Source organism: Nicotiana sylvestris, chromosome 6 (genome assembly GCF_000393655.2).
Source record: "Nicotiana sylvestris chromosome 6, ASM39365v2, whole genome shotgun sequence".
NCBI lineage: Eukaryota > Viridiplantae > Streptophyta > Magnoliopsida > Solanales > Solanaceae > Nicotiana > Nicotiana sylvestris.
In genome coordinates this window covers 70,228,984-70,301,072 of record NC_091062.1, presented here as the reverse complement: position 1 = coordinate 70,301,072, position 72,089 = coordinate 70,228,984, and the positions used below count along the sequence as shown (strand labels likewise).

The following is a 72,089-nucleotide window of genomic DNA, read 5'->3' as shown; positions in this document are numbered from 1 at the left end:
AAGAAAATGATTAAGAACACGGTAGTAGAAACTTAATAATAACACAGTAGAAGAAACGTAGTAGAAGAAACACAAAGAACACAATAGAAGAAACATAGTAGAAGAAGCACACAAAAGAAAAAGAAAAATCAGAGAAACATCTAAAAACCCTAGATCGGATAAAGGCTTTAAAAGCATAACTTTTGAAAGAAATATCAGAAAATCGTTTAAAAGCTTAAGGAAAACATGGATCTGGAACAGATCTACAGAGATCAGAAAAACCTCAAAAGCTAGGGTTTTAGAGAAACCCAAACGGTGAGAAAGGCTTGGATCTAAGCAGGAGGAGTCGAGGTCAGGCTCGAAACAGACATGGCTTGCCGGAGCAAGGCCGGAGATGGCCGTGAAACTTGAATCAACAAGGTTCTGGACCCATCTCTTCGTGGTCAAGTCATGAAACTTCAGTAACCAAGCGTGAGGGGCTATAGAAGGCTGGTGGGTGGTGAAACCACCATGGATTCAAGCCAGGAGGTGGCCGTGAAAGATGGATGGAACTCATCGGAGAGGAGGGGAAGGGGGAAGGTTCTAGAGAGAACTAGAGATAGAGAGATAGAGATAGTCGGTTGATGAAGAATGAGAGGGTTCTTGGGGGTCGTTTCGTTTAATTTGGTAAGGGCGGATCTGGACCGTTGATCAAAAATGATCAATGGCCAAGATTTAGTCCGGGTTGGGTCGGGTAGATTTAGGATTGGGCTTGGGTCTTGGGTTGGTTTAATTTGGGTTTAATTAGGCCAAATTAAAAGGCCAAATGTGGCTATAAGTTAAATAGCCCCTTTTTCCCCATTTAATTTATAAAAAAAATAATAAACAAATTTTTGAAAATAAATTAAAAGCGCTAAAATGATTTATAATGTATAATTATCAATTTAAAAATACAGAATCCTATTTTATAAACATGAGACGAATTTAAACATAAAAATGGCTAATATTGCAATTATGCAATTTTATCCTTAAAAAAACCAAATAAATTTGTAAGAAAAATGTGTGAAAAAATGTCTTAGCTATATTTTAATATAAACATGAGAATCCAATAAATAAATCACCAAAATGATAATTTGGGGATAATTATTGGATTTTTCTTGATAAAATAAGGCAGAAATTGATTTGAAAAACTTTGAAAAATTAAGAAAAAAATAATGTAACCTTGGGATATACTATATATGCATATACATGCTATTTTGAATGGTGTTTTACATATAAAAAATACAGGGAAAAATTGGATATCAACAGCTGCCCCTCTTTACTCGGGAAGGATGAAAGAGTTGTCGGGTAAAGATATGATGGCCAATTTTTGACCGAACGAAATGGTTTGAAGAGGTTGGTCGTGCTCTGGCTCCTGAGCTACCTACATATCCATGGTCTTACAGGAATCAGGCCATATGTAGTTCAGGATCCGTCAGCGGAGTATGCCAATGGAGACCTTTTCAAGAACGGGCACAATATTCAGGTCGGGATGAATGGTTAAGGTCTAATAGGGCTGCGGGAACTGGAGCGAGATTGCTCCTGCTGAGATAGCCGTTGCTCACTGGTTTACAAGCAAATAAGCAATACAAGCATATATTGTGCGTAAATTTAAACATGATGCAAGTTCTCGTCGGACCATGAATGTTGTCTTTGGGTGGTTAGGATGATGTCCTCAGACCATGATGTCCTGGGCCATGAAGCATATAATAAAGGATTCGCAGGCCATGAAATGATTCCCTCGGGCTATGGGAATGATGCCTCCGAACTATGACACCATTGAATAATGATATGCAAAAGATTAAAGGAGATCCTCAGGCCATGGCATGGCGTTCTCGGGTTATGAAAATGGTGCCTCCGAAAAATGACGCCTTTGGATAATTTGGCGGTCTTTCAGCCCATAAGATGCAGTATTTGGCGATCTTTCGGCCCATGCAATGCAGAAAGCGGTGACCTTTCAGCCATGTAAATGTAAAATAAAGCGGTGATCTTTCAGCCATGCAAGTGTAAAATAAAGCGGTGACCTTTCAGCCATGCAAGTGCATATGGAGGTAGAGCTTAACCTCGGAAGGCAGAATGGTAGCCTTATGTAATGCAGGAAATGCAGATGGAGACAGTGCTTAGTCTCGGAAGGCAAAATGGTAGCCTTATGCAATGCAGGAAATGCAGATGGAGACAGTGCTTGGTCTCGGAAGGCATAATGGTAGCCTTATGCAATGCAAGAAATGCAGATGGAGATAATGCTTGGTCTCGGAAGGCAGAATGGTAGCCTTATGCAATGCAGGAAATGCAGATGGAGACAGTGCTTAGTCTCGGAAGGCAGAATGGTAGCTTTATGCAATGCAGAAATAAAAATAAAAGGGCAAATGGTAATAGAGTTTCTTAGCTGATAGCAGGTTGCGACATTGTGATTGTTGGGGACGTTGCGACATAGGGAATATTGCCGGCGTGCGTGGATAGCAAATGCTGGTAAACGTGAACAATTCTGAGAGTTGTATTCCTGAACACCGTTTATCTCATGAATGTATAGCATGTCGTATTCTTTCGCAATCCAAATGTCTGCATCCAACGAAAAAATCGTGAGTTTTGTAGAGGGGAGGTTAGTTCATATCCCTGTTGCCTTTGCTTGACCTCCTCAACTTTGATCTGGTGATATTGTACATATCATTGGGGTAGCATTGATAAACAGAGCAATTTTGGTAACAAACAGGCATGATTTAGTAAAAAATATAACATAAATACATAATAAAGAATAGTTTTCTTTAGATGAACCGATGATTGCGACATGGTTCAAGATATTGCGACCTTTCTTGTTACGGAATTTTGAGGGTCCTCCTCAAAATTTTGCCCCAGTTTACTAGGTTGATGCTTCTGACGGTTGCTTGCGATGAGTAGCTGAAATTGCTTCGGAATTTTGAGGGTCCTCCTCAAAATTCTGCCCCAGTTTCCAATTACGGGGGGAAATAAAATTTTTATTGAATTGTGACCAAACCCATAGGGCTGCCTACGTATCTCCTCTTAAACGGGAATCAGGTCAGGCGTAGTTCAAATTACATCATATGAGGAAAGCATAAAGATTACACATAGTAACGCTTGACTGCATCTGAATTGATCGGCTTCGGCCAGACTTCTTCGTCCATTTCTGCGAGTATGAGGGCTCCTCCTGTCAGAACCCGGTGAACCATGTACGTACCCTGCCAGTTGCCTTTGCTTCATCTTGATGCGGAAAAATTTTCTTTAACACTAGCTGCCTCGGTGTGAACTGTCTCGGCTTGACTCTTTTGTTGAAGGCTCTGGACATTCTGTTCTGATAAAGTTGACCATGGAAAAACTGCATTCATTCTCTTTCCATCGATAAGAGCCAGCTGCTCGTAACGACTCTTCACCCACTCTGCATTGTCGAGCCCAACTTCTTGTATGATCCTTAGGGAGGGAATTTCTACCTCAGCGGGAATGACGACCTTTGTACCGTAAACTAGCATATAGGGGGTTGCCCCAATTGATGTGCAAACTGTGGTGTGATATCCCAATAAAGCAAATGATAGCTTCTCATGCCACTGCTTATGCTTCTCTATCATTTTCCTTAGTATCTTCTTGATATTCTTAATAGCGGCTTCTACGACTCCGTTCATCTGAGGTCTGTAGGCTGTAGAATTCTTGTGTTTGATCTTGAAGGTTCCACACATGGCTTTCATCAGGTAACTGTTGAGATTGGAACCATTATCAGTGATGATTGGCTCCGGAATCCCGAACCAACAAACGATACGGTCGCGGACGAAGTCTGCCATGACTTTCTTAGTCACTGCTCTGTAAGATGCTGCCTCGACCTATTTGGTGAAATAGTCGATTGCTACTAGGATAAACTTGTGCCCGTTGGAGGCGGCAGGCTTGATTGGTCCAATAACATCCATTCCCTAGGCAGCGAACGACCACGATGAGCTTGTTGCAGTAAGCTCATTTGGGGGTACCTTGATCATGTTTGCATGTATCTGGTAGCGGTGGCATTTTCGGACATACTGGATGCAGTCTGTCTCCATAGTCATCCAAAAGTAACCAGCCCGGAGTATCTTCTTGGCTAAGACAAAATCGTTCATATGTGGACCGTAGGTCCCAGAATGGATTTCTTCTAGTAGTTTAGATGCTTCCTTCACGTTGACACACCTTAGTAATCCCAATTCGGAGTCCTCCTATACAAGATTCCTCTGCTGTGAAAGAAATTGTTAGACAACCTTCAAAGTATGCACTTCTGAGTAGTGTTCGCAAGTTCTGGGTATTCTCCTTTTGCCAAATACTCCTTGATATCATGAAACCAAGGCTTTCCATCTGCTTCTTCTTCGACATGAGCACAGTAAGCTGGCTGATCATAGATCTTTACCGGAATGGGATCAATGAAGTTCTTGTCTCGATGTTGTATCATGGATGATAGGGTAACCAATGCATCGGCAACCTCATTCTGGACTCTGGGAACATGCTGGAACTTTGTCTTTGTGAACCTCTTTCTCAACTCCTGTACATGATGTAGATAAGGAAGTATCTTGGAGTTCTTGGTCACCCATTCTTCTCGGACCTAATGTATAAGCAAGTCTGAATCCCCAATTACTAGCAGCTCTTGAATGTTCATGTCAATGGACATCTTGAGCCCTAAGATGTAGGCTTCGTACTTGGCCATGTTGTTGGTGCAAGGAAACCTGAGTTTGGCAGACACCGGATAATGCTGGCCGGTTTCTGATACTAGGACTACTCCTATGCCGACTCCTTTGAAATTTGTTGCTCTATTGAAAAACATTCTCCAACCTTCATAGGATTCTGTAATATCTTCTCCTATGAATGATACCTCTTCGTCAGGAAAATACATTTTTAGGGGTTCGTATTCTCTGTCCACGGGATTCTCGGCAAGGTGATCTGTTAGTGCTTATCCTTTGATCGCTTTCTGAGTTACGTAGACAATGTCAAATTCACTCAACAGGATTTTCCACTTGGCTAGCTTGTCGGTAGGCATGGGCTTCTGAAAGATGTACTTTAAAGGATCCATCCTTGATATGAGATATATAGTGTAGGCACAGAAGTAGTGCCTCAACTTCTAAGCTACCCAAGTTAAAGCATAACAGGTGCGCTCTAACAGAGAATACTAGGCCTCGTATGGGGTGAACTTCTTACTGAGGTAATAGATGGCCTGCTCCTTCCTCCCCGTTTCATCATGTTGCCCCAAAACACAACCGAACGCTCCATCCAATACTGCGAGGTAGAGTAATAGAGGTCTACCTGGCTCGGGCGGGACCAAAACTAGTGGTGTTGACAGGTACTCTTTGATTCTGTCGAAGGCCTTTTGGCAGTCATCAGTCTATTTGGTAGCGGCATCCTTCTTCAACATCTTAAAGATTGGCTCACAGATAATTGTAGATTGTGCTATAAACCGGTTGATATAGTTAAGTCTCCCTAAGAAACTCATTACGTCCTTCTTGTTCTTTGGTGGTGGAAACTCTTGAATAGCTTTGACCTTTGATGGATCTAGTTCTATTCCTCGGCGACTTACAATGAACCCAAGTAGTTTTCCAGCAGGAACCCCAAATGCGCACTTCGCTGGATTCAGTTTTAGGTTGTACCTTCTCAGTCTATTGAAAAACTTCCTCAAATCTTCCATGTGATCAGTGGCTTTCTTGGACTTGATGATAATATCGTCTACATATACTTCGATCTCCTTGTGTATCATATCGTGGAAAATGGTGGTCATGGCCCTCATGTAGGTGACCCCAACATTCTTTAATCAAACGCATCATCTTGTAACAGTACATCCCCCACGGCATAATGAAAGCCATTTTCTAAGCATCTTCTTCATCCATCCAGATCTGATGATACCCCGCAAAACAATCTACAAATGACTGCAACTCATGCTTGGCGCAATTGTCGATCAGGATGTGTATGTTCGGCAAGGGGAAGTCATCTTTTGGACTGGCCCGATTGAGATCCCGGTAGTCGACAGAGACTCTAACCTTCCCGTCCTTCTTTGGTACCGACACAATGTTGGCTAACCACGTCGGATATTCTACTACCCTGAGAACCTTGGCTTTGACCTGCTTAGTGACTTCTTCTTTGATTTTCAAACTCATATCAGGCTTGAACTTTCTGAGTTTTTGCTTTACCGGCAGACATGTCGGATCAGTTGGCAGTTTGTGTGCCACAATAGATGTACTCAGACCAGTCATGTCATCATACGACCAGGCAAATATGTCCTCATATTCCCTTAGAAATTCTATGTACTCTTCCTTTTCTGATGGTGACAAATGAACACTGATTCATGTTTTTTTGACGTTCTCTGCATCTCCCAGGTTAACAATCTCAGTCTCGACCAGGTTGGACTTAGGTCTGTTCTCAAAATTCTCGACTTCTTTAACAATATCTTCCGGTATGTCATCTTCCTCTGAATCTATGTCCGTTTGTTGCATTGTCTCGTTGCATGTCACATTCATTGGTTCATCAAGATAAGTAATAGTAATGATGTATAAGTAAAGTAATGAGAGAAAATAATAAGAGTAAGATTTATAGGGAAAATCGAAATGCTTTGATAAATTCCATAACTATTTTTGAACATTGAAGATCTTATTGCGGGAACTAAAATGCGGAATGAAAATCATTTAGCAAATAAAAACAGTGCTTGTTTAGCCTTGCTACCCCGAGGCTCGTCGGGCTCTGATTGTCCTGATGGTCCAGTTATTGAGGCGTGCCCCTTTGCTTATAGCCTATATGGAAGGGCCTTTGGATCTTGTGAAATAAGATGATGATGCCAGAGTACACGAACTAACCTTTGGGGAGGGGAATAATAAAAGAAAACAAAATAAAAACAAAAGGTAATCAAGTCAGTGAGGATTATAAGAAAATGTTGCGATATTTAAACACATAGTGCAAGAATGTAAATCGTGTCCTATTTGGGAACCTCTTTGTGCTCGAGGTAGGCCTAGCGACAAGTTGATTTGGAGAACTTAGAATGCTAAATGCCTCATTTTATTGATAAAAAGTAGACAAATCCCAAATCAACACTAAATAACAGGAAATAAAGTCACTAATGGCCATTGGCCTTATTACATTCATAAAGCGAAAAAGTAAATTCCTATCTATTTGATCCCAAAAGGACCTTCCTCAGGTTGAATGCTCTCGTTGATCAGATCCTCCAGTTCACGTAGGTTCTCCAGTAAAAATGCCTTTGCCAGGTGTTCTTCTTCGTTTCCCTCAGCGTTCTGGCAGTCGGTGACTCTTTTCCTCACTTTTCCTTCCAATTCTAGTAGACTGTATTCCAGATATTCCAACTTTTCGCTAGCTTTGGCGGCCCTTTCTTTCCACTCATTGATTTGGTCATTTGATGGAAGACTCCTCCACCAGTCTAGAAAGACTGAGGGTATGCTAACCATACCGAAGTTAGGGACCTCATTCTTCATTTTCTACAAAACAAAGGGTTAAGACCCTACCCCCACCAGACTCAACTTTTTAACATCAACAATTAGCATGAAGCATTTAGTTCTCCAAATAAATTCACAGAACGTGGTAGTGTCTATTTGGGTTTTGGGGAAACCTAGTAACTTTAGACAAGGCTATCTTAAAGAGTCATTATGCGGCAACATAACTGACTCGGCTAGGTTTGACCATGATGCATGCACAATTAAACAGAGTAAGGTTTCTATGGGGTTTTAGAATGGTACCCTTGAGCGGACAACTCAAGAGGGAAAGGCGCGGAACCGTCGACTACACCGTTGATCGACTGGTTTTACCACAAATATGTCTTTGCTGAATTTAGGGGGTGATAATATCGGAAGAGCGCAACCACTCATTATAAGCGTTGCTATGGTATTTTGTTAGGCACGAGTGGAATATGATGCTGAAAACATGTTTTATGCAATAACTAAAGCAGGTTGTCACATATTTGCACGTTGAGAAAGCAGTAAATACAACAGTTCATCATAATTTAAAGCAGTAAAAGAAATAAAGGAAAGAAACAAAAAGACAAGTCAGTTTTGTAGTTGAAAAGGGGAATTGAATGCTTAAAGGTATTAAACAAATAAATGCATATAAAGAAAATGTCAAGCCACAATAATAGTCTGAAATGGTAAAAGCCTAAAAGCTCCCCAGCAGAGTCGCCATGCTGTTGCACCCCTTTTTTCTCGTGAAATCGGGTTTATGACATTTGGGAGGACAACTCATTCCCTTTTTGGAAATTTGGGTTTGAATTGAAGAGTCGCCACCTAATGATTAAGGTGCATTAGCACACCAAGAAGGTTTGATTTGAGTAACTAGATATTGGATAAGGGCTAGAAATTATCCCAAGGGGAAGGTGTTAGGCACCCCTCAGGACACTAGTGCGGTTCCCGGCCAGACTATTATTGTGAATTTAGGTGCAAATAACATGTAGGCAAATAAAACTTCAAATAAGAGGGGATTTTCACATAATGGTTACAAACAAAATTGGAAAGAATTAAAAGGAAGCTGATTTTCTTAAAAGAAATAGTTTGAAATCTTTAGAAGAAACAAAGAAACAAAGGGAAAAGGGGGGTCCTAGGTTTATTAATAATATGGATCACCCCACACAACATCCGGTAATCACTCCTCAGTGAGGGGCTACACGCGACGTTATCACGTGGTCATCATATACATATCTACCCTTTCCCACCCCGTTAAGGTATTAAAGCGTGGAACGGTCTCGTTTACTTATTACATACTATTACCCGTCCCAATCCTATCAGTCCCAGAGGCATTTAGGACTACTAATCCTAAGGGGGAGGGATATTAGGCTTATTTGTAGTTTCAAAGGGAAAATTCTAAGGCGGCATATAAAAACATGTATAGCAAGTTGGGGGAAAGAACATAACAAGTAAAAGGCTCAGATATACCTCCTTGAACAAAGAAAGCACATAATTAGCATGACTTCCACATACTGTTTATGGTCTATTTAAGAACTTAAAGGTTGAGGCAGACTGATTTATTACATAATTCAGATAAGAAGCCCGAATCAGGTTTGCTTGCTGGTTGTAGTTAATAGCACAGATTTAGTTTATAACTTCGCCCGAAGGCTTGCCTAAGTGTTGGACAAGGATCCTATAGGCATGGTATCTACTGAATTCAGAAAGCAATAATAATAAACTGAGTACGTATTGATTAAAAAGGTGGTCCGATTATTAAAGAAAGCAAGTTTTTACGAAGGTCATGAGTTCTGCAAATGATGATCCTTATTATTACTGGTTTAGCTCTAGACGAGAATGAAGCGATTCAGATTCGATTAATAATTCCTATAGACATGCTTTCTACGCGTAGTTGGTCAGAAACCTTATAAACATGGTAAAAGTGCAGAAACCTTATAGGCATGATATCTAGGTGCTGAAGACGGGTTTTAACCTCTAAACATGGTATCTAACTGGCAGAATTTATTTTAAGACATGCACATGATATCTATATGCAGTTGATTGTTTAAGACCTATGAACATGATTTCTAGATGAAAATGGATATACAAGATTCAGAAGGACCTATAGGCATATTTTCTATATGCATATGTAGAATTTAGATTTCCATACTTATGGACATGATTCCTATAAGCATGATTTCTATATGTATGCAGATTTCAGAATGACTTATAGGCATGATTTCGATATGAGAGTTGCAGAATTTAGAATGACTTATAGGCATGGTATCTACCCTTTGCATACATAATTACCCGCCCTTTTCACTAGCCATCCCCAAGAGTTTATTACAAATTATTACAGCCCAGAATAAAGTAAAATACATCAAAAAAATGTAAATAAAAGTAGAACCAAAGGAGAGCCTGATTCAGACTTCATGTCTGAAATATGAGGTAAACCAACTCTATAAGATCAAGATCCAAAGCCTTTCTCCCATTCGAGTGTGTCAAAGTTCCCTAAGAGCCTCAAAAAGGACTCCGGGCAATGCTCACACCCAAAATGTATTATCAGATTAGGACAAGTACAGTGTGGAAGGGTCAGCCCTCAAGTGTCCAAGTTCAGAGGGAGCTCAAAGAGTCCCAAGGCAAGGCTCACAAGAGAGGGGCAGAACTTAAAGACTAAGAGAGTGTGCAAGTGCAGAAACAGAATTCTAAAAGGGGGAAAGGAGAGGGAAAGATCTACAAATAAGTACACATAAGGGGTTAGGGGGGAATAGGGAAATTGAAAGAGGCAATGGCAGGCTGTGGGTATGCCCAGCAATGGAGAATGCCAGCATACCCATAAGCCTGTTAGAACACACTATTTAGAGGCTAGGATCCCAAGGGATCAAATTTAATTCATGGACAATAATTTGCATATTGCCATGCCTTAAACCATAGCTCAACATAGGGGGCAGGGGTTTGGGGATTCAAAATAGAACAAGCAGAAAGAAATCAACATGCTAAAGTAAGTGTTGAACTATACAGAAACAGTGAGTAGACATAGATACGAAAGCAGTAAATAAACACTTTGTTGTGGTGCTAAAGCTTAAATCAAGACATACCAGTTTCAAAGAAACAAATAGAGAAAGCAGTAGGTCTTGTAAACATGCCACAGTGCAGACAATAAGAGAGAATACTATTGTATGTAAGTGTAAGTTCAGAAAGACTATGAGTGATGGGTGTACTAATGAAAGAGTCGTGTATTTATAGTGTGAAAAACAGGCAGAAATAAGGTAAGAAAACAATTAAGGAACTGGATGTCAATTAAGAATCAATCAACACAAGACTTCCTTTAATTAAGGTTTCAGACTCAAAAGGTAAAACTTTTTAAGAAAAAAATCAAATAAATATCTTGTACAAAGTAGGCAATTCAGGGTAAATACATAGAAGTTTATTTTAGGGGCAGAGCTTTGAAATACACGGTTGCATAAATAAGGTAAGAGAAATCAACTAGTAGCCAGTAAATCAAGGATCAGAGATTTTGTAATCACTGGTCCATGAATGAACCAAGTCAGAAAAGAAGAGAAAAGTTTTTAACTTAAGTTGAGTAACAGGGCAGTCAGCAAACAAGGAAAGAAATTAATATAACTTATACAAAAGGAAGTCTGAAATTAATCAAAAATTGAAAGCCCTTTTAGAGGGAAGTTCGACACATATAAAGAGCACACAAGTATCAGGCATGCGAAAATGGGTCAAGTAAAAGGTCTTATAGAGTTTAGCAAAAGTCAGAATCATATGAAGAAACAAAATTGAAACAATGATTTTGAAACTTAATGAAGCAGTAGTGAAACAACTCCAAGAACTCAAATAGGTCTCAAAGATAAGGGTTTTTGAAATCAGGCAAGTTCAGCGATGAAGCATAAGCAAATCACATAGCCAATGGTCTCAAAACTCAGATGAACCCCCAAATTCTAAGGTTTTTACCATCAATCGAGTGCAGAGGTGAGAGGACAAGCAATCAAGGAAAAGATACTAATCGAAACAAGTTCAGAGGTCTCAGAAAGGAACTGAGACCCTTAGCATGCTCTTCAGTAGTAGAAACTCATGAGAAGCATAGTAAAAGAACAACATGTGAGACACAGTAAAAGAAACATAGTAGAAGAAGCTAATGAGAAACATAGTAGAAGAAACTGATTAAGAACTCGGTAGCAGAAACTTAATGATAACACAGTAAAAGAAACGTAGTAGAAGAAACACAAAGAACACAGTAGAAGAAACATAGTAGAAGAAGCACACAAAAGAAAAAGAAAAATCAGAGAAACATCTAAAACCCCTAGATCGGAAAATAAAGGCTTTGAAAGCATAACTTTTGAAAGAAATATCAGAAAATCGTTTAAAAGCTTAGGAAAAATATGGATCTGGAACAAATCTATAGAGATCAGAAAAACCTCAAAATCTAGGGTTTTAGAGAAACCCAAACAGTGAGAAAGGCTTGGATCTAAGCAGGAGGAGTCGAGGCCAGGCTCGAAACAGACATGGCTTGCCGGAGCAAGGCCGGAGATGGCAGTGAAACTTGAATCAACAAGGGTCTAGACCCAGCTCTTTGTGGTCAAGTCATGAAACTTCAGTAACCAAGCTTGAGGAGCCATAGAAGGCTGGTGGGTGGTGAAACCACCATGGATTCAGGCCAGGAGGTGACCGTGAAAGATGGATGGAACTCATCGGAGAGAAGGGGAAGGGGAAAGTTCTAGAGAGAACCAGAGATAGAAAGATAGAGAGAGTCGGTTGAGTGAAGAATGAGAGGGGTCTTGGGGGTTCGTTTGGTTTAATTTGGTAAGGGTGGATCTGGACCGTTGATCAAAAATGATCAACGGCCAGGATTTAGTCCGGGTTGGGTCGGGTAGATTTAGGATTGGTCTTGGGTCTTGGGTTGGTTTAATTTGGGTTGGGTATTAGGGTTAATCAGGCCAAATTAAAAGGCCAAATGTGGCTATAAGTTAAATAGCCCTTTTTCCCCATTTAATTTATAAAAAAAAATAATAAACAAATTTCTGAAAATAAATTAAAAGCACTAAAATGACTTATAACGTATAATTATTAATTTAAAAATACAGAATCCCATTTTATAAATGTGAGACAGATTTAAACATAAAAATGGCTAATATTGCAATTATGCAATTTTATCCTTAAAAAACAAATAAATTTGTAAAAAAAATGTGTGAAAAATTGTCTTAGCTATATTTTAATATAAACATGAGCATCCAATAAATAAATCACCAAAATAATAATTTGGGGATAATTATTGGGTTTTTCTTGATAAAATAAGGCAATAAATTGATTTAAAAAACTTTTAAAAATTAAAAAATAAATAATGTAACCTTGAGATATACTTATATATGCATATACATGCTATTTTAAAAGGTGTTTTGCATATATAAAATACAGGAAAAAATTGGGTATCAACACCTATTACGGTAGAGCAGTTACACATACTAAGCCTTATAGGGTCGAACAACTATTTTACTTACTATATTAAGAGAGATGAGTCAGTATCAGCAGGTAAGCATATTTTCAAATTATATTTGACTCCCAAGTACTTTCAGTTATTATATTATCAGTTCAGTTTCAGCTTTCAGTTATTCTGTTGCCTTACATACTCGGTATATTATTTTGTGTTGATGTCCCTTTTGCTGGGGATGTTGCATTTCATGCCTGCAGGTCCTGATTGATAGTTGGACAGACCTTCCCAGCAGACACAGTCAGACATCAACCTGATTGGTAAGCTCCACTTCCTCGGAGTTACCAGGTCTAGACCTTGGAGTCCATTTTATATATACAGGTTTGATGGGTATGTCGAGGCCATATTCCGACTATGGTACAGTTCAGCTATCTTTAAAGGCTTCTAGACGAGTCCTATATATTTTGTATATTAGTAGATGTTCATGGCGATTTCGTCGGCCTGCATATATATATATATATCAGTTTTTGGGTATGTTTACCCCACAGATGAGAGTGACGTTATTTTCAGACGATTCAGAATATGGCCTTATCGGCTTAAGTTGAGGGTTACCCTCCAGAGCTCACAGCTACAGAGTGGTAAGCTCGGGCTGAGTATGGCACCAGGTGCCAGCCACGCCTCTTCAGGTTTGGGGCGTGACATACAGGTTCGAGGTCTGGATTTGGAGGGGAATCTTGTGGATGCGAGCTTTATGCCGTATAAGCAAGCTCGGAGATGCGAGCCTTTTAGTCGCAAATGCAAAATCCCCGGAAGCATGCTATATTTCAAGATTTAGCTCTGGAGCATGGGAAGAGGAGATTTTAAAGGGGATTTCCATTACTAATTTGAGGGTAAGTGATTTCTACTTGATTTTGATTATATATATTGTTTCCCCATGGATTTACACTTAAATTATGGAATTTGGAAGAGAAATTAGGGTTTTTTCAACAACTTAAGAGAATGTAATTTGGGTATTTGAGGGTCGATTTGAACTCAGTTTTGAAAACTAATCAGATATTTGGACTCGTGAGATCATGAGTAGTCGGTATCTACCCCTTTACTCATCTTTTGACCATGTGGGCCAAGTTGATTTTTGTTGATTTTTGGGGATTTGATTAAAGATTGAAGCTTTATTGTTTGAAATTAATTTCTATAACATTGTATGATATGTGTGAGTTGTATTTGACTACATTTGAGTTGTTTGAAGGTTTATTTTAGAGGAAAAGCTATTTTTGAAGGTTGAAGTTGCTACCAGATGGAGGTAAGTCTCTTGTCTATCTTTGTAAGAGGTTCCACATAAGCGATTTATTTGCTACTTAATTTGGGTGCTTCATATATGCAAGGTGACGAGCGCATATGCGTGGCTAGGTTATGACCATAATCAGTTAGAATTAGGCTTATATCATGCCTTGTTGAAACTTTATGAATTATTATCCATGTTTCATTGATTTTATGACTACGTAATGAATTTGATCATGATTAGAGACCATGCTAAAATTATGACTTGTTGATTTGAACATGATGGACTTCTTTTGTCGTACTGGGCTTCCTCCTTTAGACATATTCATGCAATTGCCTTACTTGACTTGTAATTTAGTGATTATTGGCTCTTACTGCTCATGTTTGATATCATGATCGGACTTACAAATATTAAAAAATCATATTGAACTATTATAGAAAGTTGAATTACATGATTTGCCATAACCATCTCTTATTCATGTTCATTTTCATCTGTATTTTATTATCATATCTTGGCATCTTTATTACATCATCTCATATGCATATACATGAGCTGGAGAGTTGGATATTGAGGAAAGTAGAGGATTTTGGCCCTAAGGACATTATGAGCAGATATTGATTATAAATTTTAGTATTATTAGTAGATCGAGTTGCACGCTGCAACAATGCTTGAACATGGATCCGTCCCTCCGAAGTCAGGTGATTACCTATGTTACTTTAGGCCATGTGTGTGCAGTCACCCAAATTGGTACTAGTCTGGATACCTGGCCAGTGTCGAGCATATGGATTGGTATTGTGAGGCATTGAGGTTGGACCATGAGCATGTATATGCATTCTAGATTCATACAGTAGCTCTCATATGTACATATTGATTGGTTTATATTTTGGAAGTACTTGAGATATTTGACTTTGTATTGTGTTTCCTTTGTCTGAAAAGCATGTCTAAATATCATATCTTACTGTGCCTTTTCCTTTGTACCTATTTGATGATATCATGCCTTAGCTACTATTCTATTTTATTCTTTTACTTGCTTATTAAACTGTTAGTAAGTGTTAGTGTCGACTCCTCATCATTACTTATTCAAGACTAAACTTGATACTTACTGAGTATCGTGGTTTAGCACTCATACTATACTTCTGCATATTTTGTGCAAATTCTGAGGCAGGTACGAGTCGTACCCATCCAACTTCTTTGGAGCTTGCATTGGAGACTTCGTGATGAGCTGTCCTATTTGTTTGATCCATGGCACATGAAGTCCTCTTCCCTTATTTATTTATTTTTTGTCTATTTACCTATTTCCAGACAGATGTTATTAGCGAGACTATTTACTCATGTTAGATACTCGTGATATTGTGACATTGTTTTGCATGTATTGTAAGACAGTTGCGATCGCATTTAGATCATGTCTTGGTTTATGTATTTATGATGCTATTTTGAGATTTATTCCGCTTCATATTTTATGTCAAAACCATAGGATTGACTTAATAATTGGGTTTTTGTTATTATTATTGAGTGTTGGCTTGCCTAGCAAGCATGTTATACGTCATCACAAACTTTAGTGGGATTTTGGGTCATGATAGTTTCTCTCATGAAAGGAGTAATATGGTTTGGGAGGATAGGGAAATTTAGTCCAAGGTACATTAGGCCTTATAGAATCTTGAAAATAATAAGCCAAGTAGCCTATGAGCTTGAATTAACTCTAGAGTTGTCCTTCGTGCATCTCGTATTTCATGTGTATATGTTGAAGCAAGTAACAGGGGACCCGTCACTCATCAACACACGAAGAGTATTGAGATTAATGAAGGCTTCACTTCTGAAGAAGTTCATGTTGCCATACTTAATAGGCAAGTCCGAAAATAGAGAACAAGAGAGGTCGCCACCGTTAAAGTGCTATGGCGAAACCAACATCTTGAAGAAGCAGCTTGGGAGGCGGAAGAAGATACAAAGAGAAGATATTTCTCACTTATTTGTTAGAAGAAGATGATAATATATAAAAGACTATTAGAAGCCCTTTTTCTTTCATGTACTATGTTTTATGTTATGTAAATGATCATTTATGGTATTATTTCAAGAATCTACATGGATTGCTAATATCTAAAACATGGAATTTTAAGAAGAAATTTGGGGGTTTTGCCTACAACTTAAGAGAGTAAAAATTAATATTTTGAGCTATAATTTGGATTTGGATTTGGAAACTAAACGCATATTTGAACTCATGGGGTTATGGGTTAGGATCTACCCCTAAACTCGAATTTTGGCCATGTCATCCCGCAATTGATTTTGTTGACTTTTTGGGAATTGATTAAAGATTGAACCTTAATTGTTTGGAATTGATTCATACGATATTGTTTAACATTATTAAGTATTATTTGGCTATCTTCGAGCCGGTTGGAGGTAATTTCTAAAGAAAAGGCGATTTTGGAAAGTTGGTTTGGCTTGTTAAGGTAAGTATCTTGCCTAATTTTATTGTGAGGGAATAACCCTTAGAATTTTACCTTATTTGTCTTGAATATGTGGAAAGCGACATATATGCAAGATAACGAGCGTATATACAGGTGCAATGTAGGATTTATGATCGGTTAGGTTTCTATTATGCCTTGTTTGGATTGTGTGCATTTTATGATTTATGTTTTAATTAATTATATGACTACATAAGCTATTCCTTTCATGCTAGTATCCATGTTTAGGATTACTATTTTGTAATTGGCCAAGATGGGCTATTTGTGTATTGTTGCTATATTTGATTTAATCGTAGTCATGCTTTACATCTTGAGCATACATCCGCACCTTATATATTATATCCTTGTGCACGTTATTGATTACTTGTGAGCATGTCTCTTTGATGATGAAATTTTATTTCTGAGTGTTATATTTATGGCACAATTGGACATATTGAGCAGATTTATTTAGAAGTGGGACGAGGTTTTTGTCGTGCGGTTATTATTAATATTGTGACGTGAAGTCTTTGTCTTGCAATTATGATGATATTGTAATTGTTTTTGCACGAGTATTATATTGTACAACGTGTGGATTTGAATCCATCCCCTAGGGTCGTCATCTTATGTTTCTCTCTTGATGACATACACACGAATTGTGTAAATTGATAGATGTTGGTTGATTCTGATATAAAATTTGATGGTGTTTGAGCATAAAGGTGGAAGCTTTGACCATGCAAGTGAATCCTTTATGCATTCTATATGTTTCTGGGTTGAATTCTAACATGTTATGTGATGCCTCTATTATATGTTGATGACTTATTCATCAAGATTTAATTATCCATATTGAGTTTATATCTCTTGATATGATATTTGATGATGCTGCATCTTTTATTAAATTCTCGTTGCGAATTAATATAAACTGCACAGGTTTTATTTGATTAATGAGTATCACATGACTTGAACCTCGTCACTGCTTCACCAAGGTTAGTCTTGATATTTATTGAGTATATGTTGTCCCGTGCTCATACTAAATTTCTGCATATTTTGTACAAATTTGGGTGTTGGCAGTAGCAAACTTCAGGAGTGAGTCGTGTAGGTGATGGAGAGAATTCAAGGTAGTGCTACATGATCGCCGCAGACCCTTGGAGTCCGCTTCCCCTACCTTTCATATTGTTTTCTATACTTTAGACAGTATTATATTATGGAGTGATTTCTTCGTACTCTATTTTAGAGCTCATATTTCGTATTACCAGATCTTGAGGGATTTGATGATGTAGTATCAACATATTATCGGTTGTTGGAGATTTATTCCACTATTTATATTATTTCAATTATGTTATATCTCGTTTTAATTATTTTTTATTTTTGTTATATGTTGGTTTACCTAGTCTTAGAGTTTAGGTGTCATCACGGCCGTTGGTGGGATTTTGGATCGTGACAGGCTCCTTCATTTTCGGTGCTGTCTTTGATATTTCAGACTATGGTATTCTCTTTTTTGGGTATAGACGGAGCCTCGTCACTACTCTTTCATTTATTTTCTTTGCACGCTTGTCATAGATCTCCATAGATATTTGTGAGTTGGATTATATATTTATTAATTTCTACTTAAGTCTCATGTCATGTATAACAATTACTTTATTATTTAATATTCTCAAACTAATAGGAGGCAGATATTTTCAAAGAATGGATGTGCATATTAAATTATGCATGGGTTATGGATGGGAAGTTGAGGGAATGTTGGCTTGCTCAACCATGTCTCGGTGTTGAGCGCTTTGTCTCGCTCCCCAAGGTTGGAATGCGACACGGTTTAGCCAATGTGATATCCAAAATCATCTCCAAGCTTATGAACAACAGCTTAGCTGAACCCCTACCAAGATTGGTATCCCCTAATGAATCCGAATTCATTAAAGGGATGGCAATCACAGTCAATATAATGATGACACAAGAGCTTGCACGCAATATGAATAGAGACAACAAGGGAGACAACGTGAATATCAAATTGTATATGCCTAAGCTTACAATAGGGTTTCATGGGCTTTCCTGTGTCAAATGCTGAGGAGAATGGGATTCAATAAAATTTGGATAAATATAATATTCAGGGTTATTTCTAACATATGGTACTCCATTGCTATCAATGGGATAAGGAAAGGGTTTTTCAAATCCAAGGAGATCACATCTCTCATCTTTATTTGTCCTAGCTTCTAAAATACTTTATAAGATGTTGAATGGGACTGCTCAATGCCATGATTTCATACCATATAAAATAAAATAAAATAAAAAGGGTCCCTGTATCACTCATCTTACATATGGAGATGACACAATTCCCTTTTGTTCAACTGATCAGACTTATACAGATCATTAAACAATGCCTAGATGACTAAGACATAATAAGGATCAATGAAATCAAGGATCTGACAAGGTTTGCTAATAGCTCCTCCTCTTCACATACCTGGGAGCTCCCATATACCTAGGAAGGAAAAAAGTAATCTACTTTAGTGATATTACAGTTAAAATAGGTAGGAAAGTGCAGGGTAGGAAAGCTATCATTATTAAGGCAATTCTACATTCCTTTCCCATGCATATTATATCTACTGTTGTAACCCTCCCAAATTTGTCCTTCAACACATAGAGAAACAATATTAGTAACTTTTTTGGGGGGAACAATTAGGAGAACAAGATCCATTAGTTCAAATGCTTTTGAAGCTAAAGCCTGGTGGAACCTAAGGAGCAAGCAATCACTTTGGAAGAATTTTATTGAAGCCAAATACTGTTGTAACACTCATCCTATTGCAGCTAATTGGAAGATTGGAAATTTACAAATCTAGAAGAGATTAAAGGATATCAAGGACAATATTGAGCCATATATTAAGTGGAACCTAGAGGAAGGCAAGATGTCATTCTGGTGGGATGATTGAACTAGACTAGGTTCCCTTGCAAAACTAGTGGCTAATCAGACTCCAAAGGAAGAGAAAGTATCCTTGACTTTGTTCTGGATGGCAACTGGAGCGTTCATGTTGCATATCACCTAAGGCTGAGACCAATAATTATATTTTTCTAGATAGTGACGGAGTTGGTCCTTCTTTGCTGGCTGTTGGGTATTGGTACCAAATATCAAGCTTACACTCTTGAAATGGTGGCTACTCAAACCTACGAATGAAGTACATGCATTTATTTTGCAATCACTCCCAAACATCATTTGTTAGGAAATTTGGAAAAGAAGGTGTGCTCAAAGATATATGGAGGTAAAGAGATATCAATTGCAAAGGCTCAAATACCAAAACGAAACAACTATGCTTACCCAGGTAAGTATACTTTTCACTAAGCTTTCTATCACTAATGAGTGAAATTATCTTTGTACACTGGTGGACAAAATCAAAAGCAGACTCAACATCATCCATGTGAAATAGTTATTAGAACAAATTACCACTTTCAGAATAAGAACCAGAAGGAAACCATTTGATGTATACTTTTTGCTTATAGGATATACTTTGAAACCTCCGTTTTGTCCAATAATCTTTCATACATATCCTAGGGCATTCCAGTATATAAAGATATGACCCTCTCATACTTTTGCCCAAGAAGTGGACATAGAGGTTGAGGTCTAGCCTAGCCTCTCACCGCAAAGTTGACATTTCAGCCCCCCCCAAAAAAAAAGAGCTAGACTAGAAATAATTTCCATAAAGTTGTAACTTTGAGTTAGTTTTCAACTTGGTTTTGTCGGGTTAAACCATCTTAATGGCATAATTTTATGAGGTGCGTGGATCTAATGTCGTAAAATTCTCCCCGACAAAGTTAAGAAAAAACGTGCTGCTTTTTAAAACGGTAATTCTTATCATAAACATGAATTTGCCCCCAAAAAAAGAGTTTTTTCACTCTTAGCCCGTACCAGTAACTATTTACTTTGGTAACCGGAAAAATGTATAAAATTTGTATAATTTTTGTATATAACATACAAAATGTATATATATACAATAAATATATATATTTCGGCTATTATTTTGAGAGTAATATACAATGTCATTTTTCTAAAAAAACAAATTCTCAGCCACAGAATCATAAACGATTCAGGGGATGATTCTGATTTTCGAAATTTTCATATTAAAATAGGCAAAAACAAATTTGCTAAGACCTCTCCCAAAATGATGTTATCCTGAATTGAGACCTCCCCAAAAGTACAATGGTATTTTTCTTTTGTCAGTTCTCGTAACATCAAAAAAGAAAGAATAAAGAAACGAGGTAAGTTTGGCAGGAACTTAGAAAATCACAAAGACAACGTTAAAAGCATGAAAAGAGAGAATGTTCAAGTGGAAAACTTTAAAATAAATAGTACAAACTACTGAAATCAAGGATATAGACCTATGTTTTACATCTGCCATCATCTTAGGAAAGTATCCTTCAACGACACTCAAAGATGGGTACAAATGTAACGAGCAAAACCTACAAATATCTTCCATAAGAGAGGAAGAAAATGTATACTAACCCTCAATCATGTCAATCAAAAATAACTGATGACTCAAAATGCCCCTACTCCCCTCAAATCATTGCAGAGGTTAATTGTTCACCCCACAAAAGCATATCTAAGGATAGTGCAATGGATATTTCAATCAGAACCAACGGGCCTGATTCCGCAGTACTACCATCTTGAACATCGAAAATCCAAAATCCAGGGGATCTGCAAGTTGCTGGAATCAAAGCACAAAGAATCAAACAACATAGATGTTTTCCGTTAGAAGTTGCCGATTGCAAAGATATTTTTTTATTGATAAGTAAAAGCAAAAGCAGCAGTAAGATTGTGCTGAAAATTACAACTGGATCCTTATGGAAGTATAGAATTCCACTAGGAACCTTGCAGAAATTAAACAGGTCCTATCAGTAGTAATCTGCGAGGGAGCTAAAATCCAAAAAACTAGTATCACATGCACTCTTGCCAACTCCTACAAGCACTCAAGAGTAGGGCTGCTCGGTGGGCCGGGCCTGAACCGGACCGGGCCCGCGGTCCTAACGGGCCTGGTGGGCCGGCCCTGGGTGGGCCGGTCCTGGTGGTCCTCCTAAGCCCGTCACGGGCCGGTCTTCATGTTTGAGCCCACGAGCCCGGGACCGTCAGAAGGCCTGGCGGGCCCAACGGCTATTTTAAAAAAAAAAAAAAAAAAAATTTAAAATTCTCCAACGGCCATATTTAAAATCTAGCCGTTTGGGCTGAAAATATGACCGTTTTTAAGTTTAAAAAATGGCCATTTGGCCCCCAAACTTTATATAATTACACTTTTCCCCATTTCTCAACTATAAATACCCCCTCATTCTTTCATTTTTATTCACCAATTCATCAATATCTCTCAATCTCTCTCAATCTCTCTACTACAATTACTTAATTTATTGTTGAAATTTCGTGAAAAATTGTGAAGTTGTTGAATTGAAGTTTTCAAGTGTTCAACGATTTTCAATTTTCAAGAAGTTGTTCGGCAATCCGGTAAACTCGTTTCAACTCTTACGTTTTTAGAATATATTTTTGTGTGGTTTAGTTTGCATAATTATAATTAATATGGCATTTACTTTGAAAAAAATGTTTGGTAGGTGGTGAGGATGATGATGAAATGCTTACCACTCAAGATTGGACTAATGTTAAAATTCTTTTAGATTTTTTAGAACATTTTCAAATTGCTACAAATGCATTTTCTGGGCAATATTATCCTACTATTTCAAACTGTTTAGTTTATATTGCAGCACTATCTGATTTGTTTGTTGAATTTAGTGAGGGTGGGGATATTTATGAACTTGCTATAAATGAAATGAAACAAAAGTTTAAAAAATATTTTTTTCCTATCCCTCCTATTTATGGTCTTGCTGCAATGCTAAATCCTACAATGAAATTGGGAGGTCCTCATTTTTGGTATTCAAATATTTATAAGGCTTTAGATCTTTCAAATGAGGAAATTGCGACAACTTGCAGATGCAAAAGCTTCAATTAAGATTAATGCTCAAACAGTTTATAATGCTTATCAACTTGCCTTAGAGCATGCTAGGCCAACTATTCCAACCCCTACTTCGTCTAGCTCACAATCGTCTAAAAGAGTTGCGGGCTTAAAAGCTCTTAAATCTTGGACGGAGTTCAGGGGGTCTCAAGGTGAAAATTATGATGAAACTTCACATCTAAATGAGCTTCAAGTTTATTTGTCTCAGGGACTTGAAAAGGAGAATCCAGACGGCTCTTTTGATCTTTTGGAATGGTGGAAGGCAAGGGAAAAACATTTTCCTGTTCTTGCAAGGATGGCTCGGGATATTTTATCAATTCAAGCTTCAACTGTTGCATCAGAGAGCGCTTTCAGTCAAGCAAGACTGCAAATAGGTGATCATAGAGCGTCTATGAGGGATAGCTTGGAAAAATCAGTATTGTTTAGAGATTGGATCCGCTCGGAAAGAAGAAACTTTGGAATTGCAGAAGCACAACCGGCGATAGATGAAGCTTATGAAGAAATGATAGCGGAACTTGCGGAGGATTCGGCTTCGCCCGGAAGTGGTGATGAACAAGCTTCTTTTCCACCACCACCAACGCAACCTCCTCCGAACCTTGAAGGATTTATGAGATTTGTTAGAGATAATACATAGAATAATATGTAACTTGTATTTTGGCACATCTTCCTTAGTTTTTTTCCTTCTAATGGTGGTATTAGTACCTTGTTGTGCTCATTCCATTGGGGGAAGGATGACTAAGAAAGATATGTCATTTTTTGGTAATAAAATTTATTGCTTCTACCCATGAGCTTCTTTTCGCAATATTTCTTTGTCTATACTTAGAATTATTTATAAGCTACAATATATACATAATATACAATATATATACTACAAGAAAATATATAAGAGAATATATATACATAAGATACAATATAATATACTACAAGAAAATATATTATGCGAAAATATATACATAATATACAATATATATACTACAAGAAAATATAAAAGAGAATATATATACATAAGATACAATATAATATACTACAAGACAATATATTATGCGAATATATATACATAATATACAATATATATATACTACAAGACAATATATTATGCGAATATATATACATAAGATACAATATATATACATAAGATACAATATATTATGTGAATATATATACATAAGATACAATATATATACTACAAGAAAATATATAAGAGAATATATATACATAAGATACAATATAATATACTACAAGAAAATATATTATGCGAAAATATATACATAATATACAATATATATACTACAAGAAAATATATTATGCGAACATATATACATAAGATACAATATATATACATAAGATACAATATATTATGCGAATATATATACATAAGATACAATATATATACTACAAGAAAATATATAAGAGAATATATATACATAAGATACAATATAATATACTACAAGAAAATATATTATGCATGACAATTTAGTATTTTATTATTGTTTTGTTATTTTCTTTTTCGTCAAGCACTTTAATAATTAGATATACATATATACTACATATATATTTTTAATATAGCCATGATACTACAAGAAACTGCCTTAAAAAAAAAGCCCGTTAGGCCCGCGAAGCCCACGAGCCCGGCCCGTTAAGCACAGGACCATGTGGGCTTAGGCCCGTCACGGGCCGGTTCCACCCATTGAGCCCACGAAGACCGGGACCGCCAGAGCCCAGGATCACGGGACCGCGAGGCCCGGCCCGTTAGGCCCACTAAGGCCCGGGCCAGAATACAGCATTACTCAAGAGGAGGAAGGACAAAGAAATAGAAGGGAGAGCCCAAAAGTGCTTTAAATTATCGAACCCTCAAAAAGCTGGAGTATGTAAGGCGTCGTTTGTCTAAATTTATGTGATGCACTTTCCTTTTATTCTGTCACGAAAAGAACTGATACGTTTCTATATGGAGAAATAATTTAACTTTAAACTTCCGAATTTACCCTTAATGAGATGATTTATCGCCACAGAAAATATCTATGGCTTGTTTATAGACCACAAGTTTCAAAAGACTTTCCTTCTTTCTTAAACCCTGTACCCAGCCAAAGTGCATCGCAGAAAATGATACGTAGGGAGTACGACAGTTTCTGTAATAGGAGTCAATTGCAAAAAAAGTTGTTCCACAGAAAATGTAATAGGAGTCAATTGCCAAAAAAGTTGTTCCACAAAAAATGTAACACTCCACCAGCCATATAAAACGTATACATTTTAATTTTCGTCCAGCCAAAAAGCCAATGAGTTACGTCGGCTTCGTAATGCGCAAAGCATTTATTCTCTTAACTCTCACAAAAGAGCCAGTTCCAGTAATTAAAAGTCTCAGAGTGCAGAAAATTTTTATTGGCCAGGATGTACACAAGAAAAATTCTACTAGATATCTGAAATTCAATGCACGACTATAGAGTCTTTCTTTATTGTTATTTTGTGATCGGTGTGATGAGTTTTTATTATTTATCAATCAAAAACATTAGTAAATAATATTAGAGATTCTCTAAATCTCACACATACCCCACACTGGCATTGCAGTCTTAAAACAGAATAAATGGAATCCTAACCAACATAGAAACCAAGTTTTAATCCTAATTAGTTGGTATTGTCTAAATGGATCCTTGGTTTCCATTTTGTTCTGTCCTTGGCGAAATCCACAATGCCTCCAAATTTCCAAGAGATCATAGGTCTTTGGAAACAGCCTCTCTATATGCAATTTGAGATTCACCTATAAGATAAAAACATTTAAAACAAAATAAAGAGCAAAAGGCATTAAAATTTATCTACTTCGTTTCATTTGCTATGCAAAATTTTGGCAGAACCTAGAAGAGAAAACGGAAACATAGTAGTCATCAACTTCTTAAATATGTGGAACCAATCCTAAACCCACTCTCCTCCAAGAGGTCATAGGTGTGGAATGAAGGTAGGTTTGAAAAGATTTGTCCTCTATATCTTAAGTGGATGGTGCTTGCACTAGGGTAGGTTGTCTACATCATACCCCTTAAGGTACCGGCCTTTCTCAAAACCCAGCGTGAAAGCGGGATGCCTTATGCATCGGGCTGCCCTTTTATCTTAAGCGGATAATGTTTAAGATAATATAAATGGGTTTTGGAGCGGGCAGGATGACCCTGGCGGACACCTGGAGAAAATATTTTTAAGCTAGAGTGGGGAGACCGAAATCCATCTTGTTTGTTTCTGATAAAGCACAGATTGTGGTGTTAGATAGTTTTTTTTTTTTTTTTGAAACTGGTAACTTTTCTATGTTTCATATGTAGCAAAAACATTACTTAGGTAGTACTGAAACCATACATACAAGAGACTCTATCTATCACTAACACTCTCTATATTGAGTCTAAAACATCAATAATGGTATTAGTATCATTTGTGTACATCTGATTACACCAAAAACTTAACAGCAAAATAAAGTTTAACTTGATCTTTTGCACTCCATTCTCCACATTCTCAAAACATTTGGAGTTTCTCTCTTTCCAAATTGTCCGCCAAACACAAGCTGGTATAATTCTCCATCTAGTCCTGTCCTTTGCATGTAGTCTTGCTTCCTCCCAACTTTTAAGAGCATCTATAACTTTCCCAGACATGGTCCAGGAGATGCCTTTGAGGTTAAGAATAATTCTCCATAGGTGAGAAGTTATCTTACAATGGAGGAAGAGATGGTTAACTGTTTCTGTTGTTTCCCCACACAAAAAATCTAGAACATAAGATGAGGCCTCTTTTCATCAAATTATCTTGTGTAAGGACAGCTTCCTTAGCCAATAGCCACACAAAGCAAACAACTTTGTGAGGAATTTTTGTTTTCCAGATGGGTTTCCATGGCCAATCAGCTATCTGCTGGTTGGAATGATTCATCCTTTTGTAAGCTGTGTTGACCTTGAATATACCCTTACTGCTGCCTTGCCACCATAGAACATCTGCATCTTCTTGTAATCCACTTAACTGTTCTAGTACACAGAATAAATCCACCACTCTTGGTGCTTCCCAATCATTGATATGTCTTCTAAAAATGATGTTCCATCCTTGAGGTGTCCACATCTCTGCTATAGTCCTTTGCTGATGTAGAGCCAAATTGAAGACTTCTGGAAAAGCCACATCCAATCTGCCAACTCCATGCCAATTGTCCTTCCAAAAGCTAGTCTTATTTCCATCAAATACTTTGATCTTGGTGTCATCCCTCAATTCACTCCACAATGATCTAATGGATCTCCATAGACTAACCTCATATGGTGTAGTGACCTCCTTAGTCATCCATTTGTCTTTCTGTCCATATTTTGCTTTAATAATGTTTCCCCAAAGGAGCTGATCCTCTTTGTTGAGCCTCCACAACCATTTCATTCTAAGAGCTTTGCTCTGAATCTTCAAGTTCCTGATCCCTAAGCCTCCAAATTTCTTGCCAACAGTAAGTGCTTTCCATTTCACCAAGTGGTAACCCTTCCTTTCTTTGTTCCCATTCCATAAAAGGTTCCTCCTGATGCTATCCAATCTATTGATGACCCCTGTTGGAATGGGGAACAAAGACATCATATATGTTGGAAGTGCATCAAGAACTGAGTTAATAAGAGTTAGATAACCCCTGTTGGAATCTATTGATGACCCCTGTGGTGTTAGATAGTTATGTAAATAACATTAATTAGTCCTAGTTCCACATAGAATAGGAGTAAGATTGTATTGTATAAATAGGGTTTATTGTATCACAACTGGATAGAATATAATGTTAAGTAGTTAGTCATGTATAGTGTCCCACATCAAAAAGTAGATACCAATTATTATATATCACTGTATATAAATAGGGCATTATACAATACATTAGATAATTAATATAAAACTTTTCCGTGCTATACTTCTCACATGGTATCAAAGCGTTGGTGAGAAACATCCGGAAAAGAAAACTCGGCCAGACAATCGCCGTGTACCAATTTCCGACGACTTCAAGGGCTGTTATTGCATCACCTATGTTTCCCTCAATGTTGTGCTAAAACCAACACCACCACAGGGTCCTACACTCTCCGGCAACCAAAATCCAAAAAAACCCAGTTGTATCCCAACATGCGCCCACACGTGCCGATCAAAGGGAAGAAAATTCCGACAAATCTCCTCACGCACCGACGCGTGAGCTGCTTTCTGGTCAGTTTCTGACAAAAGTTCTTTTGGACAGCTTGCTCGCGAGGCTATTATGAGCCTATCCATTCAAGTTACATCAAATTCCGACGACTTTTCTATTTTCCAACGACCGTTCAAATTCTGGCGAGATACAAATACAATGTTTTTTCCTTCACTGTTCCTGTGAGCTTTTTAGTGTTCTTGATTGTCTGTGCTATTTGGTCCAACAATGTCTTTGGGGCCTGATATTTTTGGTTCTAAACACGGGTTCTGGAAATTCAAGTTTGATGATTACTTCGGAACCCTTAATGGGAAGTTCAAACTACTTAGCCTGGGTTTCTTCTGTTGAGTTGTGGTGCAAGGGTCAAGATGTTCAAGATCACCTAGCCAAGAAGACAAGTGATGGAGATGAAAAGGCCAAAGCACTCTAGAGAAAATTGATACTCAACTATGTAGTTTGTTGTGGCGATCGATGGATTCCTGGTTAATGCCTTTGTTTCGTCCATTCCAGGCATGTTATTCAGTTTGGGAGAAGGCTCGTACTTTATACACTAATGACATATCTCGTTTTTATAATGTGATATCTCGGATGACAAGCTTAAAGAAACAGGAATTGGATATGTCTACTTACTTTGGACAAGTGCAGGCGGTTATGGAGGAATTTGAAAAGTTGATGCTAGTCACTGCTAGTATTGAACAACAAGAGCAATGACAGAAGATGTTTCTAGTTCTTACACTTGCTGGACTGCCAAATGACCTTGACTCAGTGAGAGACCAAATTTTGGCTAGTCCTTTGGTTCCTCCAATTGATGAATTATTCTCTCGATTGTTTCGTATTGCTGCGCCACCAAGTCACACATTGGTCTCATCACCAATTGTTGACTCCTCTATTCTCGCATCTCAGACAATGGAAAATCGGACATCTTAGGCCATGGAGAATTGACGAGGAGGTCGTTTTGGAAGATCTCGACCCAAGTGTTCTTATTGTTATAAACTTGGACACACTCGTGAAGTATGCTATTCTTTTCATGGTTGACCACACCGGAAAAGTGTGCCCCGCGCGCCCTCACATTCCGGACAGACAGATTTTTCTCCGGCGAGATTTGTGCATGCGTCGGGTGTCTGGGCCATCTTCCAGCCAGATTTTGATGGAGCTCCTTGAGGACAGCTGAATCGCACAGTAATTCGAGCCTACCTATCCAATTTAAACCAAATTCCGACAACTTATATTTTTTTCCGGCGTAAACAATGCACTTTTTCCGGCATGAACAGTGATTCTGGCCTGAACTGTACTTTTTCTTGTTGTGAACAATGTTTTCTGAGATATTTCTTTAGTTTTTCACTATTTCAAATGAAGAACTTGGTTTCCGAAGGTCTTCCTTTCCTTTCCAACTCCGTCTAACTAAGAAAAAAAAAAGGAAGTCTTCAGCTTAATGTGTTCTGATTTGACATTCTACGGTTAATCATACAAGTGTTAGTCAAGAATTTGAGAAATTGATTGTAGCAAAATGGGATACAATACTATGAAAAGTTGGATGATTTTTCTACCACATTATATTGAGACTTGTGTCTCTTTCGTTTTCCATAGTGCCAGGGCTATGTATTATCTATAGATTTCGCTTTGCATTTACATTCCCATTTTCATGATGATATTTTTCTTATAGTTTCTATTGATGGTACTAGTATTGTCTTTTTTTGTCTTCTTGAGCCGAAGGTCTTTCGGAAATAGCCTCTCTACTCCCTCGAGGTAGGAGTAAGGTCTGCGTACACATTACCCTCCCCAGACCCCACTTGTAGAATTTTATTGGGTCGTTGTCGTCGTTGTTGTGTCTCCCAATCTTCATCATACGATTCTTGGGTCATTGATTTAGGTGCATCTGATCACATTTCTGGTAACAAATCTTTTTTCACTACTATGTCATATTCTCAATTTCTTCCAACAGTCACAATGGCGAACGTGTCTCAAGCCATGACAACTGGTATAGGTTAGATAGTTATGTAAATAACGTTAATTAGTCCTAGTCCCACATAGAATAGGAGTAGGATATGTATTATATAAATAAAGCTCATTGTATCATTATTTAATAGAATATAGATAATAGATTTTTTTCCTGTGCATTCTCACATGTGGAATCTCAACATTGCCAAGAGGCCTTGGATTGGGTGTGCAACAAAGGAAGGTTTGAGAAGATTTCTCCTTTTATTTGGGTGATGTGTAAAAAAGACAAAAGGGCTTTCGGACATGTGCATTTGGTAGCAATCACATGCATTTCTAGAGACAACAACAAAAACAACAACCCAGTAAAATCCCACACGTGGGGGTCTGGGAAGGATAGTGTATACGCAGACCTTACCCCTACCCCGATGGAGTAGAGAGGTTGTTTCCGATAGACCCTCAGCTCAACATGGTTTATGCCAGAAGGGCAGGAATATTAATCCAAAAAGAGGAAAAGAAGAATGCTAGAATAGCAGTAATCACCATACTCCATTCCCTCTCTTTATTTCTAATAAAAGCACCAATTGTAGAATCTAAATGATCAACTCCTACCAAGAACTTCTGGATACAGCTTATGATAAATGAATTTAAGAAAATTTCTCTTCTTGTGCCCCTAATGTGTAAGAAAAGATTAAAGGTATTTTGGCCCGGTGGAGAATCCTGAGTGGCAGATCATATGCATCTGGAGAGGGAAAATGTTATAAAGTTAAATTTGGTTTTATGCTAGAGTGGGAGGAATCAACAAGGCACTCCACCCCTCTTTGTTTCCAACAAAGCACCACTTGTAGAATGCAAAAGCTTAGCTTTACATCCTACAAGAAGATAAATCAAAGGAAGTTTGAGAAGATTTCTCCTCTTACCTTAGGTGGGTGATATAGAAGAAGAGACAAAGGGGTTTTCGAACGGGTGAAGAGTCATTAGTGGCAGATCATATTCATCTGCAGAGAAAAAAAGTCATCTTTGAATTTAAACTTGGTTTATGCTAGAGTAATGCAACCAACCACGCTCCACTTTGTCCTACATTTCTCAAAGAACACCATTTGTGGAGAGCAAACATCAACCCTTTTCTCGTAAGGGTCTTCATCAAAAAACCCTTTCCTTGTTAACAAAAAACAAAAAGATCCAAAAAACAATGGAAGAAGTGATGACCACACAAATTTCCATAAAATATAACCCCCAAAACAGATACTATATCAGTAGAAGCGACCTATAAAGGTATATGCTATACTAATCCAGAGAGATCGAAGAAAGAGAAATGGAAGCATCAAACACAATTAAGGTATATGGTGCTGTCTTGTACAAGTGGAATGTGAAAGTGCACATTTCAACCATAAAAGTTGGTTAACATTTCAGATAGGCCATCACATATTTCTTTGTGCATAACACGTGTGCATGTCCATTTCAAATTAAAATTCTGTTTTGGGAACTCTAAACTTATTGAGACAGCTAATCACTACATTAACAAAGACACTACAGGAAATCTCAAACAATTGAAAATAAAATTAAAAAGTACTTCATGATATTTGCTGTAATTTAATATACTCGGAACCACATATACATTATTTGTAGACACCTAAGAAGGGCTAATACAATTTATACCATGGATGTATAAATAGATAATGAAGATAAATCACAAATGTACTCAAACTAACTTCAACTTACTCACCTATCATCTTCTTCGTACCACAGTACTTTGTGCACGTTGAGCTCCAATAGCCTGTTGTCCTTGGGCCCCTGCTTGTCCGCTAGTCTGTTCTTCGGCCATGTTCATCGCTTGTGTCATAGCATTCATAACAATGAGTCCGAGAGGGATCAAATACATCCACTGAAATAAAGATCATAAAAAAATTGTAATATGAGAATGAGGGTGTGCAATTATTAGGTTTACAAGAAACTAAACAAGTAACTGATTCAAACTCACATATTTAGCCCAGAAAGATCTCTCTGGAGGCTGAATTTCTTCACCCTCTCCATTCTCCCCAACAACAGCTTCTGAAAATATAGGTGTTCTGTTCCAACAACTTTTTTTAGTATCGTGGAAATAAGCAACATAAGTTCATGGAAACATGCACAAATTTCTTCGGCTTCACTTTATCTTCCTTTTCTGCTCCATAGAAGCTCAAAAACAAAAATATCTGTAATGCTCGTACTAAAAGTAGGGACAATGTCATCTGACAGACTGTTCCCTAGCCATTTCTTTAAGTTTCTCAGAAGGAACATGAGAAGATTCCCCTAATCTCCACCCCTCCTGACTAGGTTGACACATTTTGCTTTTGAATAGTCAAATTAATCAATTTCAAAACAAAGGCAGTGCCGGAGCCATATTTACAATTTAAAAAGCCACATCAAATTATCCTTTGGCAAACAGCTAGGTACTTGAAGCTTCTCTCAAGGAGATTATTAGCTTATATAAACTCCCTGATAACAAGCATAGCGTCATGATATGATCTTTTTACCCAAGTTGATTAGTTACCACCCGTCACTTGCTTTATGCAAAAGGAGAATACAATGTCAGGAACAAGGAAAATAAAAAATTACAGTGACTTGCCTGGGTGCCTGTTCAGTAGGCTTTAGGACTGTGTGCGAGTTAAAGGACCATTTTGCAGGCTGAAATAGAAGCACAAAACTTAGCATCAGTCATAGGATTAGCATCTTATTTACATGAAATCCTTTTCCTTCTCCAGTACCATGAAAATTTGCTATTACATTTCACTTACTAAACTAGCTAATGTCAAGTCCTATTAATAAGCTAGAAAGAGCATAATATACAAAGAAAAGAAAAGGCAGCATGTGAATCCATAACGGAACCAGCAGAAATGATTTGGAAACGGTTTACTTCCACACGAAAAAAACATTGCCTAATGCATGACATTGCTAATAGTCCCCAGATTTTTATAAATAGAAAAATGTAACTGACATAGAGGACATGAATATCTCATACACTATGATTCAAAAGCATCACCAGCAATACTAATTGATCCATCCTGGAAACAAATCTAATAGTGAGTCTCTCAAGAACCTAAAGCTAATTGTAGGAAACCATAACCTGTATCCACCTTACACTAAATCACATTGCATGAAGTAATTCTCATTTTGCTACTTATCAGTACTTGATGGTTATAAAATTCTCAATAGCCTGATATGAATTGTCGGTTAGTTACTATCTTGATTCTTTGACTGAAATATTTCAGGTGAGAATTCAAGACTTTCTATTTTTGAACTTCAACTTGAGTATAAAAGGTCTTTGGGTTGTTGCAGATTTTTCAGATACCGAAATAGCAGCATTATTCCTTACCAGATTTTAGATAATTCTAAAGATTAGTAGTACAGACTGAATCAACTTAGCTGTTCCAGTTTGCGCATTTCAGTTGTAAGAACATGGTCCAGACAGAGTTCCACAACTAGAATATTCCGTAGCATATCATGAATTTTGTTCTATTGTTCCAAATAGCAATCCAGATTATTTCTCTAATGTTTTAGCTTTTAGTAATAATTTGTCTTTCAAACCAAAATCATATTAACAGAAGTGTGAACTCAAATAATCTTTTCTGTTTTTCAGATGCCCAAATAATCTTTTCTTAGTCATTAAACTATATACGCCTGTCAAGTTTTCTCTAACTTGAGAAAGAATTACTCTGTCTAAGCAAGATTTCTGCACGTATATTGATGTATGACCAAAAGACCTGCCTTTGCCATCTGAAGACCTGCCTTTACCATCTGAGTCTCGGTTATGTAGTGAATGCTAATCCATCCCAATTACATGAACCCAATGATCTATGTTTTAGGTAATAGTCAAGAACTTAAGTTTCATTGAATCGCCCTGGGTCTAGTGGTAAGAGCATAGCACGTGATATATGAATAAGGGGCATGTCATAAGGTCGAATCCCGCCGCAAGCAAAAGCCAGATATTAGGGCAGAGAAGGGTGGGGGGCATTATCTACCATGTTTTGTACCGTGCACCAGCTGGCCCTAGGGAATTTCTGGGTTATCAGAAAAAAGAAGTCTCACTGCACCTGGACATTACAGAACTCACATTTGGATTTTGAAGTTCAATGAAATTGAAACTTGTTTCTTCTCCAGCTGAGTATAAGTTAAAGTTTTCACTCTGGATGTGGAGAATTATGCCTCTGAAGATCTGATTTAGCCACTTTTGGCATCTCCAGAACCAGAAGAGGCTGCTATGAGGAAAGAGGATGAATGTTTTGGGACCTGCACTTCAGAAAGGCTTTACAAGACAGAGAAAGGAAGAACTAAGCAATTAGAGAGTGACTTGAATTTAGACAAAATAAGAGGACGACGCCTCTTGGCTATGGAAGGGACATATGACAAGACAATTTAAAGTCAAATCCTAATTTGCTGAAAAACCCAACCAGATACTTCTCCACATTCAGTAGCTTGCAAAGTAGAGCTCCCCAGGAGGTCGATACTTTTATGTAACTGCTTGGAACGCTATACTTACGGCTAATAATATAAGGCAGAGAAGAATACACATTTGGAGATTCTTATGGTAAAGAAACAGCAGATGTTGACCACCCACTTATAAGTTCCAAGTATGTGACAAGACTGGAATAATTTTTTTTTCCTGATAAATGGGTGGACGACCACCCATTTATCAGTTCCAAGGGTGACAAGACTGGAAATTTTCCGGTACTAACTGGGTTATGCCTAACAGTGCAAAAATCTACTTTGGAGCTGAAGGTCCAAAGCCAGCTCCATTGGAAGAAGAGGAACTTGAGATATCATCTGTCAAGCTATCGTGTGACTAGTTGGGAGGAGAAATACAAGAGCTTCTGATGGGAAAAATGCTTCCACTATCCATAGATTTTGCTGTTTTTTTGGGGTATATCTTGGCACGCAGCTGCATATAAGATATTCTAGGCCCATTATCCATCAAGTTTCGAGCTGTGCGCCACTAGCCCTTGGGGATTTCTCAGTTATAAAGAAAAGAATATTCTGGGTGGCGATGTCAAAATCACTGGCTGGTATCTCTATTGTATACCTCTTCTGTATGAGATAGATTCTTTTTTCACAATAGAACACTTCAATTGTAAAAAGTATCACAAAAGGTGCGAGTGAAAAGTCATTTTCCCTCGGTCATTGGTCTAAACCTAAAAATCAAAAGTCCGGCAAATATAGAGGTTCCTTGAAAAATGAGGTTGTAATTCCCTTAGGAAATCTAAATACATCATGTAATCTTCCAAAAGGTATCTTTTGGTAAAAGATCTTCAGATACTAATAGATGCTTTCAGAGCAAAGCACCCAAATTTGGAATGATTGGTGAGATATTGGTAATTACATTTAAGTTATTTCCCGTTCCAACAGCTTAAAGCTTTCAAACAGAGTAGTATCATTCTATTGCCCTATCAAAATTCTCAAGCTCAAATCCGAGAACTACTGATTAGACATACATGATATGCTTCATATAAGTTAGGGAGAAAGGATGGGGAGGTTAGCTGGTGAGGGGTCTAAAACTTAGGGATCAATACTTACAAGCTTCAATTGACGAGGGTATTGGCATGCACCAGGGGAACCATAATTAACAGCCAAAATATTCACACCGTCCTGCAATGAACACATCAAAGTCAAATTCCTAACAGATAAAAATGAAAGATTTGCACAAATAAAGAGTAGACTGTGCCAACTTGATTAGTTCGCATAATAACAAAAACTCTGACCTGATATGTCTTAATTGAAATTCAAGAGAAATACTTAAACTAGCCAAGGAAACCACCTATTTCCCTTAGAAGAAAATACAAAATGCGAAACACGCTAATATGATATATAAAGGAAATACGTCATGTTGAAATATCTTAATTTAACTTTATTTTCTTTACTTTCCACAGTAGCCGAAGTACTTAACAAATCCTGTTAGACAAGACAGAATTATATTCTTAACCACCTACATCCAACAAAAAAGGAAAACAGAAAAGGAACATATCATGCTGGAACCTAAATAGACAACTAAGGTATAAGGTAACAAATATTAAGTTGAATATTACCATATGTATGACAAAGTGCTCCTCCAAACCATCCCGAGGAAGACACCTCTGAGGCAAAAACAGTAATAGCAATTAGATGATGAGCATGTCATTTGAAGCTTGCAGTATTCCAGGAAAATACCAGAATAATTAGCCAAATCACAAAGGAAATTCTAATGTCTGAAATGGAAATATAAAAATAGACAAGAGAAATGACCTACATTAAGGTAAAGAAACTTTGAACAAAATGCTCCCAGGCACCTTTCCCGAGACACTTCTCTCTCCTACTTTCTAGGACTGTCGAATAACCTTTTCCGGTGTGATTCTCCACCGGAATTCACCCCCTCACCTACTGTGATTATTGTTTAAACCTCAATCGTGTTATTCTGTTAATATGGACAGTGACAGGATTTATTATCATGCTGGTTTTAAATCCTTTCACATTAAAAAAAATTGTTCTAGGTCTGAAGTTTGGTTCGAATGGGTTGAACGTAGCAGGAACCTGATGAGAAAAGCAACTGTAAGCCTCAAAGTTATGAAGTGGGTCGTAGAGGTATTTAATGTGGCCTCAAAGGAGCATGGCAGGGCGATAAGGAGGTGGAATATGAACGATCACTATGCAGATTTTTATTGCACTCTTAAATACAATGAACATGGAAGGTACATCAGTTTCGTCGCTGTACAGGGGCCGCGCAGGTATGTCATTATTACACCAGAAGTTACATTTAAGGCAGGGTGGGGAATCATAGCTCAAAAAATACAAAGGTTCATAAATGTCCCAGAAGAAGAGAAGAATGTCCCTATTGTCAGAAACCCACAGCGGGAGTCATCCGCTAACGAAGTAATCAGAACCAGTAGATGGCCATCAGAAGGGACTAAATCTTCTCCAATCAAATCCAACAATTCCAAAGTCATCATTCCTGGGGTTCAGAATTATCGGACAAAGATGTGCTAAGAAGGTGCATAGTTGGAAAAGTTCGGACTCCTATGAAGGAGACTCCAACTTTACATGATATCCAGAGATGGGCCTGTATCACATGGAAATCTACCTTTGGTGTGAATGTGTACAAGATGAACGATTACCAGTTCTTGTTTGAACTTCAACGAAGGATGCTGAACATGTTCTTAAGGGTGACTGGCATTGGAAGAAGACCAAAGTGATCCTTGAATGGTGGAAACCTACTACTGGCTACTTGCCTGAAGAGGTGGAGCGTAATTGGGTTTGGATTAGGCTTCTGGGACTTCCTATTAACCTTGGGTCACAGAAAGTTTTCAAAGCAATAGGTGATCACCTGTGATGGTTGGATTGAAATGGAGGAGACAACACTAAAAAACCATTTACACTGGGCTAGAATCAAAGTGAAGGGAGACGGGAGTAACATGCCGAAAGATATACATGTAGACAGTTGTGAACCCGATAGGTTGTTTTGGGTACTAGCCGTTATTTCTGTGTTTCGAGACCCCCCATAGCTTCATTTGATGTTTATCGATTTGCGTGAGTGATCCTGTCGTTTTCCGGACATAAAATTTTGATGAAAATGTGATTTTTGACTTAAAATGAAGCTAGAGTTGACCATGGTCAACATTTTGGGTAAACAACCTCGGATTGGTGTTTTGACGATTTCGGTAGGTTCATATGATGCTTTTCGGCTTGTATGCATGTTTGGTTGGGATTTGGGGTTACCCGAGTGCATTTCGGCGTTTTATGTGAAAAATTGTGAAAGTTGAGTTTTCAAGTTGAAATCTTGAGTTTTGAGATCGATTCTTGTTATTTCATGTTATTTTGATGATTTGAGGTAGCGAGCAAGTTTGTATTATGTTAATATACTTGTGTGCATGTTTGATTTGGAGCCCGAGAGGCTCAGGTGAGTTCTGGAGGTGTTGCAGATTGATTCAGAATAGCTGGTGCATTTCAATTGCTGATTGTCAGTTGAGATCTCGCATTGCGAGCCTCGTTTTGCGATCAAGTGATCGCATGTGCAAGCAATGGGCTGAGGAGCTGGGTCTTCGCATTTGCGAAGAATGAGTCGCATGTGCTAAGGGGGTGTCCTTCGCAAATGCGAAGATTTTGTCGCATTTGTGAACAAGTGTTCGCAAATGCAATGCTGGGCCGGGGTAAAAGATGGAAAAATCGAGACTTATCATTTTACAGTATTTTCAACCTTAAACACTATAGACACGATTTTCTTGAGAGCTTTCTTCCCAAAATCATTGGTAAGTAATCTTAACTAGTTTTCAATCAATTCCCATTACTTTTCATGAATTTTTAACATCAAATCTAGGAATTTCACGGTAGAAATTAGGAATTTTGGATAGAATTTAAGGATTTTGTAAAATTGAGATTTAGACCTCGAATTGAGATCGAATTTCAAAACAAATCACATAACCGGGGTCGGGGGTGAATTATCTGGTTTTGGCCTGAATCTCGGGCTTTGACCAAGCGGGCCCGGGGTTGACTTTTTCAATTTAACTAAAGATTGAATCTTTTTCACACGTGGGCAGTTTCCAAAGCTTATTTTGACTTGCTTGAACGATATTTTGCTAGATAGGTTGGTTTGGAGGCTTGTTCCAAAGAAAAAGTCATGGTTGAGTATTGATTTGGTTGCGGAAAGAGGTAAGTGTCGTGTTTAACTTTGACTTGAGAGAATGAGGACTTGTTTGGTCCATTTGCTACATGAACCTATGTGTGGGAAAGGCGTATATTGGAGGTGACGAGTGCATATACGTTGCCATAGGTTCAAGCATTCGAATTGGGCGATTTACCTTTATATCTTTATTTACTCTATGCTATATTTCATTACATGCTATGATTTGTCACATGTCATTGTTTGTTATTCATGCTTTACTTATTATTCATGCCTTGTTAACTTTCAGTTAGTTGTTACATGTTTCGGTTCATTCATCTTTCAATCAATACCTGCTTACCTGACATATGTGCCAACCTGTATTAATTGTATACCTTCATTGATTCATATCTTTACTTGCCTTTATTGTCTTTATCTTACTTGTTGTACTTTATTACATTGTGTCCAATTGTGCGAGTTCTTTAGCTATTCTTGTGTTAATGAATTATTGAGGTTTCTGGGTACGAGGTATTGGTTATTCTCTGTTGTACTAGTAGATCCTTGGTGTTTTGTACGCTTTAGTACCTTTTTGTGTTAGGATTACGTTACTGGTTGTGTTGAGTTGTTCATGTTAATGAGTTTATATTGGAAATGGATTGCCCGTCGCAACAGTATTGAAACGAACTGATAATGGGATCGGGTTGCACGCCGCTACAGATATTGTGATATTGTTGGCACCGAGTTGTGCGTTGCAGCAAAGTATGATGTGTGGTAGTGATTGTAGCTGTGATGTTCTATTTCGAAACTGTGATATGAGGATTTCGAGATGATGTTATTTTGGGGCCCTCCGTTAGTTGACCCTCGGGTCTCGTTCTTATGAGTTGACGTGTGTTCCGTATAATTTCGTCGAGGTTAGGCTCGACACTTACAGAGTACATGGAGTCGGTTGTACTCATACTGCACTTATGCACTTCTTGTGCAGTGTTGGTCCCAGCGGCGTGTAGTGAAGATTGCTCATATCCGACTTTCATAGGAGACTCGAGGTATTGTTGCATGTCGTTCGCTATCCTTGAAGCCATCTTCTACCTTGTTTTTACTGTTTATCTAGTTTCGGACAGTTGTACCTCATTTCAGACCATACTTGTAGCCTTCTAGTCTCTCATGTACTTGTGACTCCGGATTTCTGGGTAGACTGTGTTACTTTTGTATCTATTCCATGTATTTCAGAATTTATTACTCGTTAATCATCATTATCCTGCTTTTAAATTGTTAAAATTGGTTAATACTTTAGCTAACATTGGCTTGCCTAGCAAGTGGAAGTTAGGCGCCATCACGACCCCATGGTTGGGATTTCTAGTCGTGACAACAGCGATGGGTATTTGTACAAAATCCCGTATGGTGTGAAGTTCCGACGACGTTGATGGCTGCTCTGATTGCCGGTGTGGATGGGAGAGAATATCTGATGGTTAATAGGGGTAGCCTGGAAGATGGGACTTATTTGGCACAACAGTACCTAGGTCACGTGTGCACATTGAAGGGAGAATTTCAAAAAATTTACACGTGCCTGAGTCACGTGAGGTTGATGCTGAACTCTTTAAACAAAAGGGAGTTCTGAGCCACAGTTAATTAATTCGTGTGGGCCCAATTTTGACAGATCCATCAGCTAATTCTTGGTGCAAAGGCCCAACCCTAAAAGCCCAAGTTGAGGAATTAATTAGTGTGAGTCCTAATTCTTTTGACCCTTTATTGTAGAATCAGATCCAAGAATTTGAGGGACCACATGTGGCTATCCCTAAAGGCCCAACTAATGAACATTCTAATGGCCCAACTACCAAAGACTTTAATGGGCCGATTATTAATAACCAAATGGACATCAAGCAAATTTCTGGATCTCAACTGCCATGTTTGGAAGTGTCGATGTTTATGTCTTCGAAGGAGCAGACAAAAGAGATGAAGGAAGACCATTTTGATCCTATACTTTTGGAACTCAATTCTTCTTCACTTTCTACTAACTCTACTCTAGGCATCGAAGAGGACTTGGTACAGGTTCCTCTAATCTTGCCCTCGGTCCAGGGAACTCAACTCATCAGAGAAGGGGAGTCATTGCATGTGGACGAGGGTAGCAAACAGTTGGTTATTTTTGGGGATCCATTTGCATGTATTGATGAAGAAGCTATTCCAATTGACATGCAAATTCAAAGGGCAGAAGAAGAAGCTTCATTGTGGGTGCATATGAATGTTCTCAAACCAAGTAAGCAATTTGGGGTTGATTTTGAAGAGTGCGAAGAGGATGCCATGTCTTTATTCATGAAGATTGACAGTAGAAGGCACAAGAAGATGGAAGATACCACAATCCAAAGCAACACTGCAATCAAACCAAAAGGTCAGAAGCAATTAAAGAGGTTAAAATCAGGCATCAAATATAAAGATGGGAAGTCTAGGGTCAAGGGGAAGAGGCACCCTCAAAGTTGATTAATGAAGATCGATATACTGTCATGGAATCCTAGATGGGAAGTCTAGGGTCACGCTATTTAAGAGACCATGTGCCAAGCGCGAAGCGAGCACTTTTCACAACACTGATGTGGGGATTGTATGATGGGGAGAAAAGGGGACTTATTAAATTACTCTTAATGAATGGAGGTGTGAAGTAGTGGTTCTTCAAGAAACAAAGATAGAAGGTGATAACTCTTGTTGCCACACACTTACGGGGGAGTAGATGGGTGGATTTTGTCAATCTTGAAGCTATTGGTACTAGCGGGGAAATTCTTATCATGTGAGATAAAAGAATATTAGAAGGGGAGTTGATTACTTCTAATAGTCAGAGTATCTCTTGTAGATTGACTGCAATAGGCCAAGATTTCTCATGGTTCATCACAGGGATATATGCCTCAAATTCCAGAATTTAGAGGCAAGACTTATGGTGGGAGTTGGCAGCCTCAAGAGGGCTTTGTAATGGGACATGGGTGGTATGTGGGGATTTCAACACAACCATACACTCAAATGAAAGAAGCAACAACCCCCATCTAACCAGAGCTATAAGAGATTTCTCCGACACAATCAATGATCTAAACCTAGTAGATCCTGCACCTTCCAATTCTAGCTGGCATTTTGGGTTGTGAAGTAGGAAATTTACCAACTAAGTATTTGGGATTATCATTAGGTACCAAGAACAAAGTTGCATATATATATGTGAAGGGGCACTTGATATATGTGAAAAGAGACTTACAAGGTGGAAAGCACAATACTTATCCCTAGGGGGAAGGGTCATTTTGGTGAGATCTGTCCTGGACTCCTGACCCCCTTACATCATGTCCTTATTTCCTATCCCAGCCAAAGTAAGGAGAAGAATTGACCAACTGAGAAGGAACTTTATTTGGGAAGGCAACAGAGAGTCCAAAGGTTCCCATCTCCATCTTGTCAGCTAGAACACTCTCATCTCCAGCAAGAGAATTGGCAGTCTAGGCATTAGAAACTTAAGTTTGCATAACAAAAGTCTCTTACTGAAATGGTCGTGGAGATTCAACACTGAGAAGCAAGCCTTATGGAGACAAGTTGTCACATGCAGGTATGAGCAATCAGGATATTGGAGCACCAAACCAATGAAAACTCCTTATGGAGCTGGCAATTGGAAAGCTATCAGGAATCTATGGGAGAAGTTTACAACAAACACAGGTTTTAGGATAGGAAATGGGAGGAAGATATCATTTTGGCATGATGATTGGATTGGTCATGGAGCATTGAAAGACCTTTTTCCTGATCTATTCAATCTCACCACTTCACCTAATGCCACAGTAGAAGAATCTTGGAGCTCCCAGGGCTGGAACTTAATTTTTAAAAGGTTTCTCAATGAAGCTAATTTTTAGAAGGCTTCTCAATGACTGGGAAGTCAATAGAGCTATTGAGATTCTTAAAATGCTAGCGGAGGACTCTCTTACATGGAAAGGAGTAGGGGTGTTCATAAAAATCCGAAAAACAGAACCAAACCAAACCGACCAAAAAAACCGATATTTTTTGGTTTGGTTTGGTTTGGTTTTGGTTTTGAAATTTAAAAACCGATCAAATTTGGTTTGGTTTTGGTTTTAATCAAAAAAAAAACGAACCAAACCGAATATAGGAGTAGCTATTTTAAATTCATTATTACACCTATATATATGTATACTTTTATACAAAATTTCAAAAATTTTATAGTAAATGTTAATCGTTTGCACTTTTAGAACAGTTCTTTACCTTTACATTCTAGTTTGATTGGTAGTTTTCTTTTGTTAAGTGTAAGAATCTATTCATGTTAAAAATAATATATTTTTAATTGAGTTCTTAAATTATTCATCACTATTTGATTCAATTATCATCAATATATCTTGTTAAATAATAGATTTCTCAAAGGGCAATTGATTTGATAGTGCTACGTTGAAAATGTGGTCGTTGAAATATGTGTTTGGTAGTGTATGTCTTATATTTAAGAAAAAACCGACAAATAACAGAAAAAATCGAAAAACCGACTTAATTGGTTTGGTTTGGTTCTAATATTTGAAAAACCGACTTACTTGGTTTGGTTTCTTTTTAGGGAAAAACCGATCCAAACCGAACCATTAACACCCCTAGAAAGGAGGCAGTAGCTCTAAATTTCCAGTCAAGGCAGCATACAAATATCTATCATCTAGAGGACATCCCAACAATCCTTGGCCTTGATAAAAGATTTGGAAGATCAAAGTACCATACAAAGTTATTTTCTTTCATGGTTAGTTGTAAGAAAAGCCTGCCTCACTCTAGAAACTCTTCAAAGAAGAGGTATTCAGACCAGCTCTACATGCTTTCTATGTCAGCGGGAAGATGAAGCCAATGAGCATCTTTTCTTACATTATGTTATTACTAGACAACTTTGGCAGCTCTTTATAGCACTAGCTGGTATTGTTTGGGTGATGTTCAAAGATATCATTGGCCTGATATGCAGCTGGAACAGTATTAGGGGAAGAACATGTCACAAGGAATAGTGGAAGATTGTTCCAGCTTGCATATGGTGGACAGTTTGTAACAAGAGAAATGCAAGATGTTTTGAAGGCAAGAGCCGTTCAACATAGAAAATCAAGAGTTCTTGCATTTCTCTTTTTCTTTTTTGGTGTAAAGAAGAGTTGATAGGTGATGTAGAATTACTACTAGACCTTTTTGATTCTCTGTAAGATTTTCAGGGGTTGTACTTGAAAACATTAGATACCAACCCTGTTTTTTTGGGTGCTGAAGAATATAATTGTTACCTTTTTCAAAAAAAATAGAGTATAAAGGATCGTGTGTGACAAAGGAGAGCACCTAAGTTGAAAAGAATTCATAGTTTGTACTACAAAGGTTAAGATTGGATAATCAATTTAAACAACTGACAAATCCACGGTACAAAATAAAAATCAATATAGCGAAACTACAAACTATAGGCAGATCAGCCAGCGAGCTGTAGACTTTCACAGAATAAAACTATGATTAAGTATCATTGAGCAAGTAAGGGCCCTCTTGGGAACTTTTTCTCAATGCTGTTTACATCTAACAAAACAGAGGAATAAAATTGTAAAGGGGGACAAACTAGCTCATTCAACTTTTTATGCACCACTTTTTCTTTTTCTTGAGGGGGAGAAATATCTAACTTGGGTAAGCAATTGTTAATTAGCACTCTGGATGGCTTCTCAATGATTTAAATCTTCCTAGGGCGATATAAATTTTAACTCAAACAAGAGCAAGGCTAAATGCACATATGCAGATCCAGAAGCACCAGAAAGAAGTTAACAAGTTTCAATATTTCTATTAAGATTCCATAAGAGATACAGTATTAAAGTCGCAAATATATGAAACTTCTTGTTCTGACAAACAAATTTTACCGGCTAAAATGCCCTCGCTAGATAAAAGAAAACTTGCCCTTTAGAAAGTACATGTTAAATTACATGAAAGTTTCTTCCCAGAAAGAAGTTTTACAGACAAAATGCCCTTGCTTGATAAAAGAAAACTCGTGCTGTCATTCACCACAATATTTAACTTTCCTAATCCTAAGATTTCAATGTCACAAGGATAAAAAGGCATGGCATACATCTGTACAGTGTACACAAAGGCAAAGTATTGACACCAGTTCAAACTATTCCTTCCTTATGAATGTTTAAATGTATAGACACTACACATGTACAAAATGCTGATACTTCCAGCCACAATAGTTCCAAACTTACTGCTTTCACCGAGGAAACAACATATTCTCTGCCAGGAAGGTTCAATACTTTGGACGGTACTCTTATTCTGTAAAAGTCATCACCTTTCAAAAGTTTCTGCATCACATAATATTCACAAGAAAAGTTACAAATAAAACAAAAAGGGTGCCATGATTGTACGAACAGAAAATAGAATTACTTTGAAATCCTCCTTCTCTGTTTCAGTAAAAGCATTTCTGGAGAAGCGAAGCTTTGTCAGCGTTTGCGTCTGCGACAAGAAGTGCAAAAAATCTATTACTGGATGGTAAAAAGTCAAACATCAACGACAGTAAAAGTCAGCCAAGAATTATTGAAAGTGAAAAGCGCAAAATGTGACCAGATCCATCGGAGTTGAAGTGAAAAGTGAGTTCTTTGAAGTGAAGCGCACAATGTACGGGAATTCAAGAAATTAAAAAAAGTATCAACCACTATGAATTTATAGTACATTAAAAATTAAACTGCAATTAAAATAACTAATTTCAGCATCCAATATACAATCATTCTTAATCCAACTCAAATATGATGTTCAAAAAACAGCGACACAGAAATCAAGTTGATATTGAGGTGACGCGTGCGCCAGGCTATTTGGGCTGAGTTATGATGATCGTCGACTTTTGATCCGATCAGCGCTTGGGCTAGGATCCGCCCCTCCGGAGTCGAGTGATAACCCATGCTACTTTGGGCCTTGTGGGTGCAGGCACTTGGTATGTGCTGAGTGAGGGACTTTATGCCAGGCACCCGTACAGTGCTGAGATTGTGCTTATTTGATGATTTCATCGTGAATTCGTTGATTTTGGCATTGTTACTTTTCATGCAGGCATAGAGACGTATCTTCCTCATGCTAATTGATACTCTATATCATGAAATTGATGCTTTAACTAATTTGTTTGGAAAGCATGCCTATTTCCCTGTTAATGTGTGATTAAGTTGAACTTGTTATTCTTGAGCTGTTTTTCCCTTTTGTTACTATCATTGTGTTGTTACTGTTATTGTTGGATGTTGAAAGTGAGTAACGGACCTAGCCAATCTCGTCGCTATCTTTAATCCGAGATTAGGCGAGCTACTTACAGAGTACATAGGATCGGTTGTATTCATATTAAACTATCCACTTCATGTACAGATCCAGAATCTGCTAATAGAGCTGATTGCTAGAGAGTTGCACCGGTACCATTGGTGATTTCAAGGTAGCACTGTTGTTTTCATTTGCATGCCTTGAAGTCCCCTTTCCTTACTTTGTTACTACTATTTATGTACTTCAAACAGTATTGCATCGTTATTCAGACCGTTGTACTTATTTATTCTATAGAGCTCATGTACTTGTTGACACCAGGTTCTGAGATGGTATTTCAGTTGTAGCACTGTTTGGCTATAATTATTTATCCTATTCCACTTTTGAGGCTATTCCTTATTGTTATTGAAGTTTATTTCTGTATATTGAATGTTGGCTTGCCTGGCAAGCAGTGTAAGGCGCCGTCACGGCTTTGGTTTGGGGTTGTGACATGAAAAATACTCATATTCCTTTCACACCAAACACTATATATACAGCAAGCCAAAGCCATTCTATATATAATTGCCCCTGAAGACCTCCCTGTGTGCATGGTCAACAGCCCATGCCAACCCATAGCTTTGCCTATTAACCCCTTTCCAATGTAATGTCTTCTCCATATTGCAGCTAAATATTGACATATGACGAACAAATGCTCAAAGGATTCATTGTCTAAGTTGCATAATGGACACTTTATAGAAGTTGTGCCATTTATACATTGTCTACCTTAATATAGGGTAAAAGCCAGATAGACAAGCCTAGCATGATCCTTTTTGAGTAAAGGAAAATTCTAGCATGATCTAGTTCTCACTAGATACTTCTACCTTCTACTTTTTCCTTATCAAAATAGTTCTCGCTAGATACTTCTTGTAGAATTACAAGTATAAGGTCATTCCCACTCTAACAAAATGTCCATCTATAGCCATTTTTCTTTAACAACCACTATGATAGACTTAGATATTATTGCAAGACACTCAATAGTTGTGAATATAAACAAGTGCTAGTACCCCACCCATGAATATCTCAACAACCTCATTCCACAACCAAAGGGCTAAGTTTTCCTAGTCCCTCTGTCCAAATAACATTCTTCCAAGTCACATCTAGTCAAAGTCATCCAGAGTTATGCTTCACACGAGCAGCAGATACATGTAGTTACAGTAAATATTCTTAATCTTACGGATAAGAGCATTGATTGTATTTCGGAGTCATTACTTTGTACATTGTCTTTTAAAGTTGTTTGGTCGCATTACTTTTTTTAAATCAGATTGCAAGTCCATGAAATTAACAAACTATCTTTATTATTAAGTAAACTGATATCAACCTGTGTTCTAAGATCTTAATATTACCCAACAATGTCTATAATTACGATTAAGGAGATAGTTTTCAACAAATAATAATTCAATTACGTTGATAACTATATAAAAGTTTTAAAAAAGTTTCAATCGTTAAAATAAAGAATAATTAGGGGAAGACCTGGGAACCATGAGAAGGAGATTTGATGCGAGCAGTGAAGGTGCCGGCGGGGGAGAAATCTAAGTCACCGAAGGCATGTTCTAGAGTGAACTGGATCTTCGAATCTGAATCGGAACCCGACCCGGCAGACCTCTTCCGGGTCGACTGAACAGGAGAAGAAGGTGCTGAACCTACTTTGACGTCATTGGGATCAGCTGCACGGGATCGGATTCCACCTTCGAGGCCGAATTCTTCATCGTCGACGAGAAGCTCGTCGGACTGGAACCCATGTGACGTCGTAAGGATCAACAGCAGGAAGAAACCCGCCCCAGTTACAGATTTGGTTCTCATTCTTGAAAGGAGTTTTGAGTCTTAGAAGAGTGAAGCAAACACCTTTTGATGTTTTTGGAGTGAGGACAGCAGGGCATGACTTTAGTATTAGTAGTAGTATAGTGTTATTTGGTTTTATTATCTTTTAAAAAACAATTCTTTAGAATAATAATAATAATAGGTTATAAAATAAAGATTATAAAGTAAATAAATCTAAGACAAGTATAGAGACACAGAGATTGATTGATGTATTATTCAATTTCAAATTCATGTACATAATAAATTGAAATCTACTCTATTTATAGAAGAAAAGAAGCAACTGCGAGGCTTTTCAACAACTGCTTGTAAGTTGTATGCATGAGTTGCTTGCAACCTGCCTATTTAATAAGAAGCTGTTGCAAATCATTTCATTGAGTTACTTGCAACCTCTCTGCATCAGCTGCTTGTAGATAAAATTCAACAGTATTAAATGAATAATCTTCTTTAGGAAAATTATCTATAGCAGGAGTAATAAATGGACATCCACAATATAATAGTTTCATAACACTCCCCCTTGGATGTTCATTAAAAGATAATGTGCCTCGTTAAAATCTTACTAGGAAAAATTCGGTGGAAAAAATCTTAGTGAAGAAAAAAGAGTGCACATATTTAGTAATACGTATTTCTAGCTGCCTCATTAAAAACCTTACAAGAAAAATCCCATGGGAAAAACCTTAGTAAGGGAAAAAGAGTACAGCGTGTATTTGACTCCCCTTGATGAAAACCTTATTTCAAATATTTGAGTCTCCGCATTTCAATCTTGTATACCATCTTTTCAAAAGTTGAAGTTGGCAAAGATTTAGTGAACAAATCTGTCGGATTGTCACTTGAACGAATTTGTTGCACATCAATATCATCATTTTTCTGAAGATCATGTGTGTAGAATAATTTTGGTGAAATGTGCTTCATTCTATCTCCTTTTATAAATCCTCCCTTCAATTGGTCTATGCATGCAGTATTGTCTTCGTATAAAATTGTGGATCTTTTATTACATTTTAAACCATATTTTTCTCGAATAAAATTAATCATTGATCTCAACCATAAGCATTCCCTACTTGCTTCATGAATAGTTATCATCTCAGCATGATTTGAAGAAGTAGCAATAATAGATTGTTTTATGGAGCGTCATGATATGATAGTACCTCCACATGTAAACACGTACCCGATTTGAGATCGAGCTTTATGGGGATCAGATAAATAACTTGTATTTGCATTACTAACAAGATCTACACTACCTTTGTTAGCATAAAATAAACCCATATTAAGAGTTCTCTTTAAATATTGCAATATATGTTTAATCTCATTCCAATGTCTTCGTGTAGGAGAAGAGATATATCTTGCTAGTAAATTAACAGAAAATGTTATGTCAGGCCTTGTAGCATTAGCATGATACATATGTGCGACAATTGCACTGAAATAGGGTGCTTCGGGACCAAAGAGTTCCTCATCCTCTTTTGGATGTCGGAACGGGTCCTTATTCGCTTCAAGTGATCGAACAATCATTGGTGTACTTAGTGGGTGCGCTTTGTCCATGTAAAAACGTTTTAAGACCCTTTCTGTATAGGCAGATTGATGAATAAAGATTCTGCCTGCTAAATATTGAATTTGCAAACCAAGACAAAGTTTTGCCTTTCCAAGATCTTTCATCTCAAATTCTTTCTTAAGATATTCAATTGCTTTTTGGAGCTCTTTTGGAGTTCCAACAAGATTTATGTCATCAATATAAACAACAAGTATAACCTTCTTTCAGCAAATATTCACTAAGGCGATTATACCACATGCGTCCAGATTGCTTTAAACCGTACAAAGACCTTTTTAATATAATCGAGTACATTTCTCGAGACTTTGAACTATATGCTTCAGGCATTTTAAATCCTTCAGGGATCTTCATATAGAATTAATCAAACGATTCATATAGGTTATGACTTACATTTATATGACATGACATCTTCAGGTATCTAGACTACATGTCTGATTCTCACAATCTTTTACAATATTGTGCACTATATTGTATCAAGTATATCGTCGACGATCATTTCGCATCGGTTTGCAAGCGACATAACTTGTTGATATCTCATCACCTTTTTTATTTTCAAGTACCTGAACTTCTTCTAGAGTTTCATGAAATGTTATGTCGTGGGCTCTTCTACAACTTACTTCCTCCTTGTTATGATCATTTTGATCATTTGCTCCTATCATTTTCAAGGATTATTACCTTTGAAACTGATTGGTCTACCACGCTTCATGCATACAGTAAACTCTATCCTTCGGGGACTTTAATTTTAATAGGTTTGCAGCTGAAATATAATATTTTATTTTAGATCAACAAACGCTTCTGCATTTGACTTGAATTATCTTCTGAATGAGGTTCACACTAATGATAATTCGATTTATATAGCTATGAGCACGTGATTTTTGCCCTATATGAATTACTCTCATAAATTCAAAACAAAATAATTTTCCCACTATTTACAAATTCGTGGATTTTTGGGGCATTTTCTGTCAATTGTTTGCATTTGTTTGTGCATGTTTTTTTTATTTAAATTAATGAAAAATAAAAAAATATAGGTTGCATTTGCATTTAGGATTTAATCCCACATTTTAGGATTAATTAATTAATTAGTTGTTTTAGAAATGGAAAAATCACAAAAATAATTTATTTTCGCACTTTTAATTTTAGTTTTGAATTTTGGTAGTTTTCCTTTAATTTGGTTTTTAATTAATTGTGGTAATTATGAGTTAATTAATTCAATTTGATAGGTTAATTTGATTTTCAATTTTAATTTAAGTTTTATTTTGAAAAAAAAAAGAAGAAAAAAAAGAAAAAAAAAGAAAAGAGAAGTGAATAAAAGAAAATTGAAGTGAAATAGAAAGGAGTATTAATTGGGCCATATCTATTTAAATTCCTCAGGCCCAATTGATTTTGCCCTCAAACCCGCCCCAATTCCAGCCCATTCCGCCCCCGACCCGGTCCGTTTCCCACATACAAACCAAAACGACCCCGTTTAGGCCAGGTCTGATCCAAGCCGTCGATGTTTTGATCCAGCAGACCTCAACTCGCCCACTCCCCGTATATAACTGTCCGAACGGACCCTACCCCCTCAGACCCCCCTCCCATATCATCGTCTCATACCCACAGAGACCCCAACCAAAAGCCACCGTGAACCACCATCCGCTGCATGCCGGAAATCACTCACGGCGGCGGCCGACAGCCAATCACCCCCATTTTTACACCACTGCTTCTCCTCCACCTCCTCATCCCAAATCCACACTCCACTCCTCTCAAATCCCATCAGAAAGCCTCAAATTTTAGAAAACCTAGCGCCGCCATGATGTTCTCCAGTGGCGGCGCCACCCCAAACCGCCCTAAACTAACACCCTGAAACCCCCATGACCCCCTCTTTCCAAATCCCTAACTCATATCCCTCGAATCCCTCTCAATCCCTTCGAATCTCGAATCAAAGTTCGAATCCCTAAGAGCCAAATCGATCTGCCTTTGATTTTGTGGCTTGCATGACCACAGGCGTCCGAAGTCTCAAGATTTTCGAGTCTAATTTGGCATAAGCAGTGTCGGTCGTTTGTTTTTAACAAAGAACAAGTGACTAACACTGATTGTGTTAAATTAGGGAGTCCAGCTTTGGGGTCGAATTGTAGTCGGTAAGCTTTCCTTATCCTTTCCTTTTGTCCGCTTCTGATTCATGTCCTACTCATCTTCTTTTTCGTTTCCCTCATCTTTCTTGAAGTAGACTGATTCGAACAAGGTTCCGAATGGCGTTAAATTTTATGTTCATTTTTGTCGCTCAATTTTCTTGTCAAGGTTCAAAGGTCCATTTGCTGATTTTTTAACAACGTGCTTGAACCTTTGATTTTGCTTTTGATTTAGTCTCACAAGTTAATATAGTTTGGTCGTCTTACTTTAATAATCTAATTCACTCTTTGCTTGTTTTTGCATTTAGTTAGTCGCGTAGTTCAAGTCTAGTTTTCAAATAATTATTTATTTTCTGCTCTTGGTAAAATCGGAATTTAACTGGATCAATTGTTGTTTGGGCCCTGAGTTCAATTTCGACACATGTTCAAAAGAACGACCCATTCATCTTGGGGTTGAAGTAAATGGGGATTTGACCTGTTTGGATACTTGAAAGTAAAAAGCAGGGATTTAAGGGGGGTATTCTGGGTAATTGGCTAGGAGAATCTCTGAATAACTGCATTAGGAAGCTTTTAGGAAGCTGGGGGTTGGGGTTATTCTAAAGTTTTGAATTTTATACTAAGGGTACCTAAGCTAAAATGAAAATATCAAAAAGATTAAGGTGCAATACTAGTTGCATTTCTGCAGCCCTAATGCCTTGCCTATAAAGGCACCATGACTTGGGATTCAAGAGAGGATTTTTTTTTTTGGGGGGGGGGGGAAGAGATAAAACCTGAAAGCTGAGATGGCTGAAATTTTTTAAAAAGGTTCTGAAATTTCGGCATTCCATGGTGGAAGAACTATCAAATTTTACTCATTTGGATTTCTGATCCCTCTTGTGCTAGTTAAAATTCTCCAAAATTTCATAGTTATAATCTGATTTGAGAAAGGAATTGAGGATGGTTTGAAGATTAAGTTCTGGTTTACTGCTTTCTACTGTTCTATTGGTTGTTTTCTGTGTTTAGTGTTGTTGGTTGTCTTCCTATTGCTGGGCTCTATTATGTTGTTGGGCCCTCGTTTAATTAATATTTTTATCCTTAGAAATTGAGGCGTGCCGTTTAACGAATTTTCCATGGCCTTCGCAAAGTTGCAAATGCGTAGTTGCTTTAGGCGCTATATTTTAATAATTTACCTTCCTAAGCTCGGGTGTGCATTTCATGTGACCCAAATCTAAATCTTAACAACGTTAAATAAAATGTGTCTCGTACTGCGAGTGCATTTCATGTGGTGTGATCCAAAGACGTGTTTAGATGGCGTTGAAATCTTCCTTAAAATAATTAAAAGTGATTTTAAAGTTAAAATGCAATAGGTTTAAAACATGTAATTAAATCAGATAATTGAGCCAATAATAATAGTTGAGCGACCGTGCTAGAACCATGGAACCTGGGAATGCCTAACATCTTCTCCCGGGTTAACAGAATTCCTTACTCGGATTTCTGTGTTCGCGGACTGTAAAACAGAGTCAATCTTTCCTCGAATCGGGATTTTAAACCGGTGACTTGGGACACCATAAATTATCCCAAGTGGCGACTCTGAATGAATAATATAAATATATCCCATTTCGATTGTCACTTAAATTAGAAAAAACTCCCTTATACTCCCTTACGGGGGTGTAGTAAAAAAGGAGGTGTGACAGCTCTGGCGACTCTACTGGGGATCGAACCCAGAATCTCTGGTTCAGGGTTCAGAATTCGAGCTTAGATGAATTGTTATATTTGACTTTATTAATTATCTGATTCTGTTACATGTTTGGGCCTAATGTACTACGTGTTGCTTTTACCGCTTTGATATTCTGTGAACTGTATATAAACTGCTACGAAACCCTTCTTCTCTTTGAGTCTTCTAAATCATGGAGGAGTGTGCACTTCGTGTGACTTCTCTTCTGTTAGAGTCATATCCCAAATTTTAGAACGAGGTTCGGACAAGTTGCAAAGACGGTGAAGCTTCTGTATTCCCGGTACGCTGCCCCCCCGGCTCGAGTTGTCCGCTCGGGTAAACCAGGTCTAGAACAATAAACGCAGGTTTTAAACCTAGTATAACAAGACCTCATGACGGATCCCAAGTAGGAACGTTTGCTTGCATCACGTGCATTTGACTTTAGAGACTCAACACAAGGGTTGGGTCTGTCTAGGACATGTGCACCAAAATTGAAAAGACCATCCTGATGCATCTTACCTGCTACTTGTGCATTTATTTGATTTAGATTTGCATGCTGACCGACTTTTGCATAATGGGAGAAGTTAAAAAAAAAGAATAACAATATGAGGGTTAAGTGAGTTAAATCACCTGTCTTGGAAAAACCAATGTCCAAATGGTACTGAAACTCTGTCGAATTTTTGAGAAAAATGAAAGAAAAAAAAGGTTTTGTTTTGAAAAAGAGTTGGTTTTATTTTATTTGCCCGAACTATGCCAGTTTGATTCTCACAAGGTGTGAGATATATAGGCAACCCCCATCGGGTCCAACTTCCTTTTGCAAAAATAGCCCAAAAAGAACAAAATTTTTTATGTTTATTGCAAATAAGTAAGGTGATGTCATTCTTGTTAAAAATAGCCGAATGTCCCTCAAAAGGGCGCCGGAAGGCTGGTTTTGCAAGAACAACCATCTTTAGTCATTTTAAAAGGTTTTGGTTGGTTAGCCGACACAGCCTTAAAATCTTCGTTTTCGAAGTGCTGAAAGGCCGTATTGGCAAAACCAGATATTTTTTGTGAGAATTTTGAAAAAGAAATGGTCATTTTTCTTGAGTCGAAATGAGTCACAGTTTTCTTTTAATTAAAATCACCTTAATAAATGTGCAGGATGAGCACAATTCAAAATGAACCTTTATCAGTCCGTGAAGAGATCCCTTTGGAGCTATATATGTGGTGGCATGATTTGGGGGACAATAGCAGAAAAGTTGTGACAAAAGCATTAGGTGGTCTTGTCGGGCTCTTGAAGGTTAAGCCGAGAAAGGACATAGTTGAGGCCTTGATACCATTTTGGGACCCAGCACATAATGTATTCCACTTTGCTGATTTCGAGTTAACTCCTACTCTGGAAGAGATAGCAGGCTACGCCAGTTTCGAGGGGAATCTTAGAAATCAATACCCGGTAGCACCAAGAACAGTAACCCCTCACAAATTTTTAGACCTGTTAAGCATCAGTCGGGACATCCGAGACGAAAATTTGGCCAAAGAATTCTGTACCTTTTACTTTTTGTACCGACGTTACGGGAATCCCCGTGGCTTCGAGACGCCAGATACCGGTCTTACTCACGCGGGAAACCAAGACAAGTGGGAAGCTCGAAGAGGATTAGCTTTTATAAGGGCGTTCCTAGGTACTTTGATTTGCCCCAGAAAAGATGGGAACATAGAGTTGGGACTCGTGGGGATAGCCGACTTTATGATGAAAATGGCAAATGGGACCATAGTGCCGCTGATCTTGGCAGAAATTTACCGAGCTCTGACCCTCTGTCGAGAAGGGGGAAAGTTCTTTGAAGGGTGCAATATGCTGTTACAATTATGGATGGAGGAACACCTTTGCCACCGTCCTGGATACTTGAATTGTGATATGACTGGCCTCGAATGCATTGAAAAACAAGAAAAGCGGGTAGAGGGTTATGAGTTCCTGGATGGTACGGAAGCTTGGCATACTCATTTGAGATCTTTGACTGCAAATAAGATCAAATGGATATTCGGGTGGCTCTCGGTCAGTGAGGTAATCTATATGTCGGCTGAGGTATGCTTTCTGCTGTTAATGGGTCTGCGGAGTATCCAGACTTATGCCCCGCACCAAGTTCTACATCAGTTAGGCCGATACCAGACCATCCCACACGATGAGGATTTGAGTCGGCAGGTTATTGAGTTGGAACCAAAAGCCGCTTTTCCATAAGAAAGAGTGCGTCGGATTTGGCATCAGTGCAGATTCTTAGAGCCTAGAACTCAAGTACGAGATCTATCTAGAGGCGAGGTGGAGCCTGGTTACACTGCGTGGTATGGTAAAAGATCTCGAGTTCATCAGGAGCCCGAAAGGCCCGCAAAGAAACCCCATGTTCAATAATTTACCGACGAAGCACAGGTGCAATGGGACTGGTTGACCAAAGAAAATGAGTACCGAGCCACTATAGGCAGGCTGAAAAAGCAAGTCATGGACCTTCAGTTTGAGAATGGGTTGCAAGCCGCCGAAAATGAAGGCGAGAAGAAGAAGCTAACCCAGGAAAATGAAGCCCTCAAAGCTCAAATCCGGAAGATGAAAATAGCTGCTAGAAACCCGGAAAGAAGCCGAGCGGATGAAAGACTTATAAGCAGTCTAAAAAAGAAAGCCCTTGAGTATCAAGATGACCTAGAAAAGTCTGAGGCCAGTCTAGCGAAAGTCCGGGCTCAATTGGCGGAAAACGCAAAAGTTCGGACACAGTTTGTGCAACAAATGAAAAGAAAGTATGAAGGGACAATCACTAGCCTGAAAAGAAAAATAGTTATTCTCGAGAATGAGGCAGCCAAGCAGGCCAAGGACTTTAAAGCTGATAGGGAACACTGTTATGATTTCATGGCTCGGATGGAGGAAGAAATGCAATAGTTGAAAAATCAACATCTCCGTGATACTCAGGTGTTAGAAGCCCGGAATCAACAGGTCGGGCGTTTGCTTCAGGAAAAAGGTAGAATCCGAGAGCGGGTCAGAGCCATTGCCGACTACATTGTTGTGAAATGCCAAGCATGCGAGGATATGACCCGTACCACTTTCTTCGCGGCAATGATGACGTTTGTCCTACAGATAATGAGTGATTTGGAGAGGCTTCAAAGGGATCTTTCACATAGGCCCGTGGCGAGACCAAATGATGTCCCGCGGGCCTCATGAGCATTTGAGGCATTAATGTATTCATGATTTTCATTAGAGTCTGTTAGTCTATTTGCGAGTCTATATTTTCTTTTATTGGAGTATGTTAGTTGGTTTTCGAGTCTGTTATTTTCACCTTTTTGTCAGAGTCTGTTGGTTTTGTTTTGAGTCAGGGTCGGTTAATTTCCCTTATCGAGTCCGTTAGTTTTAGGATGAATTGTTGTAATCAAAACTGTTTTATATTATGGAAAATTTTGAAAATCCCAAAATGTTTTGTTATTTATATTATGCACTTATCTTCCAGAACTACGCTCAATCTGATTCATGCGGGGTCATAATACGTAGGCAATCTCCATAGGATTCGACCATAACTTTGGAGAGGAAATAAGAAATAGTGAGAAGGAAACAATGTCAAAGCAATAAGAGTCATGAGAGAATAAAAACAGAGAGAGACCAAGCAAGAAAAGGCAAGAATGAAAAGGAAAAAAAAGAGGGAGAAAAGAGAAGTTGCAAATAGAAATAAGGAAAAGCCGAGATGACGCAATAGGAACGGTTAACCAGGAACGGGATGACACAAGCCGATTAAATGCATAATAGAAAGGTTAACTACTTAGGTGCATTCACTCCTCAAATGTGCGGTTGCTTATCTGTTAAAGCCCTAATCACTAACGAGTTTGTTATTGATGAAATTATAGTTCAGGCAGGTGGTTAGTTTGATTAGCATTCTGACAACTCACTCCTACAACACCCGGTCCAAAAACAAACTGAACATGGCCAACCAGGAACTTGAGGCAAGTATTGTCGATCCATCAAAAGAGGTGGAAAAATCGGAGGTTAATCTGAAAGATGAGTTGTATAAGCTGAAGCAGCAGATGGCTGAAATGTACCAAGCCTGGGCAAAAGGGCACCCACCACCAGTTTACCCCACCAACCCTGCTTTTATCTCGCCATTGGCTCAAACCCAGGAACCTCCCATTGTGAACTCATCTCCAGCCTTTCCCCTCTACCAACAATGCTATGGCACCACTTCTCATACATCACAAGCTCCACCACCCAAACAAGTCCTGTACCCTCCTCCACTAGTCACTCATGTTTTTGTAGCACCTCCACCTTCTGCATTACACCAATCCTCCAGTGAGCCTCTATTCTAGACTCACGACAACCAGTATTACCCCCTGGAGCCCACTTTCAAGGTTCCCGAACCCTATTCCTACACTCCTCATTTTGACCACCCTACGGAAACCGAAAAACCATCTAAAAATCCTGAATAGGAGGAGATGTTCAGGAAAGTTAAAAGCCTGGAACAATCATTCAGAGACAAGCGAGGGTTGGGAGGTCAAGTAAGTGTGGCCTACAAAGACCTATGTCTGTTTTCAGATGTGCAATTGTCGGCAGGGTTTAAGATGCCCAAGTTCGATTTGTATGATGGGCACGGTGATCCAGTGGCGTATTTGAGAGGGTTTTGTAGCAAAATGAGGGGAGCTGGCGGGAAAGACGAGCTGCTAATGGCGTATTTCAGTCAGAGTCTGAGTGGATCAGCGCTAGAATGGTATACTCGGTAGGATCACAGAAGATGGTACACATGGGATGATCTAGCCCAAGCATTTGCTTGTCACTTCCAGTACAACCTCGAGATTGTTACGGATCGTCTGTCTTTGACGAAACTTGAGAAAAATCACAATGAGAATTTCAGGGAGTATGGTTTTAGGTCAAGAGAACAGGCAGCAAAGGTTGACCCTCCAATGAAAGAAAGTAAAATGGTGGATTATTTTCTGCAGGCCTTAGAACCTACTTATTACGGTCATCTGGTATCAATTATAGGCAAGTCCTTCAATGAAGTGGTAAAGATGGGCAGTATGGTAGAAGAAGGGCTCAAGACAAACAAAATCATGAGTTATTCGGCTATTAAGGCAACCACCCAAGCCATTCAAAGCGGAACTGGGAGAGTAATTGGAAAGAAGAAGAAAGAGGATGTAGCAACAATTGATTTAGGAGCTTGGTTCGGACCTAGGGGTCCATCACATTACTATAACCAGCCTCGACCCCACCACAAAACCTACCTTCATACCCCATATAGCCCACCACAACACTACTACCCACTACCAGACCCCCATTTTTCTGTCCACCATGCCCAAACATACATCCAACCTCCGGCCCACGCACAATGGCGTGCGTCAGTCCCACAAAATACATACCCAGCTCCACAAAATGCCTATCCACCCCTAAGAGCCTACCGGAACCCTCCTGGATCATGTTTCCGGCCCAACCAAGAATTTAAGAACGAGAGGTTGCAAAAGAAGAAAATCTTCACTCCATTGGGAGAATCCTATACTAGTTTGTTCCACAGTTGCGACAATTGGGTATGCTGAGTCCGATTGAGCCAAAACTGCCAAATCCTCCCCCGAGGAACCTTGATCACTCTGTGAGTTGCGAATATTGTTCTGGTGCTCTAGGGCCCGATACAAAGAAGTGCTGGCAATTGAAAACAACTATTCAAGATCTTATTGATACTAATCGGATTGAGGTCCAAGCTCTGGAGGCACCCAATATCAACCAGAATCCGTTGTCAGCCCATCCTGAGACAAATATGATCGAGATAGTGCATAGGGGAGGGGAGCCCAAGAAGCCTTCATAGACCGTCATGATGATTTGGTCCAGTGAAGTCAGGCCGGTTGAAAAGCCAACAAGTGAGAAATCAATGATTCGATTGAGCGGGGCAAACAGTGAACCATCTGCTTAGTCAAAAAGGGGACCCCAAGTGATGTGGCAATAAAACAAGAAGTAGCCAAAGTGGTTGTGCCAGGAGTGGCGAACAAGCCTGTTGTAATTGTGGAGGGTGCCCGCATAGACCCTGTCATTATCAAACGGTAACTCAATTACTGATAGTCAACAGCAAGGCGGTCTCGTGGAATTATGAACGAGTGACAGTGACTTACAAGGGGAAAAAGGTTAAAGAAGAAGTTTGTGAGACCCATGGTTTGACTTGATCGGGGAGATGCTTTGCCCCCGAAGAGTTGAGAAAATCTAAGAGCTCCAAAGACAACCCGGTGCTAGTGAAGAATGTTGTGACCGATGAAGAAGCAGAGGAATTCTTGAGAAAGATGAAAGTGCAGGACTATTCCATAGTGGAGCAGTTGAGGAAGACGCCAGCTCAAATTTCACTATTGTCATTATTGATCCATTCAGACGAGCACCGTCAGGCTTTAATGAAGATCTTGAATGAGGCCCACGTCCCTGACAAAATCTCAGTAAACCACTTGGAAAAGATAGCTAACAAGATATTTGAGGTAAACAGAGTCACTTTTTCTGATGATGAGTTGCCCGTGGAGGGTACTGAGCACAATAGAGCCCTCTATTTCACGGTGAAATGCAAAGATTCTATGGTTACCCAGGTACTGGTCGATAATGGTTCCAGTGCGAACATCTTCCCTCTCTCCACTCTGAACAAGTTGAAGGTGGATGATGAAAGAATTCATAAGAACAGTATCTGCGTTCGAGGATTCGACGATGGAGGGAAAGATTCAGTCGGGGACATAGTGCTTGAGCTTACAATAGGGCTAGTTGAATTTACCATGGAGTTCCAGGTGCTTGATATGGTTGTTTCTTACAATCTGTTGTTAGGTCGACCCTGGATTCATACTGCAAAAGCAGCCCCGTCTACTCTGCATCAAATGGTCAAATTTGAATGGGATAGATAAGAAATTATTGTGCACGGCGAGGATAATTTTGTGTGCCCACAGTGATGCCATTGTTCCGTTCATAGAGTTTGAAAACGACAAGGGGCCATGGGTTTATCAGGTTTTTGACATGGTATCGGTAGAGAAAATTCCAGTAAGGAAGTGCGTTCCAACTCCGAGGGTAGCTGCCACATCAGTCATGGTAGCTGTTGAAATGTTGAAAAATGGTTTTGTACCAGACAAGGGTTTGGGTGCATCTCTGCAAGGTATTGTACAGCCGGTGTCTCTCCCCAAAAACTTGGATACATTTGGTTTGGGGTTCAAGCCCACAATTGTGGACATAAAAAGAGCCAGAAAGTTGAAACAGAGGGCATGGGTCCTCCCAAAGCCCATCCCACGTCTCTCCAGATCATTTGTTAGGCCCAGCACCAAGAAACGCCCAATAACAACAGTTCCCAGTTCTGTGGTTAGTCCTGATAAGGAGTTGCTTGAAAGGTTTGAGAAATTATTCGACGAGGTGAACATGGTGGAAGCTGGAGAGGGTTCTAGCAAGGCGGATGTGCAATTTGTTGGGCCCGGTGCAAAGATTAACAATTGGGAAGCTACTCCTCTCCCCACCAGGAAGGAGTTTTGGTAGTTTGCTTTGATTTTCTTTCAGTTTATCTGGATTATTCTAGGGTTGTAATTCAGATTCTATGTTCCGTCCGTTTGGATGTATAAACCTTGTTATCTTTCAATTTCAATGAAATGCAATTTCACTTTTTCCTCATTCCTAACAGTTTTATTTTTGTTTTCTTTTCTTCCTTGTACAACTCTTTTTATGCTGGTTTCAATAACATGACATGCATGAGGAATCTTCGGCCCAGTCTTAAAAGCCAATCTAATTCTGAAATAGTAATTCAAGAGATAGAGTGTGATGATGAATCAGAATACGATGAGGATGGAGCCTTTGAAGAGATTAGTAAAGAACTAAGCCATTTTGAAGAAAAACCCAAGCCTAACCTGAGTGATACAGAAGCAATCAATTTAGGGGATCCAGATAACATCAGAGAAACTAAGATAAGTCCATCTTGAACCTCAACTTAGGGAGAAGATAATTAAAACATTGTTTGAGTACAAGGACGTCTTTGCATGGTCATATAATGACATGCCGGGTTTAAGCACTGACTTGGTGGTTCATAAATTGCCCACTGACCCGGCATTCCCTCCTGTCAAGCAGAAGCTGAGAAAATTTAAGACTGATATGAGTGTAAAGATCAAAGAAGAGGTCACTAAGCAGTTTGATGCAAAAGTCATTCGGGTCAGTCGGTATCCCACTTGGTTAGCCAATGTAGTACCTGTGCCAAAGAAGGATGGCAAGACCAGGGTGTGTGTTGATTACCGTGATCTCAACAAGGCGAGCCCCAAGGACAACTTTCCACTACCAAATAACCACATTCTGATTGACAATTGCGCTAAATATGAGATTGGGTCTTTTGTGGACCGTTATGTGAGTTATCATCAGATCTTAATGGATGAGGAAGATGCGGAGAAGACGACATTCATCACACCATGGGGAACATACTACTACAGGGTCATGCCTTTCGGGTTGAAAAATGCTGGAGCAACTTACATGAGGGCAATGACAACCATATTCCACTACATGATACACAAGGAGATCGAGGTTTATGTGGATGCTGTAATCATAAAGTCTAGAAAGTAGTCTGATCACGTCAGAGATTTGAGAAAATTCTTCCAAAGGCTTCGCAGGTACAATCTTAAGCTCAATCCTGCAAAATGCGCATTCGGTGTGCCATCTGGAAAATTTTTGGGATTCATAGTCAGCCGCTGAGGTATTGAATTGGACCCATCAAAGATTAAAGCTATCCAAGAATTGCCACCTCCAAGGAACAAGATTGAGGTGATGAGTTTATTAGGGAGGTTGAATTACATCAGCAGGTTTATTGCTCAGCTTACGACAACTTGTGAACCTATCTTCAAACTGTTGAAGAAAGATGATGCGGTCAAGTGGACAAATGAGTGTCAAGAAGCATTTGATAAGATAAAAGGGTATTTGTCAAACCCACCTGTGTTGGTACCACTAGAACCAGGGAGACCTTTGATTCTGTATTTGACGGTTTTGGACAATTCGTTTGGTTGTGTGTTGGGTCAGCATGACATCACCGGTAGGAAAGAACAGACCATCTATTATCTCAGTAAGAAGTTCACATCTTACGAGGTTACGTACACTTACCTTGAGAGGACATGTTGCGCCCTAACTTGGGTGGCATAGAAGTTGAAGCACTATTTGTCATCTTACATTACTTACCTCATCTCTCGTTTGGATCCATTAAAATATATCTTTCAGAAGCCTATGCCCATAGGAGGCTTGCAAAGTGGCAGATCTTGCTCACAGAATTTGACATCGTCTATGTGACAAGGACCGTGATGAAAGCCCAGGCTTTGGCTGATCATTTGGCTGAGAACCCAGTGGATGAAGAATATGAGCCTTTGAAGACTTACTTCCCTGATGAAGAGGTAATGCATATTGATGAGTTGGAACAAGTTGGAAAGATAGGATGGAAACTTTTCTTTGATGGAGCTGCTAACATAAAAGGCGTTGGGATAGGAGCTGTATTGATTTCTGGAACAGGACATCACTACCCTGTTACGTCTCAGCTTTGTTTCTACTATACTAACAACATGGTTGAATACGAGGCATGAATTTTGGGTTTGAGGTTAGCTGCAGACATGGGTGTCCAGGAAGTTTTGGTCTTAGGGGACTCGGACCTTCTGGTGCACCAGATTCAAGGGGAATGGGAAACACGAGATTTGAAACTCATACCGTACCGACAATGTTTGCATGATCTTTGTCAACATTTTCGATCAGTAGAGTTTAGGCATATTCCAAGGATCCATAACGAAGTTGTTGATGCTTTAGCTACCTTGACGTCAATGCTTCATCATCCGGATAAAGCTTATGTTGACCCGTTGCATATTCAGGTCCATGATCAGCATGCTTACTATAATGTGGTAGAAGAAGAACTTGATGGTGAGCCATGGTTTCATGATATCAAGGAATATATCAGGATGGGGGTGTATCCGGTACAAGCCACAGGTGATCAAAATAGAGCAATTCGGCGGTTAGCGAGCAGATTTTTCTTCAGCGGAGGGGTTTTGTACAAAAGGACTCCGGATCTTGGATTGTTGAGATGTGTAGATGCTAGACAAGCCACAACTATCATGACCGAAGTACATTCTGGAATCTGTGGACCACACATGAGTGGGTACGTGCTGGCAAAGAAGATTCTCTGAGCAGGTTATTATTGGCTCACTATGGAGCGAGATTGTATCAGTTTTGTGTGCAAGCGTCATCAATGTCAGGTGCACGGAGATTTGATTCATTCTCCACCATCTGAATTGCACACAATGTCTGCACCATGTTCTTTTATGGCATGGGGCATGGACGTCATTGGACCAATCGAGCCAGCAACGTCCAATGGGCACAGGTTCATTCTGGTGGCCATTGATTATTTCACCAAGTGGGTCGAAGCTAAAACTTTCAAGTCTGTGACCCAGAAAGCGGTGGTCGATTTTGTGCACTCAAATATCATCTGTTGGTTCGGGATCCCGAAGGTAATCATCACAGATAATGGTGCTAATCTCAATAGTCATCTAATGAAAAAGGTATGTCAGCAGTCTAAGATTACACATCGCAATTCCACCCTATACCGCCCCAAGGCGAATGGAGCAGTCGAGGTAGCTAACAAGAACATAAAGAAGATACTTCATAAAATGGTGGAGGGTTCTAGACAGTGGCATGAAAAGCTGCCTTTTGCATTACTGGGTTATCGCACTACTATTCGTACTTTAGTAGGGGTAACTCCTTATTTGTTGGTATATAGCACTGAGGCGGTGATACCTGCGGAAGTTGAAATCTCATCCCTTCGGATTGTTGCTGAGGTCGAAATGGATGACAATGAATGGGTCAAAGCTCGCTTGGAATAGTTGATTTTAATTAATGAGAAAAGATTAGCAGCAGTGTATCATGGCCAGTTGTATCAACAGAGAATGGCAAGAGCATACAACAAGAAGGTGTGTCCATGAAAGTTTGAAGTGGGTTAGTTAGTATTGAAGCGTATCCTTCCTCATCAGGCTGAAGCAAAAGGCAAGTTCGCCCCAAATTGGCAGGGATCGTTCATCGTAACGAGAGTGTTGTCCAATGGTGTTGTGTATTTAACAAACATAGAAGGCAAATGTGTAGAAATGACCATCAATTCTGATGCGGTCAAGAGATATTATGTATGATTTCTTGATTTAAATTGTATTTGTTTGTACTTGGCATATTTTGAAGATTGAAATGACGAAGACATTTTGTTCTGCTATCTAGACACTTTATCCTTTGTTCTCCCTTTGAGCCTTATTTATTTCCTTTCATACCCCTCTTTTGGAATCAGTAGCAAAGATCAGAAACGCAAGCATGAAAGACAAATAAAGGAAAAGAGAGAAAGGAAAAGAATGAAAAGAGAAAGAAAAAGAAGAAAAGAAAAGAGAAAAACAAAAAGAAAAGAAGATAACAAAATATCAAGAAGAGAAAAAGAAAGCAAAAAAAGAAAGAAAAGAAAGAGAAAATCACAACAGCAAAGCAGTTTCTATGACATGAACTACGTTCGACCTGATTCTTTTTAAGGATACGTTGGCAGCCTCACGATTTGGTCCCATCAAAATAAAATCCCAAAAGTCCCCAAGTAAAGAAACTGGGGCAGAAGTTGTGGTTGTTGCAAGAAATCTGATTCCAAAAGTTGTAATTTTGAACCCATTTGAATTGTTTTGAGCCTTTGACACCCTTTCTTTCTAACCCTATCCAAAAGCTCACATTACGGTCCAAAGAAAGACCTTTCGATCAGTCTTCGAGAGATGCCAAGTCGAGCAAGTAAAGGTAATTCATATCAGGAGCAACACTCTGGTTTAAGCAGAAAAGTGAAAAATGAGAGAGTCTTATTGGTGAAAACCCTTGCAGGCACCATAAGGCGACGGAAGCTGAGAGAAATAAAAAATGAGAGAGTCTTATTGGTGAAAACCCTCACGGGCACCATAAGGCGAAAGTGAGCTGAGAGATGAACAAGTGAGAGAGGCTTGTTGGTGAAAACCCTTCAGGGCACCGCAGGCCGAACAAGGTCAAGGTTTTGGCAAAGAAGTCAGGTTATGAAAACTCCGGGGCAACAAAGTATGACAATTGAAAGTTGATTGGTTGGACAGATTGGGCCGATTAATCCGAAATGCATGTCATGATCATTGGTATCAGCTGCTCCACTCAGATAAGTCTCTTTTCTTTTTCCCCTTCAGATAGTCTTCCAGTTTTGGATTTTTCTTATCCTTAGCTCTGAAAGTCAGTACATTTCATCTCTTTTAGGTTTATTTCTCTAAGATGTTCCCAATGTCAATTTTGTTTAAGCAAATAAGAAGGAATCTCAAAGCTTACTACCAACTTCCAAAGTTGCACAAGGCACGAGGCGTTCAAGGCATGGCTAAAGATAGTATGATGTGAAGTGGGATAAAAGGTCGGTAAAAGTTTCATCGGCGAAATGGTTTGGTGATGTCGTGGGAAATGTAGAGGTTCAAAAGATGGATCAGAGATGTAATACATCGGTTTGGGTATAGAACACTCGGGTCATCCAAAGTCATGGGGGTTTGAAAGTCAGTCGGAAAGTCAAGCGGTTCTTGGACAGTTCAGGGGAAGACAGTCAAAACAAAGCACGGCAGCGGGGAGGCCACTTTCAGCAAGAATGCCACAAACTAATCACCATATTTAAAACTGACAAGATTTTTCTTTGATTGGAACATGGTCAAGAAGTTTTCGATTGTTCGGGGAAACTCTCCGTAAGGAAAAGCAAGCATCAGACAGGTTTGATTTTTGATTTTCAGGACCCGCCTGGATAATGGAATTTAATTTGAAGTTCTTAGGACCCTCCTGGAAAATGGGACCTAGTTTAAAATTCAAAACAATCATGAGTAGCATAATCTAGCATAAATGTACCACAAAGGAATATAAGTTGGTTTCAAAGTTTGGAAGTTTGGGATATGATTCAATTTGAAATTGTTAGGACCCTCCTGAATAATGGGACCTAGCTTTAAAATTTCCACTGGATAACAAAATTTAGCGTAAGTTCTGGTGTAGGGTAATATAATTTAGCCGTAAAATAGTCACTCTTAAGATAGAACTTGACTTTTGATTTTCAGGACCCTCCTGGATAATGGGATGTAGTTTTAAGACCTTCTTAGATAACAAGATTAGTGGAAGTCACACCTTTAGAGGATATAATTTTTATTTTAAAACCATTATTTAACTAAGAGTTTTTAGGACCCTCCTAGATAATGGGATGTAGTTTTAAAATTTGCTTGGATAACCAGACTTAGCATAAGACATACCTCCAAAAGACATAATTTAGCTTCAAAATTGTCATTTAAATAGGAGTTGTCAGGACCCCCTGGATAATGAAACCTGTATTTCAAATTCTTAGTAATATTTGGTAATATGATTCAGTTTAACACTCACATATGTGCCCAGCTACCAAACTGGGGCAGAAATTTTCTTTGTTTTATCTATTTTTGTTGAAATTAGGCGTCCACCTGGAGAGCACAGAAATACAGTTCAAGTTCAGCAATCAGGCTCCCACTTGGAGAGCATGGGAATATAATTCAAGTTCAATAGTCAGGCGCCCACCTGGAGAACACGGGAATACAATTCAAGTTCAACAATCAGGTGCCCACCTGAAGAGCACGGGAATCCAATTCAAGTTCAGCAATTAGGCGTCCACCTGGAGAGCAAGGGAATACAATTTAAGTTCAGCAGTCAGGCACCCACCTGGAGAGCACGGGAATATAGTTCAAGTTCAGCAGTCAGGTGCCCACCTGGAGAGCACATGAATACAATTCAAGTTTAGCAGTCAGGAGCCCACCTGGAGAGCACGGGAATACAATTTAAGTTCAGTAATCAGGCGCCTACCTGGAGAGCACGGGAATACAGTTCAAGTTTTGGCAATCAGGCGTCCACCTGGAGAAAATGAAATCATTTCAGATTATAATTTGAATTCAGCAATCAGACGTCCACCTGAAGAAAAAAGAGAGTGTCTCAGATCACAACTCAACAAAGAGACTTCTACGGGAGAATACAAGTCAACAAGGCAACAAGAATCACAAGATCAAGTTTGAAGATACAAATAAGATTTTTGTAATGTATAGATCACTTTAGTCTAGCGTCTTTTATTTCGTCATGGTGTAATAAGGAGGTCAGTAAGTAGTAGCAGCAGCAGCAACAGTGAAATCACAGCTTCATGGTAGTCCCAGCTACCAAAACTTTCCGAAGTACACTGACCTGATTCCTTTATAGCCAATGATATGTAGGCAACCTCGGAAGCAGGGTGCGGTCAAATCTTTACAAAATGCTTCTCACGGAGTGTTCAAACGGGCAAAAATCGCTCGTATATGCTCACTTTATCTTTGCACGAAAACTCTTCGTGTTTCCGAGCAAAGAGGGGAAGCTGTGAGCACGTGATTTTTGCCCAATATGAATTACTCCCATAAATTCAAAACAAAATAATTTTCCCACTATTTACAAATTCGTGGATTTTTGAGGCATTTTCTATCAATTGTTTGCATTTGTTTGTGCGTGTTTATTTTTATTTAAATTAATAAAAAATACAAAAATATAGGTTGCATTTGCATTTAGGATTTAATCCCACATTTTAGGATTAATTAATAGTTGTTTTAGAAATGGAAAAATCACAAAAATAATTTATTTTTGCACTTTTAATTTTAGTTTTGAATTTTGGTAGTTTTCCTTTAATTTGGTTTTTAATTAATTGTGGTAATTATGAGTTAATTAATCCAATTTGATAGGTTAATTTGATTTTCAATTTTAATTTAGGTTTTATTTTGAAAAAAAAGAGAAGAAGAAAAAAAAAAGAAAAAGAAAAGAGAAGCGAATAAAAGAAAATTGAAGTGAAATAGAAAGGAGTCTTAATTGGGCCATATCTATTTAAATTCCCCAGGCCCAATTGATTTTGCCCTCAAACCCGCCCCAATTCCAGCCCATTCCGCCCCGACCCGGTCTATTTCCCTCATACAAACCAAAACGACCATGTTTAGGCCAGGTCTGATCCAAGCCGTCGATGTTTTGATCCAGCGGACCTCAACTCGCCCACTTCCCGTATATAACTGTCCGAACGGACCCTACCCCCTCAAACCCCCCTCCCATATCATCGTCTCATACCCTCAGAGACCCCAACCAAACGCCATCGTGAACCACCATCCGCCGCACGCAGGAAATCGCTCACGGCGGCGGCTGGCAGCCAATCACCCCCATTTTTACACCGCTGCTTCTCATCCACCTCCTCATCCCAAATACACACTTCATTCCTCTCAAATCCTATAAGAAAGCCTCAAATTTTAGAAAACCTAGCGCCGCCATGATGTTCTCCGGTGGCGGCTCCACCCCAAACCACCCCAAACTAACACCCTGAAACCCCATGACCCCCTCTTTCCAAATCCCTAACCTATATCCCTCGAATCCCTCTCAATCCCTTTGAATCTCGAATCAAAGTTCGAAGCCCTAAAAGCCAAATCGCTCTGCCTTTGATTTTGTGGCTTGCATAACCACAGGCGTCTGAAGTCTCAAGATTTTCGAGTCTAATTTGGCATAAGCATTGTCGGTCGTTTGTTCTTAACAAAGAACAAGCAACTAACACTGATTGTGTTAAATCGGGGAGTCCAGCTTTGTGGTCGAATTGTAGTTGGTAAGCTTTCCTTGTCCTTTCCTTTTGTCCGCTTTTGATTCATGTCCTACTCCTCTTCCTTTTCTTTTCCCTCATCTTTCTTGAAGTAGACTGATTTGAACAGGGTTCCGAATGGCGTTAAATTTTATGTTCATTTTTGTCGCTCAGTTTTCTTGTCAAGGTTCAAAGGTCCATTTGCTGATTTTTTGTTAACAACGTGCTTGAACCTTTGATTTTGATTTTGATTTAGTCTCACAAGTTAATATAGTTTGGTCTTCTTACTTTAATAATCTAATTCACTCTTTGCTTGTTTTTGCATTTAGTCAGTCGTGTAGTTCAAGTCTAGTTTTCAAATAAGTATTTATTTTCTGCTCTTGGTAAAATCAGAATTTAGCTGGATCAATTGTTGTTTGGGTCCTGGGTTCAATTTTGACCCATGTTCAAAATAACAGCCCATTCATCTTGGGATTGAAGTAAATGGGGATTTGACCCATTTGGATACTTGAAAGTAAAAAACAGGGACTTAAGGGGGTATTCTGGGTAATTGGTTAGGGGAATCTCTGAATAACTGCATTAGGAAGCTTCTAGGAAGCTGGGGGTTGGGGTTATTCTGAAGTTCTGAATTTTATACTAAGGGTACCTAAGCTAAAATGAAAATATCAAAAGGATTAGGGTGCAATACTAGTTGCATTTTTGCAGCCCTAATGCCTTGCCTATAAAGGCACCATGACTTGGGATTCAAGAGGATTTTTTTTTGGGGGGGGGGGGAAGAGATAAAACCTGAAAGCTGAGACGGCTGAAATTTTTTAAAAAGGTTCTGAAATTCCTACATTCCATGGTGGAAGAACTATCAAATTTTGCTCATTTGGATTTCTGATCCCTCTTGTGCTAGTTAAAATTCTCCAAAATTCCATAGTTATAATCTGATTTGAGAAAGGAATTGAGGATGGTTTGAAGATTAAGTTCTGGTTTACTGCTTTCTACTGTTCTATTGGTTATTTTCTGGGTTTAGTGTTGCTGGTTGTCTTCCTATTGCTGGGCTCTATTCTGCCGTTGGCTACTGATTCTTCATCTTTTTGTTTTTCTCTTTCGATACCCAAGTACACACTTTTGAGTCTCAATGTTTATGAAGTTGATTTGAAGAATGAAATGACAGACAGAATTTAAAGCATAGCATTCGTTTGTTCTATTGATTCGGTAGTGTTATTTTGATTTTGTTTTCTTGACTTGATGTGTTATATTGGTTAATTGAGTTCTAGCTTGAACAAGTGAGCTTTTACTATTGTGTTAATTTGGAACTGTCATGAAACTGGAAGAATGATTTGTCTGGTTGAAACATGTAGTCTAGATTCTGCATATTAAACCCTGTGATTGCATGGGACATTTTCTACTATGTAATTTCATTCACATTATTGTCAAATATTGCTGGTTTTGGATGCTGCCACACTCATGAAATTGGGGTGGCTGAAGGTTTCTCTTAAAGTGTAGGGCACGCAGAATCCTGTTAGTAGAAAGGGAAATGGTTCAGGTTGTTTAAAAAGGGTAAAAACATGCATTGATTTATTTTGGATGGCATGTTGAATACGTTTAAACTTTGAATTGAATCTCAGAATGCTTGGTTAGACTATTTAGGATTTAATTAGTTTTAAAATGCAAAAGCACATGTCGATCCAGTAGCATGTTTCGTATTTTCTGATTGGGTTTGCATTCTAAGTGGTCGAGTATCATTATTTGGTTTCGAACGTTGGGCCTAGTGTTGGCCTAAGTGTTAAAAGCCTCACCAGGCACATATGTCATGCCATGGATGCTTTGGCTTCTATCAAAAGTTGAACTCATTTGAGCCTAAGCCTGAATGTGTTTGTAAATAGATTGTTTTACCCTTTGGATTTGTTTCGTTTCATGCGAATGCAGTTATTTCACTCATTTAGGCTTTGGCGTAAGTGCAAATTTCAGGTGATTGATTATTCAATACAGCTCCTCTGTTAATCTCTACGTAGTTGCAAACAATTAATTAGGGTCCCTTCATTTCCTTTTTAATTAACTAGTTTGTCTTAAAATGAATTTGAGGCGAACCATATTAGACGAGTTATAATTTATGCCCTCACGTGCTAATTTAGAAACCTTTGGTTAGAGCAAATCGAGGTGTGCCATGCCGAACAAAAACCTTAAATTGCGTGGCCCTCGTTTAATTAATATTTTTATCCTTAAAAATCGAGGCGTGCCGTTTAGCGAATTTTCCATGGCCTTCGCAAAGTTGCAAATGCGTAGGTGCTTTAGGCGCGATATTTTAATAATTTACCTTCCTAAACTCGGGTGTGCATTTCATATGACCCAAATCTAAATCTTAACAATGTTAAATAAAATGTGTCTCGGACTGCGGGTGCATTTCATGTGGCGTGGTCCAAAGACGTGTTTAGATGGCGTTGAAATCTTCCTTAAAATAATTAAAAGCGATATTAAAGTTAAAATGCAATAGGTTTAAAACATGTAATTAAATTAGATAATTGAGCCAATAATAATAGTTAAGCAACCATGCTAGAATTACGGAACCCGAGAATGCCTAACACCTTCTCCCAGGTTAACAGAATTCCTTACCCGGATTTCTGTGTTCGCGGACTGTAAAACAGAGTCAATATTTCCTCGAATCGGGATTTTAAACTGGTGACTTGGGACACCATAAATTATCCCAAGTGGCGACTCTGAATGAATAATATAAATATATCCCGTTTCGATTGTCACTTAAATTGGAAAAAAACTCCCTTATACTCCCTTAAGGGAGTGTAGTAAAAAAGGAGGTGTGACAATAACATATTTTTCAACTGCTTATTCTATCCCCCTAATGTTAGAAAAACTAACATATATCCCAAATCTTCTTTGGGAAACCTATCTTTGTGCTTTGTGGTAGAGAAATTAATCATATACCACACATCAAAAGTTATTAGATAGTAAAAATATTTGATTTCTGATCCTAAACCAATTGCGAGGAGAGGACTTATAATATAATTGTTAGTCTGAGGCATACAAGTGTTGCTGTATGCAATTTAGAAAATCTTAGACCAACATATGAAGCTTTGTTCTTATAAGCAGTAATTTATCCATTAATTGAAAGTATTCAACGCTAAACCAGCTTGGATATAAACCAACATTATCAAGATGAGCTGTCTTGATTTCATAATCTAAAAACTATGCTCTTAATTGGGAAAAGCAATTTCAAATGTTAAACTGCAGGTTGACAATAAACACACATGTAACCATCTCATATATGCATCTACAATTGGTTCACATGATAGGTGAATGAGCCCATATTCACCTTTTATATATTTCAGAATCAAAGGTCTTAGTCCCAACTTTAGCTGGTATAATCAATTTATTATGAGAACAAGCAACACAAGAGAATTATTGAAGAATTTTCTAGTTCTTCAGAATTCTCAATTAGCTCATCATATTTAAACCATATGGCAATTAAAAACTTCCAATTTATCATAACATGTGCTACCTTTTAGTAAACTTCTGATTTACTATGGCATAAATTGTTGTATCAGTAAACTTCTGATTTAGTGTGGCTACTTTTGTATAAGTAAATTTCTAATTTACTGTAGCTACTTTTGCCTCAGTAAAACTTCTGGTTTACTGTGACTGCTTTTGTATTAGTAAACTTCTAGTTTACTATGATACATGATGTAATACAAATTGAAGAATAAGGTGGGTAACTTCTCACATACATATTATTTTACCCCCTATGATTGTGGAAACATGAAGATTTTTAATCATCCAATCATGTGTAGTCTCAATATGATAGCCATTTGTATTAGTAAACTTCAGGTTTACTACAACACATGTTTTGACCATAATCATATAATATGAGTGACATATTTGTATATAAACTCTTCGAAACCCTTTA

The 72,089-nt window shown here is 38.5% G+C and overlaps 2 protein-coding genes across 3 annotated transcripts; both read right to left on the bottom strand.

Moving 5' to 3' along the window:
* Positions 1-20,832: 20,832 nt before the first annotated feature.
* On the bottom strand, positions 20,833-47,343 carry LOC104232557 (uncharacterized). 2 transcript variants are annotated; one of them, XM_009785783.2, is made up of 9 exons: positions 46,916-47,343; positions 44,558-44,626; positions 44,380-44,475; positions 35,637-35,684; positions 35,128-35,199; positions 32,186-32,244; positions 31,559-31,646; positions 31,304-31,462; positions 20,833-21,215 (listed from the first exon to the last, which is right to left on the bottom strand). In XM_009785783.2, exons 1-8 carry the CDS (start codon positions 47,243-47,245, stop codon positions 31,307-31,309), a joined length of 918 nt encoding a protein of 305 aa, XP_009784085.1. In that variant the 5' UTR covers positions 47,246-47,343; the 3' UTR covers positions 20,833-21,215; positions 31,304-31,306. The 2 variants fall into 2 exon arrangements, with proteins under 2 accessions (XP_009784085.1, XP_009784086.1); XM_009785784.2 differs by lacking the exon at positions 20,833-21,215 and adding an exon at positions 24,891-25,254.
* Positions 47,344-47,631: 288 nt separating this feature from the next.
* On the bottom strand, positions 47,632-50,556 carry LOC138870753 (uncharacterized mitochondrial protein AtMg00810-like). The gene is made up of 4 exons (XM_070148589.1): positions 50,397-50,556; positions 49,364-49,455; positions 48,406-49,003; positions 47,632-47,720 (listed from the first exon to the last, which is right to left on the bottom strand). Exons 1-4 carry the CDS (start codon positions 50,554-50,556, stop codon positions 47,632-47,634), a joined length of 939 nt encoding a protein of 312 aa, XP_070004690.1.
* Positions 50,557-72,089: the final 21,533 nt, after the last annotated feature.

What these genes read in the sequence shown, in the direction of transcription:
- LOC104232557 (XM_009785783.2), bottom strand. Translation starts at nt 47,245, where the DNA reads ATGAGAACCAAATCTGTAACTGGGGCGGGTTTCTTCCTGCTGTTGATC. An exon ending in CTCCTTCTCATGGTTCCCAG is followed by an intron (nt 44,627 to 46,915) that starts GTCTTCCCCTAA and finishes TTCTTGTCGCAG; the next exon opens with ACGCAAACGCTGACAAAGCT. An exon ending in GATCTTTCTGGGCTAAATAT is followed by an intron (nt 31,463 to 31,558) that starts GTGAGTTTGAAT and finishes TCTTTATTTCAG; the next exon opens with TGGATGTATTTGATCCCTCT.
- LOC138870753 (XM_070148589.1), bottom strand. Translation starts at nt 50,556, where the DNA reads ATGGGATTTGAGAGGAGTGGAGTGTGGATTTGGGATGAGGAGGTGGAG. An exon ending in TTTGGTTGGGGTCTCTGTGG is followed by an intron (nt 49,456 to 50,396) that starts GTATGAGACGAT and finishes TGAAAATGATAG; the next exon opens with GAGCAAATGATCAAAATGAT. An exon ending in GTACGTGTTTACATGTGGAG is followed by an intron (nt 47,721 to 48,405) that starts GTACTATCATAT and finishes CTCCTGCTATAG; the next exon opens with ATAATTTTCCTAAAGAAGAT.